General features: G+C 34.8%; 3 protein-coding genes across 5 annotated transcripts; 2 read left to right on the top strand and 1 right to left on the bottom strand.

The window, feature by feature from the left end:
• The first annotated feature begins 8,545 nt into the window (after positions 1-8,545).
• LOC113717227 (uncharacterized) lies at positions 8,546-16,340 on the top strand. 2 transcript variants are annotated; one of them, XM_027241943.2, is made up of 6 exons: positions 8,546-8,755; positions 9,139-9,292; positions 9,892-10,506; positions 13,217-13,712; positions 14,335-14,416; positions 15,974-16,340. In XM_027241943.2, exons 1-6 carry the CDS (start codon positions 8,711-8,713, stop codon positions 16,175-16,177), a joined length of 1,596 nt encoding a protein of 531 aa, XP_027097744.1. In that variant the 5' UTR covers positions 8,546-8,710; the 3' UTR covers positions 16,178-16,340. The 2 variants fall into 2 exon arrangements, with proteins under 2 accessions (XP_027097744.1, XP_027097745.1); XM_027241944.2 differs by lacking the exons at positions 8,546-8,755; positions 9,139-9,292 and adding an exon at positions 9,672-9,808.
• A 24,710-nt stretch (positions 16,341-41,050) lies between these two features.
• Positions 41,051-66,624, bottom strand: LOC113715427 (L-arabinokinase). 2 transcript variants are annotated; one of them, XM_027239616.2, is made up of 29 exons: positions 66,119-66,624; positions 64,530-64,637; positions 64,348-64,416; positions 64,147-64,230; positions 63,552-63,628; positions 63,382-63,448; positions 62,177-62,234; positions 61,988-62,055; positions 61,843-61,905; positions 60,189-60,242; positions 59,991-60,093; positions 59,793-59,902; positions 58,378-58,497; positions 56,701-56,757; positions 54,144-54,316; positions 53,883-54,051; positions 52,708-52,791; positions 51,880-52,005; positions 51,174-51,304; positions 51,013-51,094; positions 49,123-49,210; positions 47,731-47,774; positions 47,531-47,626; positions 47,363-47,439; positions 45,602-45,799; positions 44,069-44,234; positions 42,505-42,576; positions 41,847-42,050; positions 41,051-41,400 (listed from the first exon to the last, which is right to left on the bottom strand). In XM_027239616.2, the coding sequence occupies exons 1-29, from the start codon at positions 66,206-66,208 to the stop codon at positions 41,278-41,280; spliced, it is 2,961 nt and encodes a 986-aa protein (XP_027095417.1). In that variant the 5' UTR covers positions 66,209-66,624; the 3' UTR covers positions 41,051-41,277. The 2 variants fall into 2 exon arrangements, with proteins under 2 accessions (XP_027095417.1, XP_071927131.1); XM_072071030.1 differs by lacking the exons at positions 41,051-41,400; positions 41,847-42,050; positions 42,505-42,576; positions 44,069-44,234 and adding an exon at positions 44,511-44,615.
• A 130-nt stretch (positions 66,625-66,754) lies between these two features.
• Positions 66,755-70,913, top strand: LOC113715428 (rab escort protein 1-like). Its single transcript, XM_027239617.2, has 9 exons — positions 66,755-67,566; positions 67,945-68,070; positions 68,631-68,730; positions 69,093-69,131; positions 69,244-69,487; positions 69,564-69,639; positions 69,920-70,121; positions 70,324-70,404; positions 70,550-70,913. Exons 1-9 carry the CDS (start codon positions 66,755-66,757, stop codon positions 70,640-70,642), a joined length of 1,773 nt encoding a protein of 590 aa, XP_027095418.1. The 3' UTR covers positions 70,643-70,913.
• Positions 70,914-72,089: the final 1,176 nt, after the last annotated feature.

Genomic DNA, 72,089 nt, shown 5'->3' with positions numbered 1-72,089 from the left:
CTTTTAAGTTCACAATTTTAGTTTAAAAGACTAGGAAAATGTATTTAAAACGCTCGCTACTTTCGCCTTTTAATGAGTACGAGTTTTGGCAAAACAATTCAGCTTATATACCTCTACTAAAGGAAACTTGAATATCCTAGACAATCAAAGTTCAATTCATACCTGAATCACTGCTCAAGTTCCAAGTTCACTCACTTATCCCTCGAATGAAAATTTGGGTAGCATACCCTTTGTATTTGTCCAATTTTCTAACCATTTATGGTTTCATTTTTTTCCTCAAATCAGCCCAATTCAAACACACAAGCAAGTATATCAAGATAGCCCTTTCACTAAGCTAAATAACATCCAAATATAACTAATTTCTAGCAACTACTCAATCACAACCAATGCTGAAATTTACTTGCCAAAGCTGAAAATTCAACTTTTAACTCTAAAAAGTAACAATCATGCCACTAATTTTCAAGTCGTCACACTCTCTCTCTTTTAAAAGAATTTTGACCTCGAAATTCATATATTTATTCGTAAATAACTTAGGGTATTTCTCTTGCATATCCGTCTCTAGTTCCTAAGTCTCACCATAGCCAAAATTTTAGCCAGACAACGAAAAACATGAATCGTTCCTTCTACCACTTTAGACGGGTTAAGTACTAGCTGGTGGTTTAAAGTATATATTCTGGTAGGCACTTTAGATCTATTCCCTCCTAGATTTGGTTGTTTAGGGTTTAATCTGAGGGGACAGGTTGCAATCTAGTGCTCAACACTACCACACCATAAATATTTCCGTGCCTTTAGCTAACAATTATCCTCTGCATGATTAGTTTTTTCACAATATCCACAAGATAAGTGAGGGATTGAGGTTGGATCTCCTTGTGAGACACCTCTCAGTTGTCCTTCTCCAATTGGGGCTCCTCTCAAAGTAACTATCTTAGATGTCTCCAAAATTCTCTCACCACCAACTCCTCAACCCACCTTAGGGGGTGCCATGCCGAGATCATCCTGTTCCCGCCGTAGGTATCCATTAGATGCACCTTTCTTTCTTGCATGAAAAACCTTATCTTAAATCCTTGTAATTTCTATCCTCTGGGCTTTCTCAACAATCTCGGTGAATGTATTAATTTGTGCCGCCACCAAAACTTCCTGTATCTCTACGTTCAACCCATGCACAAACCGCCTCACCCTCATTTGCTCCATGGTTATGAATTTAGTAGCAAAATTTGATAAATTAGTGAACTAAATCTCATACTCAGATACACTTAAGGTTTCTTGACGTAGTTTAATGAAATCATCCTCCCTTTTCTCTTGAACTATTGGTGGAAGATATTTCTCGTTAAACTCCCACACAAAATTCAACCAAGTCCATGATGTCCGCTTTTTCTCCCACTTAGCCCTAATTACATTCCACCAAGATCTGGCTCGTCCCTCAAATTGAAATACCGTAAAATTTACTTGTCTTTTCTCCGTGTAATTCAAGACGACGAAAATATTTATCATTGCTTCTAGCCATCTCTCGGCTATCTCGGGATCTGACCCTCTGAGAAATTTGGGAGGAGAAAACTTTGAAACCGCTCTAGGCCCTGTCTTTCCCTATTTCAGAGTCCCTGGGTTGATTGACAGGGGCTTGACCCTACTGCTCTACCAACCGAGCAAGAATATTAGACAATTACTGTATTGCCGTTGCCACTAGATCCACTTCTTCGGTTCGGTGTCCAGGTTGTGACTCAACCATTGCACCTCTCTCTTCTCTCGGTTCTTGTACTTGTTCTTGTACTTGTCTAGCCCTACATCCTCGACTAGTCCCACATCGTTGACTTCGTTTACCCTCCATGCCTCCTTTGAAAAAAATAGACTATATAGGTATAAGCAAAATAAAGCAACTATACAGCTCGAGAAAATTATTTTCAAATCATAAAATGAAAACAATAGAACACATTTAAAATAAAATACTCTCCTTATATACATATCATAACAAATCACATATCCTATGGGACATTAATCTCACGTATTGCTCAAGCACTACACTTAATTACAACCAGGTATGTACACTTGAATAATAAGGGTCCCACATTTCACTAATATTTTCAATATCTCCCAAGTCCAGACTATTCGCATTTCCCGTGCTTTGCCTTTTGCCATCCAGACTTATCTCAATATTATTCGGGATATCAACTTAACCTAAAGGTATCACTTGTTAGTACTTAGGTACAAGAATCTGAAAATATGATGATTCACCACTCGAGCTGGTCAGTCCCAAGAGCAAATCGACCACTTTTGAGATTTCTACCCAACATACATATCTAATTTTTCTCAATAACAGAGATTCATTCCACACTTACAGGTCAATTCCCACAGTCCTAGAATCCTCTCTCGGCATGAGATCAAAAGAGCTCTGATACTACCTGTGACGACCCCACCTCTCCCTAGGGCATACCTCAGTGTTTAACGGACCGCCTGTCCAACTCTCGCCAGAACTCACTCACTCACTTCAAAAAAATAAGTTGCAACTTCAAAAGTAAAGAAAACTACAGTTCCCAAATTTGAAACATACATATACATTCATTGCTATCTCAACCATTCATATATATCCGAATATAACAAGAGATTCAAATTCTAATTGCACTTGTAACCCTAATCGAGTACTAATGCTATTAGAATTACAAAAGTTAAAAGTCTAGACAAAACCATTCTTTCCAACTTCACGCCTGTGCTCGTAACCCCTATAAGGAAAACAAAAGCTAATAGAGTGAGCTAAAACTGAGTGAAGTACCAAAACTTCATGCAGACCCAAGTAGCAAATTGGCCATATGTAAAACTTGAAATCTCAAAATGAGCGAGTGCAAAAGTTCATAAAAGAAACAATAACACTACAAGTAACAACCATTTCAAAGTATAAGCATACAGATGGCTCTTAAGAGACAAATTTCCGTTGCATTACTTGATCTGAACCCGCTGACACTTCGTCAACATTTGAAGGAGCAAATCATGACCGTAGATCTCCATTTTACACCAATTTCCATCCACCAAACAGCCCCCTACTGGGCCCGAAGTTCAAAATAAAAGTGATGGTAATACTCAAATATAACGAATCCAGTGGACCATATCCAAAGGATTATACAATAAACAAAAAACAGTACCTATGGTTTGCTAGTCTCTTTGACAAAGCCCTTACTGGTTCGATTCGATTCAATTGACCAGCCAATAGGTAGGATAAAAGTAGTGAAACGGGATGTGAGACACCTTCCACTCGGATTGAGTGTGGTACATGTTACCACTCAGCACTTACAAGTCAAGTACAAGATCTCAGGTACTATTCAAGTTGTACACATATATATCAAGTCAATAACAACCAGTAAACAGTAGTAAATCACATTAGGACAAGTGTGATAAAGTACACCCTTACCCGTCCAAACAAGTCAAGTATTTCTTTCAAATATTAAGTTCAATCATGTACTTGGAAACATTCACCAACAATTTATTTCTTTTCAAAACTAAGTCCAAGGTCAACTCCTTGGTTGGAGTCCAAATCTGCGATAGAATATCATTGGACAGTTTGAAAGCAATTAGGGTTCAAAATATAAGAGTTTCGCTCAAAAAAAAGCAAATAAATGAAACTCATTGAAGTAGTATTCATTTCACTTATCAAACTCTAGAAAATTCATACTCGCTCGTTTGGTTTCGATAAAGAAGCGATTAACACTTTTAAGTTCGTAACTTGGTCTAAAAGACGAGGAAAATGTATTTAAAGCGCTCGCTACTTTCGACTTTTAAAGGGTACGAGTTTTGGCAAAAACATTCATCTTATATACCTCTACTAAAGGAAACTTGAATACCCTAGACAACCGAAATCCAATTCATACTCGAATCACTGCTCAAGTTCCAAGTTCACTCACTTATCCCTCGAATGAAAATTTGGGCAGCATACCCTTTGTACTTGTCCAATTTTTCAGCCATTTATGGTTTCATTTTTTTTGCTCAAATCAGCCCAATTCAAACACACAAGCAAGTATATCAAGATAGCCCTTCCACTAGACTAAATAACATCCAAATATAACTAATTTCTAACAACTACTCAATCACAACCAATGTTGAAATTACTTGCTAAAGCTGGAAATTCAACTTTCAACTCTAAAAAGTAACAATCATGCCACTAATCACGGCACAAATTTCATTTCCAAGCTCAATAATAACATTTGCTAGTTAAACATCAATGATCAAAGCTGAAAAATGTAAACCCTATCTGAAAATTTCACTACACCACCAAAAACTAGAAAATCATCCATCATATGCCAAGATTAAAAGCTTCTATAGCATATTTAGCTAAATTAAGAAAGATAAAAGGGAGTTCTAGACTTATACCTTACAAAACCTTCTTGAAAGTAAGGAATCAAACAATTTCTCCCAAGACTTTCACTACATCAAGCTTCCCAAGCACCAAGATGAAGGTTTAATCGGTTTAGTTTTTTCGATTCAACTCAAATAAGGCTAGAATCAAGGTTGGAAATTGAAAGTTTCTTCTATCTTTTCTCTCCTCTATGTCTTGGCCACCATGAAGAAAAGAAGAGGAAAGTGAGCCAAATTAGTAGATAAGAAGGAAGAAAGTTAGCTTAGTCAAAGTTCCTTGGATTTCCGACAAGTGTCGCACTGAGATTCAATCTCAATTTTTTTTCTTTTCTCCCTTTCTTCAGTCAAGAATTTCGACTGCTTGAGGAGGTACTTTAGGGTTGATTTTGCTAAAATAAAAGCAAGGATATTAAGGTAAAAAATTAGTGTTCAATTGGTGTACTCAATCGATAGTAAACAGTGCACGTCGATTCAAGACTTTTTTCCTTAACTCTCTCAAACTTGTGTTAGCACTTTTAATCACTCACTTTCTCCTACCTAATACTCACTCTTATCCACCAAATTTAGTACACACACCTCACCAAGTGATCACACTACCAAAATGCGCTAAAATCCTAATTTGCTCTAACTATAAAAGTAAAAATAAAACTCTCGATTCTATTATATATTACAACTGTTGAGGGAATAAAATTAGTAGTAAAGGAATTATAAAATAATTTATTCAAAATAAGAGGAAATTATAAGAAAATATAAGCAAATTTTCAAGTCATCACAATTTCAAGGTAATCATGTCAAGAAACCATCTCTTTTCTTTTAATTTGCAATTGAGTAGAGATAAGACTTGATTTTGATAGATTTCATGGAAAATCTCATGGTTTGTGTAGTGAATCAAAATTTCCTTCTTTAGTTGAGGAAATTCAGTTTTAATATGTTAATATCAGGGTTGCTATGAATTATTGGCCTTGCCATGTGGTTTTTCAGCTTTTATATGATTTAGTAGCTTTGCTGTAGAAATTCCAGCTTGTAGAGATGAACTGTTGCTTGTTGGCCACCCTTGGCATGGTGACATATGAGCTAGATAATTGTCTATTTTGGGAGCTTTTTTGGTCCGAAATAAGTCGCTTTTATAGCCTATAATTTGTGGTCTTGATTTGGATGGATTTGCCATGAAGTTGTATGTTGAATTTGGAGGAAAAGTTGAGGACCAAACAGGGGAGATGCTGTCCGAATTTTGGGGCAGCTTATTTCCTTTAATTGTGGGCTTATTTTGTGATAAACTTGCTTAAGATGCTTGGCAAACCTTTAATCTTTACTTATGTGTTGAATTTTGGTTGAAATGGAAGGGTTTTCATTGGTAATTTCCTCCAATTTGCTGGTTGAAATTTTGCTTGTTGGCTAAGTGATAGTGAAGCATGTTACCTTGTTTTTCTCCAACCTTTTCATGGCTAGTTTTGGGCCAAAACTTGTTTCATACAGTGGTTAGGACTTTTGTGCGTCGAAGTTGGGTGAAAACTATGAAGGTTGGAAGGTGAAAAACCTCATGATTTTGCTTGTTTCATGGCTACAAAAAAATTCTGGTTGGGATGGCAGCTTTGTACCTTGCTGCCTTTTAGCCTCAAGTCCTTAGTTTTGGTAGTCTTTTGGACACAAACTTGTTCATCCACCTAAGGTTTGGATTGTTGAACCATAATACTTTTATCTTGGTTGTTCTTAGAATTTGTTGGTGGTCAAGGGCATAACCCGGGGGCGAATTTTTGACGTTACTTTGTTTGAACTGGTGAGTGTTCTAACTGCATATTCCTTGTTCATTGCTGCTAGAAATTACTAGGGCACTTGATTTGTCATTTTATAGGCGAATGTGTATTTTACCACACTTGACCTAACATGATTAAACTCTTATTATGCAAAACCTTTTCACAAGAACTAATTTCAACATATTGTTGGCTTTTTCCTTTGGTTTTTATTTCAATAAAAATTAGAAAAAACTCTCTTCTTTTGTATGTTACATCTGAAATTGTTTTATGGGTTTTCTAATGGGTATCAAATAAGAATTCATTTTTTGAGTTTCAGGAGTTTGTTTTCTCAAAAGTAAAATTTAATCCTGCAAGTGTGAATTTAGGACAAAAATGATTGATAGTGCAAATGTTTGAAAAAGATATAATTCATTACAAGCAATTTGTACAACTTTATAATAGGAATGCAAAACGTGGTGTTACTTATATCAAATCAACATGGTGTTATTTGACCTTTATATTTTGAACTTTTGCCTTGTTGGTCAACTTTGATCTATTCAATTGCCATTGCCCGACACATAAATGCACTAAGGATTCACTGACCACTCATTATAAGTTTTTTCGGCACAGAATATCTCGCCATCTATCAAACTATATCTTACACCAACTTTTAATCATCAAAATAATTTTTTTATCTCAATTCAACCACTCAACTAACTAATTAGTATATCTGTGGTTGAAACTATGTACTTTATCGTTTCATCAATAAAGTTTGGTTTTTTTTTTTTTTAAAAATATCCATGGTTATTTCAGCCTATTTTGCTCCCAATCTACAAAATAAACTGAACATGTACAACTCATGTATCAAAACCTAAGGATAAAAATCTCCACTGAGTTGGCAAAAAACTCTAACAACCTCTAAACTATATTTGCTCGTATGCTTTTAGTCACTCAATTATATATATTTTTTATTTAAAATGGCCACTCAAGCCCCAAGTCTATATATTAGTGGTCATTGTGCGCCAAACTGAATGTTAATGTAATAGAATAAGTTGCATGTGCACTACACATCCCAAAGGACGCGATATGTACGCGAAGCTCGTTTTGTTAGCATTAATAACAATATTTGATGGAATGACTTAAAAGTTTAGTGACTATATTAAAATAAAAAAAATACTTGAGTGATAAAAAATGTACGAGCGGAATAGTTTAATGGCCACAAGAGTTTTTTGCTTTCAGGTCGAAAAATTCAAGGGATATATTTGCCCTTAGATTTTGACACATAAATTGCATGTATTTAGTTTGGATGAAAGGACCATGGATATATTGATTAATTAGTTGAGTGGTTACATTGAGATAAAAAATAGTTTGATGGTCAAAAGTTGAATCAGGATATAATTTAATGGCCTGGAAGATTTTTTTCCTTTCCCTTGTAAGGTTGATTTCTTGACATTTGGCAGAAAATTCTATTGATATTTCGGCCCTGCATGGTTCAAATAGTTGGAATTCTCCACAACCCCCCCCCCCCCCTCCTCTCTTCTTTTGCAAGTAAATTGGCAGATTTTAACCAAAAATAATTGAGTGCAACGTTGAATTGGACCTGAGAAAAAAAAAATTCAAGCACGATTATGTCGATATAATTAACTCCAATTCCATCCTTTTTCTTTTTAATTTTCCTGTGGTTGACTTCTAATTCTTTACCTTTACGTCTTATATTTCCTCTTGTTTAAGTTATGTTGACTTCATTAAACTAAACTACTAAAACATGTTGGTGTTTCTAGTTTAAAAATAATATTACAAATCGTCTTTCTTTCCACATGTTTCTCATGCTTTTCAAGTTAGAGAATGTTCTCATTCACCTCTACCCTTTCAGAATTCAAGAAAAACTGCCTACTGAAAATAATTTTTTTCCCTTGAAACCTAAAATAAGGTAGTAGAAGTACAGATTGGAAGAAAAATTAATAAACAACCCCTTGAAACAATAACTAGTCAATTTTGAACAAACATATGTTGTTGAAGATTATAATTGAAAATTCTTGTCATGTAATAATGTCAACTTATTTTGCTTTTGAGCCAGAAAAGCTTCCCAATTCCTGTATGTATATATGTATGCATCTGGTTCTAAGAGAAATTCTAGACTTAATAATTGTATCTTACTTCATCCTTTGATCAAAATCCAAAAAGTGGCAAGTTTACTTTCAAGTCCTAGCATAGCAAATGACGGGAGAAATCATTGCCCTATGTATATATATATATTTTTTGGGAGAAATCAAAAGGGTGAAGTCAAGATTCTCCGTTTAGACTGAAGAAATACACATTTTACTTTTGCAGAACACGTGGCATAAAATCATTGCCCGATGACTCGTGACTACACAACGTACTCTCTCACCAAATTCCACCCAACTGAACAGAATTCAGATGGCCCCATTTCGTCTGTGTCACTATTTCAGATTTCAGATACCATTTGCCAATTCTCTCAGTCACCCCCTCCTCCATCATCACAAAAACCCATTACTCCTTCAAGAAACCAATCCCCAAATGTCCATCCCACTTGCATTAAAAGAGTAAGGAGTTAAAACATACTAATTGCATTGCAGTTGAAGTACTCATCAGCAGAGCAATTAATAGTAGTACTTAAAATGGAATATGAAAGAATCCATAAGAGACCTCAGCAGCAGAAGCAGGTCTATCATTTTTTTTTCTTTTGGGTTTTTGTCTATTTTTTTTTTTATTCTTTTGGCCTTTGTCATTTGTCACTGTTAAAGGAATTGTAGGTAGTAGTACAACTTTCTCTTTTCCCAATGTGATTGTAGTTTTTGTAGTTTGCAAGTAAAGCAGCAGACATTTCATTTTCAGCTCTGTTTAGACTAGAGTAGTAGTACTGCAATAAATTTTTTTGTTTGTTTTTGTTGGTTGCTTCAAGAAATAAAACAAACCCTTTTGATCTGTCAAATCTTTGAACACTTAGTTCCAAAGTGCTACCATTTTCCATCATTTTCAGTTGGCTTTTCTTGTTTTTTCCACCTAAAACAGTTGTTGTTGTTGTTGTTGTTTTATTGCTTTATAGTTATCTCCTGGGAAGTTGAGGACTATGATATTGGGGACAGGAGCAGAGAAGAAGAGAAAACAAGGAGGAGACGAAGAGGAAGAAGAAGATGAGGAGCTCGAGAGTACTAGCCTTTCTATGAGAAGATCCCCAGATTTTGAGATCCATGATTCAGGTATGACATTTTTGTTCACTAGATCATGTTATTATACGACATTTATGTGTATTTTCATGGTTGTGCATCTTTGGAGTAAAGGTTGTTACTTTCTGTGGTATTATAATTAATTTGGTGGAAATGCTTTCATTTCTTAGCTGGAAAAGTAAAAAGGGTATGAGGATTTTGACTTGCCATTGTCAATTTGGATAATTTAGGGCAAATGATTTGCTTCGTGGATGGAAAAAGTAAAAGGGTATGAGGATGTTCAATCTGTTTGGAATCTCCATTCAAGTGGGACCTACGGAAGATCTCTTTTTTTGACCATGATGACTTCAATCGTGAATATCATGTTTTCTTTTCCTTTTTCTTTTCTTGACTTTTAGATGCTTATAGCCAAGCTTGAATAGAATAGTAAGGCTAAAGGAAGAAAGGGAAAAATGAAAAAGGAAAAGGAAGGAATCCTTTGTTTTCTTTCAATTTGAAAGCTGGGAAACTGAGTCAAGACTTGCTTGCTTTGGAATTTTGCGAGGAAAGGTATCTGATAATTTTTAATTATTTTGACTCAATGGACCAGTTACTGACTTCGGATGTATATATATCCATGTTCGTTGAATCAGGGGCTATTAGTTATGATAATTGCAAAGATGTAGATGTCGTGACTGTGATTCCAGAGTACACAACTTTGACAGCACCAGCATCGTCAGTCAACTTGGAGATCACTTATGATGGTAGAGTGAAGGATCACTCCTTTAGTAGCTCAAGAATTAGGTCTGTAGATGACAGTTCTTTCCACTATGATAGTGGGACTGATAGTATGAGTGTGTCTTCATCAGTCTTTGAGTTCCAGAAGTCTGACCATCGGGCACCACAAAGAGTGCCTCTTGCACCCTTTTCAAAACCGGCACCATCGAAGTGGGATGATGCACAAAAGTGGATAGCAAGCCCGACATCTGGCCATCCGAAGAATGGCCAGGTCAATCAAGGGATTGGATTGCGGAAATTCAGTCAATTTGGTTATGGTAGCCGGCAATCATCTACCAAGGTGGTTGTTGAAGTGCCTGATCAGAGAATGGTACCATATGAGGAACCGGATACCAAGCGGATTGACACTAGCCAAGCTAAGAAGGAGACCGGAGTGCAGAAGTCTGTGAGTTGGGATTCTAATCAGTTTGCTTCTGAATCATACAGCAAGCCAGTTCCCATGATGGAAAATTGCATCGGAGAGTCAGCAAGTAAGATAATATGCTTTTCATCAATTCCTTTGCCTATTAGAATTCTCAAGTTTCTTATCTGAGCTACGGTCTGGATGATGTCCATGGTACTTATCCTAGTCCAATGAAGTAAATCTTGGGTTAAAAAAAAAAAAATTCTGTAACCTGGAATCGCGCTATTTCATATCTGTCATATCAGTGAGCTAAAAATAAAAAATCTAACTTTTTTTGGCAGAATTCTGATCTTGATCATTCTATCATTGATTCAGAATTCTTGGACTAATGCAGTGTTGTAACAAAAAGTGAAAAGATTTTCTTCAAGCAACAATGAACTGATCTGGTTGGAAAAAAAAAAAAAAAAAAACTTTAGGTAAAACTTTGTTCTATCATGAGTATCTCAAGTCTTTAAATAACAACCCTAAATTTCTGAAAACTGGCAGGACATGGCTGTTAAAACCTTGAAAGCTAAAACTCCTTGTGGTTCATGTGATGATTATACATCCCTGCTTTTGTATCTAATCTTTTATCAGAGGGCACATATTAATCTTTATGCTCGCGGCATCTCTTTTATTTCCAATTAAGTATCTGCATTTATGTAATATGGTGAAGATTGCTTTGTGTAAAAGATTAAGTTTACATCTTTCAATGCCTAAGCTTTCATGTAAAGCATATTTTCAATTTTGGATTATTGAAGAAGATAGAGTTGAAAAAGGTAGCAAATCTGTCTATACTTAAATAGTGCTTTAGTTTGCTTTAAGGATTTACTAAAAGATTGCTCTAGACCTTCAAATTTGGTACAAAATATTAAAGCGTCTTTTGGTGCCTTGTATTGTTAATTTTGTGTTTCTTCCCTAGAAATTCTCTTCATTTGCATCATTGATGAACTTATGACTAGTTGATCATGGTGCTTTCTTTAATTTGGTTTGCTTTTTACGAACTTCTACCTGTTAGTGTATACACATATAAAATTTACTCTTTTTTAAAAGGACTTCTAGATTTTGCTTCTTGCCTTGTTTGCTTTGTGTTTTTCATCTTCTTTTTGTTTTTTTTTTTTTTTAAATCTGAGTCAATCTTCAGATAACTACTGGTCAGTGAGATATTTAAAACATAATGGATTGATCAGCTGCTTCTTCAAGCTTCCTAGCTCAATTGATAAATCAAAGGATCAATGCCCTTGTGATACAACTATGAATCTCCATGCTAATCAATGGGCCTCTTTCTTTAAAAATAAATTCAGTACTGATGTCTAGGATAAATGTCATAGGGTCAAACCTACTTCATCTCTGAAAAGTGATATCGTCAAGTTACCTTCTCTTCTTTGCCTATTAACTTTCTTGCCTGTTTGGATAGCTTTAGATTATCAAAGTTATTCTCTCTATGTATGTAGAAAGCAATCTATCACTATGCTTATCTTGTTTATCTCTGCAATTATTAATTTGAGTATGCTGGATATTTTTCTTGCACTTCTGCTGTCTCCAGAAAAACATGTTTTGCTTGAATACTACTTCTTGTTAAGAGGAGTTAGGTGGGAACTACAGCCAATAATCCTAAATGAACATTTTGCCTCTGTTTTCTCTTCACCCTTTTGATGGATCTTTATTCAATATGAGAATAATGAAACTAATATAAGATAACTCATAGCTAGACTCAGAATGGCTGTCAAGAATTTTTATATTATTTTCACTCAAGGACCATTCTCTATTAACAAAAAAAGACCTTAATTTACCACGTAACTGCTTTAGCTTATCTAGATTGCATGTCCAAATATAGGCTTTTTTTTTAAAAATATAGGCCCAGGACTTGTAATTCCTGGGCCTTAACCTTAGCCACTAGACCAATGTCTCCTTAGCGTCCAAATATAGGCATATACATTTGTAATACTATTACAAGGCCCCTCTTGAAATATTAGTTGCAATACTAAGTTTCAAGTTTCAACACGAACACTTATGATGTAGTTTTACCCATATCAATCATGATAGTTCTCAAGATGCCTTGCTTGGTTAGGTTGTAAATTGCTCAGAATGTCCTTAACTTTTTCAAAAGGTTCCATCGGGTCTTTAAACTTTCAATTTGTTCATTTTGGTCCTTTATCATTCAATGCTGAGCCTATTTAATCCTTGAGGTTTCTTTCACAAATCAGTTAATACCTTTTACCCATATAAAATTGTCTATTATATATAAAACACCAGATCTGCCACACGGATTTGCTGAAAAATATTGTTCAGCCACAATGCATTTGGAAATCTTATTGAATCCACGCAAGTAATTTCATACCTATTTTAAACTAGTGACTAAAAAATGAACAAAAAAAAAATTGAAGCATTTGAAACTTCAATTTTGGTAAATTTCTGGGATAAAAGGCTTATCAATCAGCTTTAATTGCATGTCTCCACCTTTATGGTGTGGACTGCAATAATGCAACGCAGCGCAGTTATAATGTCAGATTGAAAGTAAGATCAAGCTATAGCTCAATCTGTCATCATGTGGACTGAAGTATTGTGTGCTCTGATTTGTTGAGCATGCTGATATCATGGTCAGTCTATTGTACATGAACTCACAAGCTAGATCACAATCAGCACTATTTTTCTCATATACTCGAATTATTTTAGTAGAACTTTATGCAAAGATGCATGTATGTTCTAAGGATGTTTACTTCCTTGTATGAAAGTACCTACTTTAAATATTCTTATTGATCTAAAATCCAGAAACTGAATAAATTTTTCTTTTGCAGTTAACCTGAGCCGCCATGATTCATCTCTTTCCATCCATAGTGCAACAACATTCATACCACCACCATCAACTGCTAGGTCTGTGTCAATGAGAGACATGGGTACAGAAATGACTCCAATTGCAAGCCAAGAGCCTTCGAGGACTGGAACACCTGTGAGAGCAACAACGCCAGCCCGAAGTCCTAATTCTTCTAGGCCTTCAACTCCAGGAAGAGATGCCCCAGCTCCGTCTCCAATTGATCCTCCGAATGAGTGTTTAGATCCTGACAGAAAAGAGTGGTCTGAAAAGGAACTCCAGATGAAGACTCGAAGAGAGATCATGGTCCTGGGAACTCAGTTGGGTAAGATGAACATAGCTGCCTGGGCTGGAAAGGATGATGAAAATAAAGAAGCATCAGCATCGGTAAAAACTATATCAACAGAACAAGAAGCTAAAAGTGTCATTGAGACACGTGCTGCAGCTTGGGAGGAAGCAGAAAAAGCGAAATACATGGCCAGGTTATTTCTATAAAATACTTTAATATAATTCTAAGCATGGTTCATTCACCGAATGTGACTGCTGCTTTATATACAGCAGCAAGAGTTATTGTGTTACATTTTGCTTTTTGCAATCTAAACTGCTCTGTCAGTTCTTCATGCTTTTCTGCATGTTGGTCTCTGTAAATACAATATTTTCCTGGATACTGCATGTGGAAGATGTTGCTGTGGTTCTACATGCTAGATATCGGCAATCAGTCACAGGTGTGATGTAAATCCATGTGCATAATTGACAAAAGGACACAGAACTTAAAGTTGAATGTAAATCTAAAGTGAAGGATAATATAGTAGAAAGGAGGGGATATTACCTGCCAATTCTTGACTAGACTTTGTCTCAACAAAAAAAGGTTTACAAGAATTCTTAAATATGTGTATATCAAACTAGCAAATTAACTGATCAGAGTTAAATATGTCATTTGGAGGGCTTATATAGTGATGCAGTAAAGTTTGCCAATCTAAAGCACTAACAATGGAACATGAAAGTCAAGTTGATTGGTATTATTATTTTCATTGTTTGGCTGGGGTCTCTGAATTATATGCTGTCTAATTAGACTCGGAAAGTACTGTGGATCTTTCAATTTAGGTTCAAAAGGGAAGAAATCAAGATACAAGCATGGGAAAATCACCAGAAAGCAAAGACAGAAGCTGAAATGCGAAAAACTGAGGCAAGTTCCCTTTGGTTCCCCCCTGAAACTTGTACACCAGATTGCAGATGTGCACGGCATTCTGGATTTCTATATCACATGCATGCTAACAATTTTCAGAATGTTCATTGGCCCTAATTGTTTATTTATAATTCTATTTGTTTATTGTTTAACCTCGAATCTTGAAACATTACAGATTTCACATACTCTCCTGCAATGTACTGTGGTTTGCAATTTAGGGGTGCAAACGAGCCGAGCTCGAGTCGAGCTTTGGCTAATCGAGCTGAGCTCGAGTTAATTTTGTGAAGCTCGAACTCGAGCTCAAGCTCGACGAGTTCAAAATATCGAGCTCGAGCTCGAGTCAAATTCGAGTCGAGCTTAAAAAATAAAAAATAATTATTTATTTTTAAAAATGAATAAAATAATATTTTTTTAATAAATAATAAAATATTAGGGATATATATGTAATTTTACTATTAAAATAAAAAATAAAAAAATATATATATAATTGAGCTCGTGAGCCGCTCGCAAGCCAACGAGCTTAATGTTTTTGAGCTCGAGATCGACTTAATTAGCTCGAGTATCGAGTTCGAGTCGAGCTCGTATTCAAGAAACACCCCTAGTTTGCATTCAAATGAGAGGACTTTTATTTAAGTTTTTGCAAATGAATTTCAAGTGCTCAGCTGAAATTACATCATCTTTATCTGCTTCTTTTCTACTACTTCACTAGACTGAGAGATTGGAACAGGTAAAGGAAATTGTTGACTCATCTTCAATCATAAGATGAAAAATTAAGACAAGCGATACAGACATGATATGTGATTTGTGTATGAAAAATTTCCTTTCTCCCTGTTTCATTCCATTGTTCATCTAAAATACACAAACCACCCATAATTAACAGATCTCATGAAATAGCTTATATAACATTCCAAGGTCTGATAGAATACTGGAATACGAAAAGCAGTGATACAAAATTGCACTACACAGTTGCTACTTCCTCAAATTCAAAGCAGTTATGGGGAAACAACCCCTAAGATCAGTTTAAGGAACTTTGCTGCCTGTTCATCACTCTGTCGCAAGTTATAGAAGCTGTAGATTACTCAGTAATCCATTTTAGAACTCAATTATAACCGTACTAGTTCCAGTTATTTATTAAGACTTAACTATTTAAAAAGAGAAAAAAAAAAAGAAACGCAGTTGGAACTAGATTTCGTATGTAGCATCATATAAGGTTCAAAGTTCTGGTAGAAAAGTTGTACAACTGTCACTAGATGGCATCATGAGATTTATGTATGATGTGATTTACACCTCAAGAGACTTGGAGTCAAATTCTAGACGACCAAATTAATAGATAACTTTTATCAAAATTTACTTGTGTTTGAAGTTTATAGTTGGTGGTACAATTTCCATGGTTCCATTTTAACAATTTGGAAAAAGGCAGAAATAGTTCTCATACATTGCATGTAGGACGTGAATGTTTTATCTGCTCAAGTGTCTAATCCTTCTGAAGTAACTCATATTTGGTTATTTCTTGGTGCTGACATTACATGATCGTAACTATAGCTCATGGTTTTTCAGGTGGAAGTAGAGAGAATGAGGGCCAAAGCACAAGATAAGTTAATGAGCAAGCTGGCAACTCTTCAACACAAGGCTGACGAGAAGCATGCAGCAGCAGAGGCTAAGAGAAACCGCTGTGCTGCTAAAACAGAGCAGCGTGCAGAATATATTCGCAGAACTGGGCACGTGCCTTATTCATTTTCCTGCTGCCATTGGTGCTTTTGAAGCAAAATCCTTCGGCCATTGTTACAAATGATATGTTTCGTGTAGTTGTCCTTGTATACCTCATTTCAGTGTGCTTTGTAAAAAAAAACCTAACTGGTCGTCGTCATGAGATATTGTAACTAAGATCATGTTGATTTGGCCCCCTACCTTTTTTGTTTTTGTATTTTAAGGCCTAAATATCGCAGAATTTGATAGTAGAGCTCTCATAATCACATCCAACATGGGAAAAATAGACAAAGAAATAAAGGTTATTTATTCAGAGTGTAAATATCAGCTTGCGATCCTGAGGTCGCGCTTCTGGCTCTAGTCCTTGGGAACACCTATGGGTGATCATGTGTGGTGTTGGCCTGCTTTGGTGTTGATCATGTGTGGTGATCATGTGTGGTGTCGGCCTGTTTTGGACTTATGTGGTCGGGATCCCTGTTGATCTCTGCTGCTTTCTCCTACTTTCTCCAGAATCTGTTGGTACATTGCTACCCAGTACCACCTCAATTCGTGCAGGTTGCTCGGGAATGTCACTTAATTAACCTCTGAAGTTAAACAAGTAAAAATACTGTGAGGAAAACAAGTGCCAACACGAACAAGCTCACTGTCCTCGTATACTGGAATCATGCAAATCAATACTTCATCTGCTTATAAATTTTGGTGGCAAGCGTGCTCACATTGTCCATATTACTATTTAACAGTCAAATGACCCGTATAAATGGATCTAGAAAAAGTTTTTCTTTTTTTTGGGGGGGGGGGGGGGGGTGGGGGGAGAGTCAAGGCTAGTTACCTCCAAGGATTAGCAAGGGGTAATCTCATGACTTGATCTCTAGTCTCAACTCTCAACTTGGTGAGGCAAAGGTCTAAAGTACGGCCCTGGAAAATGGCTTCACTCATGGACTTAATAAGGGATAGTTGTCCATCCTATATAAATTTTAAACGTTTTCAGTAGCAATCGTTCCTAAGCAGTGTAACATTTTTTAAACGTTTTGTAACTCTATATAAATTTTTTGTGCATCCTTACAACAGGGATCTGATATTTTATTACTATTCATGTGGGTCCCATATATAATAATTGTATCTCAGTTGTTAAGTTTTATAAATAGTTCACGTAGAGTTGCATCTTATTCAGAAAATATTATATCGTTTAGAACAGTTATTACTGACAACAGTTGGTGCCCTTGGTCTATAATTGAAATGGGGCCTGACACTTGCGTGTCAGGTTGCCCATATTAATAAGTTGTTTGTATTAGATTATGTTTTTCTTCTAGGTGAATCAACTAATAACACAAGAGTTTGCTATAGATTGGATATAAGAAAAGCGTTTTTTTTTTTTTTTTAAATTTATGAACTATTGCATATTTACATGTATATACAATGGGGCCTTGTTTTGCTCAACCTGCTATTAGGCTGGTCCATGTGCAACCATTTAGTGGAACCAGCGTCTTAAATGTTGTGCCCATGGAATGATTGAAAGACAATAGTTGATCGTTTAGTTGCAATAGAAAGTCCTGTAAAGATTGAACTTGTTGATAGGCGAAATTTAAAAAGTTTGTGGAGAGATTAAAATTGTTAGTATTAGCATGACGATTGCCGAGTTTTGATCGGTTTATGACAATAATTGGGTGTTGGTGAGTTATTTGCTACAAGTAGACTTCGTCGGTATGGATTTAATTTTCCTTGATCGTAAGAATCATTGGTCTCATCTTGCAAAAAGCAACGTAGTGGTTAATTGTTTAGTCAATGTGAAAGAATCGCTAAAATCATTAAATTTTTTTTTTTTTTAGTGTAAGTGGAAGTTTTCAATTCAAGATTTCTGACCTCTTACTTACTGTCACTCCCCTCGTACCGTTCAATTCAACGTATCCTCTCCAAATCATTAAAATTAACATTTGGCGTGATGTACTTTTTGTTGATGATAACAATTTTTTTTGTATTTGTATACTTCTGGCTCCAAAATGCATGGATGACTATGCAAAGTAAGCCTGTAATTGCAGAAATAATAATATCTTAGATTTTATAATTTTTTGTTTAATATAAAGATAGAGAGATCGTGTGGAAGAGAAGTTATGGTTCGATCGTCATTGAGTGAGAATAACGCTAAAACAAAAAAGTATGTATAATTGTGGGCATTGTGAGTTGGCAATTAAATTATTAATGAATATTTTGCGCTCGTTGAATAAAGGTTCGATTGAGTTGGCAATTAATGAATGCTTTGGACTCCTTGAATAAAGGTTTGGACTTTGGATTGTTATTATTATCCCATAAGGACATGTTCCTAATTGGCATCGGCTGGTAGTAGTGTTTAGATGTTTGTATTGACAATATAGTAGGTTGAATTGATTTGGAGCCGATTGTCTAAATAGGTGGTCTCATTGCCATAAACAAATGATTGAATTGTGTCATCCTGAAAATAATAAGTTCATGATCATGTTAAATAATATTAATAAGAGTAAATTTTATACACACTTTCAGTGTACACGCTATCATGGTTAGATGGGTAAATTCAAATTTTGCACATATTTTATATATCTAATGGTGATAGTGTATACACTGACAGTATATATAAGATTAATCCTTTTAATAAACGTGATTTATACTGAAACAAGAAGTAACATGTTTCTTACCGATCCATATGTGAATATGTACTGTTGATAAATTTTGTTGGCTTGTGAACTGAACTTTTCAGTTATTCAGTTATTCCGCATTTTGGATAATTAATTAACTAGAGTAAAATGATGTTCCATGTAAAAAATTTTATAAGGAATATATGGAATATAAATCAATTGATTGAGATGCGGATAGGCAACTATAAAAGTTATTAGTTTGAACTGTGTTGTATTAGAGTGAAATTGATTATATAGGAGGTGAAGCGATGGTATTTTAGTGAGTTTTGTAACTCCAATTGCTCAGGTGGCATTTGCAAGGTGGAAAATTTGCTAATTTTTGCTTTAGATAGATGCTATGTAGCTTTTGTAAATATAATATATGTAGGAGCATTAGTTATGTTAGATGTATAAATGCATGGATCTGTACGTTACATTTGTTGTGGTTGACATTTGGTATACTTGATGATTTGATATTTGCTTTATGTTGTCTTTCGGTGAACGCGTGGTTCTTATATGTTAGCAGGCCTTGTATGTGTTTCTTTGTTTTTGTAATAGTATGATTAGTATTTATAGTTGGTTATATAATTTGACTTCATTTAAGTTTGTATTTGTAAGTTTTTGAAGACATCAATTTGAAAGATGTTTGTTTAAATCCCACTGTTCTTGGATTTGTGAATCATTTGATTTTATAGTATATATACTCTATATAAAAGTACCATGAGTTTTGGTACTTTAGAGTGTAAATCTAAGAATTGTTGAAATCTTAGCTTTTGATACTTCATTCATGGCCTCCTTAATTTGTGGTTAAAGTTTCATATAATCTTAATTGTGGGTCAAAGATTCATTATGAATTTTTGATGATCAAAATTCAGTATATCATATATACTGGCTCAGAAGAAAATAATGGTTAATTATTAAGGTAATAAGATAAAGTTAAAATAAGATTAGTTTTTTTAAAGTTATTTTAAAATTAGAAAGGGTTAATTGCACTTTGCACCTATAAACTATTTCCAAATTGAGCACTACACCCTAAACTTCTAATTTTTGCAATTCACTACCTTTAACTTTTAATTTTTCGCAATATAGTACAATCCACCTAATTTTGACAGATAAAAAGACCGCCGTTTCACACCTTACTCTTGTTTTGTCCTACAAATACTCTTTCTTAACTTTGCAAAAATAATATGGTAACAAACAAAGGCTTTCAATCATAAGAAAAAGAAAGAAAAATAAAAGGGTGTTTAAAAATTACTCCCTCCGTTCCTTATTAGATGGCCTGAATAACTAATTCTCGTAGATTAAGAAAGTTTGTTATTTTCTAAAAGTCAACAAAAGTTTTACTTTACTTCTCAAAATTATCCTTTATCTCTCTTCAACTATACTTAATTAATACTATCTGTCATTTACTCTCTCTCACATTTCTCAATCAATAGATTAAATCTGAAGATCTGAATAGTTCCCACCAAATTTGTTTTCATAGATCTCAAAATTTGAATATTAATTTCCACCAAAAAATAAAAGACTTTGACATTATAAGTATGCTGGACGTTAAATCTATTCAAAACAACTTACTTTATCCATGGGTTCAAGGCAAAGATATCAGATGCCTGTACTTGAAATCGATTTAAATAATTCATGGGCAGATTCTAACATTCATAGTGAAGAGGCTCAAGAAGCTGCTACAGAGGAATTGCAATATCAATTGCCAGATCTTAATTGCATTATTGAAGAAGGTTTTGTTCTTGACTTTGACCTTAAACAAAGTCCTCCAACAACTACGATATCCTCAAGTCAATTCCTTTTTGACTTGAACAAAGAGCCATGTGCAGAAGATGAAACAGAAGCAAATCTCGAAGTGATAGAATTGGCGGAACCAAAGTTGAATGCTGGTATTACAATTTCTTTCCATATTATTGACTCCTATTTACCTATATGTACCAGTAACTTCTTATTTTTGTTTTATTCTTAACTAGATAACAATGTCAGTGATGACAATCCAAATTTAGAAGTGGTAGAAGCACAAAGTGGTGGTCGCACAAGGAAACTTAAAACTTTGACCAATGAAGAACGCAAAAGAATACATTGTGCTTTGTTGAAACAAAGTGTTGCTGGAAAAGTGAAATAAGGTACTCTCTTGACATTGGCATCATCTTATTCAGTTTCACTGAGAACTATTCAACATATTTGCAAACGAGCAAAGGACAGTGGTGATGTGTGTCATAGGAAGACAAAAAATTGTGGACAAAAAAGAGTTCAGATTGACATGGTTCGATTTCGTGAGACCCCCTTATCAAAGAGGACATCTATTCGATCTTTAGCTTCCGTTTTAGACACAAATCAGACCTCATTGTTTAGACTTCTAAAGATTGGAGTTATACGGCATCACTCAAATGGCATAAGACCATATTTAAAGGAAGAAAACAAAAGATGTCGACTGCAATTTTGTTTGTCCGTGCTGGAAAGTTGCAGCATACCACATGATCCAACTTTCATGGGTATGCATAACATTATTCATATCGATGAAAAATGGTTGTACATGTCAAAGAAGTCTGAAAACTATTACTTGCTACCAGATGAGGAAGAGCCATTACGCACTTGTCAAAGTAAAAATTTCATTCCAAAAGTCATGTTCTTAGCTGCTATAAGTCGTCCAAGATTTGATACACAAAGGACTGAAATCCTTTTCTGGAAAAATTGGTATCTTCCCATTCGTCACTCAAGAGCCAGCCAAAAGAACTAGTGTTAATAGATCTGTAGGTACATTAGAAACAAAACCAATAACTTCGATAAATAAAGAAGTTATAAAATCGTTTCTAATTGAAAAGGTGTTACTTGCCATCAAAGCAAAGTGGCCAAGAGATGATCTAAGGCAGCCAATATTTATTCAACAAGATAATGCAAGAACTCACATTGGCATTGATGATGCTGATTTTTGTCGAGCAGCTACAGAAGATGGGTTTGATATTCGTTTGATGTATCAACCAGCAAATTCTCTGGATTTAAATGTCTTAGATTTTGGGTTCTTTCATGCAATTCAGTCATTACAACACAAGGAAGCACCTACAACAATTGATGAGCTTGTTAATGCTATTGTGAAGTCATTTGAAGCTTTCTCCACTGTGGAATTTGACAAAATGTTCTTAACACTTCAGACATGCATGATAGAAATCATGAAGGCAAAAGGTTCCAACAAATATAAGATCCCACATAGTAAGAAAGCAGTGCTAGAAAGATGTGGCCGACTCCCTACTCGGATGAAATGTAATCCCACATTAGTGCAAGAAGTTCTTGATTATTTAAGTTTTTGATAGCCAAGTTAATTTTGTAATGATTAATGACTAAATATGTTGTTTTGTTTTTTCTGGGGTTTTGGTTCAAAGTAGCACGTATTTGATGCTTCTCCGGTGTCTCTATGCTTTGTTTTTGGTATTTTTCCGTGGGAATTGCAATTCATGTGATAAGCAGCCATGACATCAAGTAAAAGCCAGTAATTTTTTTTTTTGCTTGTCCATTTTAGTTTTACCTATTATATGGTGTAAGCAGCCATGACATCAAGTAAAATAATAGTAGGCCATCATATGAAGCAAAATAAAGTCGAACAAGAAAGGACTTTGAAGGAGACATGTCTTATTGGCCTTGAGTTAATAGAATTTGGGAAGATAAACTTTTAACATGATCCTAACCACTTGCTGAAATTCTTCTTCTGCAAAAGCTTCATCTCCTTCGTCTGGAAATTTGTTCAAGTCGAACCCACGATCTAGAGGTACATTCAAGTCAAAATTTAGAGAAACTTTCTTTTTTTCTCCACTGAACACTACACTTGAGTTGGACAATTTTATAGAATTTGAAACATTGATATCTTTATCGATCTCCATTTTCTTTAGATGACTATGTAATGGAGTTGGTCAATCCCAATTTATAGACACATTTCAATTTATTTCTTCATCTCTTCAACTACTTCTATTGTTAATACTACAAATACTGCATTTAATTATTTAGAGTTCCAATTCAAGAAAGTTGAAAGGGTAAGCAAGGGTAAATTTAGAAAAAAGTTCATAAATGCTTTCTTGATATCATAAAATGACAAATAAAAAGAAACAATGGATTAGGACATCTAATAAGGAACAGAGGGAGTATAATCCAAATAGGATTCAGTATGGATAAAACCCAAGTGATCCACAATCCATTAATTCTTTTCAATTAGGCATGCCACATAGGAGTGAGAAACACTGTAATTAAAATAGCTACTTTCATATATATATATATACTAGTAGGGGTAGGCTGTGCTATGCACAGCCAATGCCCATTGAGATGTACTCATTGCTACCAAGATGTCTGGAAATTTTAGTTGTAGAATAAAGCATTAAACGTTTATGTAAAGAAGTATAATGCAAACAAGAGTTCATCAAGTAACATGAAAAGGAGAAGGTTAACTTTTTTTCTTTAATGTTATAAAATAGTTCATTTTAAAAAGCAATAAATGGTAAGGAGACCATTCTATTGAATTATGGTCGCAAGTTAAGTAAAGATATCAAATTTTTTTAAAAAAAAGTGAAAAATCTTAAATAAACAAAAATCATAAAAGTTTTTTGTTTCCTTTTTAAATATTTATTTGAGATATGATTTATACCTTTTGATATTTTTTCCTACATTATAAAAATATAAATTTAAAAGTTTTATCATAATTGAACCCTTTGAAATTTAGAAAATATATTTTTTTCTTTTATATTGCCCTTTGTAATTAAGATGATCTTATCAAAGATAATCATCATGTGCATATGTAGACGGTAGAAGAAATATATTAACAAAAATTTGATTCTGTAAGAACGTAATTGATATATAACACTTTATCAACAAATTAACACACCACCACCCACACACTAACGTAATTGATTTCCTGTATTTATTGAGTTGTAGGCTGAAATTTGCGTCTCTAAAGAAATGAGTAACAAATATACATTGAGAAATGAAGAAAAACTTGTCATCCACTTTTTGTTGCAATTTTGAAACTAAGCAATTCACTTGGGAAGGAGCACATAAGTACGTAGGTTTTCTTTTAATCCTCCTCTTGCAAAAGTTTTAGTTATGTTTATGAGGCTGATAGGAGAGAAATTTGTGATGTAAATTTGATTAAGTAAAAAAAAAGTTTTTTTTGACCGTAACTAATATAAGTGCAATAAACTATTTATTCTAGCATGGAACATACGAATTAATCAACTGATACTCTTGCAAGAGTTATCATTCAACTAAATAAAAGGGCAAAAGTTTAGGTGAAGTTCGGAGTAACGCGTTCGCGTAATACAAGCAACACAAAAGTGTAAATAGGAGCAATAAGTCCTGCCGAGGCTAGACACCAAAAATACAGTAGAGCAACGTAGCTAATGCAGTCAACATGTAAGCATATAGAAACTATAGTACTTATGTATGCATCAGGACTCAAGAATCAGCTATCTTAAGCTATGAAACAAAACATCATTGTATTTAATACAGGCTCCTTATGAGTAGCAAAAGATAGGTAGTTATAGACCAAACAAAATTTATATACAAGTTTCATGGTAGGCAGTATTTTTGGTTTCTGTCAAGCGCGCAGAAGAGGTGCGACTTCTTCTTCATTGTAGCTTGTAATTATAACATGATCGGTGCCTTTGGTTGTTTTTTCATATGGACTTGATGTTTTGATGTAACAAAGTAGTATTCTACCTTGGATAGCTTGAGTAATGTGATGTAGCAGATTCAGGTTCTGTTCATGGAAAATAGTAAGTATTTTGCAACTAAAAATTTTAGTAATGAATGTGGCTTTAGATAAATATTGTACCTTATTGTCAATTTGTTGCAAGTGACTGGAATTGATGCACATCAGTGTTTCAGCTGCTTCTCCCAATGAAACGATGTGTATCTTAGTAGTTGAATCAATTATGATAAGGGAGATGCAGGCTCTCTATATGATCAAGTTGCTTTGTTAGTTATGAAAATGATAAATATTTTGTGTTTATAAGACGTATTCAAGTATCAAGTGTATCAATGTGGTAATTGCATTTGTTACTTGCTTGGGAATAGGGTTAATTTCCACTTCGCATGATTGGCATTTCATTCCCAATGTGTCTGTGAAATCATTAGGCTGAAGACATAGAAGGCAGGCTGAATACCAAAATGGTCCTTCTATGCAGTTAATTTCAGCTCTACCTGTAATCCAGGTTGTTGGTTTCTGCTGCTATTAATACAAGAAATGTTTAGGTGATTGTGGTGCAGCAATTGTAAGAGTCAAATGGACACTTTGGACTATTAAAGGTCTACCATTGTTGTTGGATGAAGGACTATCTGGATTTGTATGATTTCACTGTCCTGCACTGGAGGATGAATAGCTTTTGGAGTTGCAAAGGTTCTTTCATGAATGAGCTGGGCTAAATATGACAGATTGTTGTGGACCTGTGACAATGTGGGTATAAGTAGCAGAAGCTATGGTGTGAAATTGTTAATGAAATATAATAGTAAGGCTTTATGGTTACCAATGATTGAGTTCTATTGATTCTTGAACATCAGGTGCTACCATTATGATAGATGTTGGTTGCATTGCCAATGACAGATCTAGGTAAAATATAGGTGGAAGAGGAGAATTTCATTGTCAAATTAAACAATGCATGCAAAAGTTTGGAAATTAATGGAACTTACAGTTTTCTATAGTCACTATAAGCCTCAATGCTAGGACAACAGGTGGCTCTTCTCTTGCTGTGATAGAAGCACCTTCATTAGTTTGGAAATCGTTGTAAAGTGTCATAAGTAGTTGTCTTCTTCTAAAAAGGAGAAAATTTTGTGGTTAGTAGATGATTATTATAGTTCAAGTAAACTATAAATGTTTTTATAGTGAATGATGTTGTACTCTTGATTGAAGATAATATAATCCCTGGCTAGAATTGTCTGTCTCTGAACCTGAACCTCTTTTGCTGGTAAAGCATAGATCACTATGACAAATATATCTAAAGTAATTTTTTGTTAAATGTGTAATGTTAATATAAACAATAGTACTGAATAGAAAAGATGCATGAAAGATTAGAATACTTATATATCTATCAATGTGTGCACGAAAATGCAGGTTGGGAATGTTGTCCAAAGGCAAATATGGTAGAATAGTTGGAGTTTCCAATTCATTGATTGGTTGTATGAGAGTTATAGATGTCAAGATCCAGTATGGTCGCTGATTGAACTGAACTGTGCATTGGATATATAGTATTTTCTGAATGGAATCAATAAGCCATTAACAAGTGGAATGTCATTGTCAAATATGATCGCTTAAACTGTAATTCCCTGAAGAATTTTAAGTTTATTAACGTATTTCTAGCAAAACTGAATCTCTATGTAAATGATGTAAAGTTTAAACGCATGCTATGTAATATGATATATCTACCTGTGAATTTGAGAGCAAGAATTGACGCTATCCTCTGACTCTTGGAAATCTGTTGGTGGTGCGAACAGGCGTTGCTTCAATTACCTGTATGATTGTAGTCCAATTGGCAGAATAAGGTTTGATTTCAGTTAAGTTGCAAGTTGCCATTGCCATTGTTTTCTGCTAAGATATTATCATGAATGCAAAAGAAGAATAGAAAAACTGGTTGTGTTTAAAATCGTGGAAGAAGAATAGAAGAATTTGTTGTTTTTATAAGTTGCAAGTTATAAAATTGCAGAAGAAGAATGGAAGGAAAAAGACATGTATAGCTTGAGAGTGAATGCAGACCTAGCTGTTTTTTTCACGGATTGAGTGTGAATATTTGTGAGTAATAAGTGCTCAAGACAGGAAAGTCTTAGGTATATATAAGGACAAATATAGATGGCAGGAGGTTAGTGTATTAGGTAAAAATTGAATAAGTGATATGCAATACTAACCTTGCAAGTCACATAAAAAGATGTTGGAACTAGCTTGTTAGTCATATGATTATGTGACTAAATTCACTGTGGTGTAAGTTATGTCATCTGCTGTATCTCAGAGTCAGTGAATGGTATTCCGTTTGTAATGATTCTTTAGAAGTATAATTGTCTTTCAAAGATCTTTAGTTCAATTTTTTTGCGTAAGTTGACACGTATGCAGTAAGATTAAGTAGACTTGAATAATGATTTATTTTATTTTTTCAATTTGATCAGACAAATGAGTTTGCTTTTTGCATAAGTTTGCAGAATCTACAGGTTTGTCAGAAAATATTTATCTATGTAGTTTAAATATTCAGTTTATGTAATTTATGCAGTTTATAGTGAAGACTATGCTTAATGCGTTAGTATTTGGATAATTGATGAAATATAAAATTCTAAAGTAGGCTTCAAGTTTTATAGGTTCAGATAGATTCACATTGCTAATCTATAATGTTCTTTTTCCAAAGGATACAAAAGATATATTATGATCCGTTAAGTTTGTCAAGCAAAGATAATGGATCATAATATGTCAACAAAAGAAAAAGTTTACACAATGTGACAAAAGGAGAACCCAACAAAAGATTGTTTCTGGTTTAGACATGGTAACTACTCAGACTCAACGATGTTCTTCAGCTTCTTTGATGGACTTGGTTCTGCATTTTTCTCTAAAGAGTTGCTTTCTGGTAGCAAAATAGAAGAATGCACCTCAAGATGGGTTTGTGGGAGTTCTGCTGATGTTTCATGTGCAGAGGGAGTTAAAGTGGCTATGGTTTCTTGCTCAAAGGACAGCCTTCTTTTTGTTGAAGTCTTCAGGCTTGACTTGTCGTGTACAGCAGAAGCGGGTGCAGTAATTTTTTCAAGTACTAATTTGGTTGTTTTTGTTCCTTTGGTTTGTGGTTTCATTCCAGGATTGCTGGTGTAAGAATGTTGGTCCGGATTTCTAAAAGCTTGTCATTGTTCACACCTAGCAATATTTGAGGCAATTCTTTCACAGTGTAGGCTTTGCCAATAGTGTTCTTTTTTTGTGCTTGGCCATGATATTGTACATCATAGGAGCCAACAAAGCAGGCAATTAATTGTATGGTTGCTGATAGATTCTACGAGTTCCAAATCCAAATGCACTCTCTGTGTAATTTGTTCAACATAGAAATTATGTTAGATTCTTTGTATCTAATTGACTGTTATACTATATATACAGTCACAAGTTTGATTAGATTATTTAGAATACTTCAGCATTTTAGAATATTTACACCATAGCAACAAGACGAAGTATATAATAAACAATAAAGAAGTGTATGTAGTTAAAAGAGGGAAAAGAACTGAATCTGAGATACAATAGAGCACATAACTCATACCAAACATTTTATAACTTGCTAGTCAGCATGCTAGAACATTTACAACATAGCAACGAAATGAAAATAATGTTATAAATGTTAAACTTCGAAGTGGAGAATAGACATAAAGAAGTATATGCAATTAAGAGCGGGAAAAGGATTGAACCAAGAGGCAATGAATAAAACTTAAAACTTAGTAGTTAGAATAAACAGAACTAGTAGTAGAGAATAAGTGATCTTGAAGAGAATCATATGAACAAAGAATAATGTATGCTATAGAAAGAAATGAATGATTGACTATAATATTTCAAATTTTGTTTTTGGAATTTATACAAAAGGAATTATGAAAATTGAACCAGTAAATGCCTTCATCATAATGATAGAGATGGAGTTCAAATTTTTTATTCTGTTTGCTTGGTTTGACTTAAAGCAAAAGTAGCTATTGTAGAGAAAAAATTGGTCATGCAGTCTATGTAGTTGTACAATTTAAACCTTTCTAAACTTACACTTTGGTATGCATCTTGACGTTGAACGACAGTATGAGGAATCAGCTTTTCTGCATCAGGAGTATAGATAGTGCAGTTCATGCTTCTAGTCTAGTAATTTAGCTTAATTCCAATACGGCATCTGAAGTATTCTGCAGTTAGTTTAATAGCAAAGCTTGAAAATGTAATACGTAATATAATCTACTCTATTGTAATTTTTATTGACATTGTGTCACCTTAGTTCAACATGAGTGGATTCATTGCATGATGGACAGGTTATAATCCATTCTGTTAGAGCATTGACATTCTTGTGACAATTCATGCAAGTTGTGAACCAACACTTTGCCTGTCCAGGAATGTAACTTGTAACAGCTCGTATCCAAGCAGTCTTTTGCTGTGAAAAAATATTCAGTGTTATAAATTTTCAAGGATTTTAACAAAATTAACAGTATCAGTTTAACGAACATCAGTATACTCATCACTGTAACTAATAAATGTGTGTCTGTATGTGTATGAATGGAACTTACGGTATCAAATGAAACTAGTACATTACGTATCTCTTTAATGTCTTCCTCTTTTGGAGGAGGAAGCAAGATGGAAAGATCTTTGTGTGTTTTTGCCTCAAGCAGTTGTTTCAATTCTTGTTTGTGATCAAGAAACCTAAACAAAAGAAAGTCAGATATATAGAGCTATATGACAGTAGTTAAGGTTTAAGTTTTTTTTTTCTATGAAACAAAAAAAAAACTGAGTTAATGAGGTATGATGCTATGTAAATTTGAAATGATTGTTCTATATGAAAAATTTTTGTTCACCATTGATTAAGCTGCATTTTTAGAGGCAGAGGAAGATTGTAAAGGAAACAAGACGATAACTGAGAGGTTAAGGAAAGAGCTGAAGAAAAAAGCACAGAGTCAAAAGGTAGTATATGTATGACAATAATTGCTAAACTGTAATTATGTATGAAAAATGAATGCTTACAGTTAAAGGTTATCACTTTAACTCTCATTGCTATGATTAGTGGTGCTAAACCAATATTGTTCACAATCTTTGTTATAACTGATAAGGTAAGAATTTTGAATTTGTATTGATAACTTACTTCGTAGATTTTCTGTGTCTGTATATTTATGCAGATCATCAAACCGAGTGAGTTCAAATAGACATGGTAATGCTGGTGGAACTGGTTCTTCATAAGGTTCAATCAAAGGGTCATTGTTAATAGCCCATGAAAACAGATAATCATCAATTCTGAAGTTGACAGAAGTGTCCATCAGTGAAGCATTTGAAACATAATATCTCCTGAATAGTCAAACCATGTGGTAGAATTGTCTGATGCAAGTATCGTAAAGGACATCAGATACTCTTGTCCCCTATTTCATGATATATAGCATGCATTGTTATCTAGTAATTAAACTAACAAAAAATAGGTAGATATCATATATTATGTTATACCTGAGAGTCGGTCAACAAGAATCAACGAAACTTCTTGTAGGGTGCAGTGCGTGCCACATGTACTTTCCTCTTTCAACAACCTGAACAAGAACAGTCCATGGTCCAGTTTGTTTATTGACATTGAGTATCTCAAACAAACATCTGCTCATCTGGTCCTGAAGTAATAACAACAGAACAAAGTCAGGGCATATATGAATCTTCATTTGAGATTTATAGATTTTATAATAGAAAAAATGCAGCAAGTAAAGATGGATATTTACTTTGAAATAAATAATAAGATTGGTCCAACATTTCTCTATAAACTATATTTTTTGTGCAATCAATATCATGCGAGCTAAAATATTCTGGTTTAATCAAAACTCGCACAGCATTGGATGTTTTTGCATGGTGCAAAGCAATATATAATTGTTCATGTGAGAATGCAGATTTCTTCAAATATACAGCAACAAAATCAAGTGTTTGTCCTTGAGATTTGTTGATAGTCATAGCAAAACATAATCGAACAGGAAACTGAATCCTTTTATAGGGAACAGGGTATTCCTCATTATTTGAAGGTTGCAAAGGAATCCTATGTATGAAGACTTCTTTGCCAGCAAAGTGACCGATTGCTATCTGTGCATGAATCATATTTTTACTCAAAGATTTATAAATTAGTCTTATTCCATTGCATAGCCCTTCGGTTGGATCAAGATTTCGTAACAAAATTATTGGTGCATTTGGCTTAAGTACAAACTTGTGAGGAGGTAAATCACTTGGACTTAATGTGCTAAGGAAATCAACATATTCAGCCTGATGATTTGAGTCAATTATTTGATCAAAACTGTTGTATTCAATGCTTTCTCCTGGAAACTTTTCAATCATCAGATCATTGATTTCATCAACAAAGTGATTTTTTGTTGTGAGTATTGCTCTGTTCAAAGATAAAACTGTATTTTTTGATATATTGTTAATATCAGAATATACAGCATCTATTAGTCTTTGAAGTGCATCAGGTTCATTGGTGTACTTGATCAAAATTGAAGATGGTATAACAACTAAATCACCACTATGTACTTGTCCCAAACCATCTCCTATTTTCAATAGAAATTGCGTAAATAATAGATATAGTTTTGCTCTCATGTTTTCAGTTAACTGTAACTTTTGCAACTCAAGCAAGCATTAATTGTTTCAACCTTAGTTCCAGTACGAACAATTGGTAACGTTTGCCTGAAATCTCCTCAAAAATCACTGCCTTTCCTCTAAAAATTTCGCTTGAATTCATGATGTCTTTAAGTAAATCATCCAATGCTTCAATAGCTACTCGTTTACACATTGGAGCTTCATCCCAAATGATCAACTTTGATTCTCTGATCAAAGTTGCTAGAGAGCTTTGCTTACCAGCACGACAAGTTGCTTCATCAGAAATATCTATTGGGATTTTGAATCGTGAGTGAGCTCTTCCTCCAGGAAGAATCAAAGCAACTATGCCAGATGTTGCAGTGGCGAGTGCAATATGACATTTTGACCTTATATCTGCCAGTAATGCACGATATAAAAAAGTTTTTCCGGTACCTCCTGGACCATCGATGTAGAAAGCACCACTTTTGTTGCTGTAAACTCTTTCAAAAATGACACTAAATGCTTTTTTTTTTTTTTTTTGCTTCTAATTCAACAAAATACAAGCATCCAAATTAGCTGCTGCATCAACTATGTTTCTTTCTGCATTTGACTCTCTTGTCCGACTTTCCATATCATCCATTGAAAAATCATGGGGGCATAAGTTGAATGAAGAGATGTTTTTCCCCATAGATTGTAAAAAGTCATTTATTTGATCAAGTACCTTTGTCCTAACTTGGCTTGCTATTAAGGTTTTACATCTAAGAAAGTCTTCAGACATACGATCTTCAAATTTAGTCCACAATGCTAGTGGATCATTGGGGCATGAATAAACCGGCAGAGTTGCAAACAATTTCCTCATTTCATATGGCATATGAAAGTGAGAAGCTTCTTGCAAACAAAGTTTCTGGCTATTATCATGCTTCAATAATCCCCTCAATAGTGCTACTTCATGGAAAGTCTGCACTTGAACTCCACCAAAAGTTTTGAGATTTGCAAATGAGGTTAGACATCTGACTTTGGTTAACAACAGTCTCAAATAATATCTTTTACCTTCACCGGGATGCGCAGCAACTATTCTACGTATAGAATCTCTCTGTTCACGAAATTTTCACACTCTTTTGCTTGGTTTCCAAACAAAATATTCTGGAAATTGCACATAGGTGCAATTTAGGTCCTGAGCTTCCTTGTTTATTATGTTCATGCAAAAGAATTTAGTTAACATTGTTCTTCTCAATTGAGTATTATTGAGAACATTACACAAGTCAGTATTCTTCTTGAAACTCATTGGTTGCTAGTTTTCCAGATGCAACTGCAAGAGGATAACGACTGGCTTTATTTCGCTAGTTGGAAATCTACAGATTCTCTAAGTAGCCTTTGGAGGAGATATCCATCTTGCTGAGATGTACTGCTTGATTTCATCAATCTCACAATGTGAACTATCAGCAATAACTCAAAAACTGGTTCAGCCATGTCCCTTACATATGTACTTGTATATATATTTGACTGCCTTTACTGTCGAGCATATCTCAACATTGCTATGGCAGTCAATTTTTGCAAGCAGATATGAGTTATAAGGGACAACCCAGCGATTATCGAGCCATACATTCCTCACTTCAACCTTAATGCCATTAACTCTTTGTCTATACTTTAAATATGTATCAGCTATTTGAATAGTTGCGTCGTAGAACTCTTTTGGGCAAGAGTTTTTAAAGATTCCATTTTTTTCAAGCAAGTATTTTGTGGATTTGCTAAACCATAAGGACCATGAAGCATATGTCTAACGACCATTTTATAGAGATGTGGGAATTTTTGCTTGTCGGGTATCTCAGCACAAACTATCTTGTCATATTCATCTATAGTATATAGCTTGTACTTAGATTTGAGAATCAAAAGGAAATGTACATGAGGCATACCTTGCTTTTGATATTCAATTACATATGTATAAGCAGCAATCTCACCAAAAATGTGTTTTTTCAAAAGTTCATCTTTCAACTTTTCTAACTTAGCATGAAAGACTCTCGAAATTAAATCTGGCCGACTCTATGTTTCATCTGTGGGAATCAAATGCTCATTTATTTCTGGCCAATTAGGATTACAGGTCTCAAATAGATCCGGCTTTCCAAATTTTTGCACCAAAGTCATTGCGTCCATGTATCTGCGACGCATATTTCTAGGACCTCCTATGAAACTTGGCGGCAATATAACTCGCTAGCCAATATTTGACTCTCGAGTTTCTCCAGTAGCCACTGCATCAATTATGCCATTCAAAAATTCTCTGCTGATTTCTTCCTGTTGTGACCTGAAAAAGTCAAGTCTTTGTTTCTCAATCTTCACATAGCCATCAACCACATATTGCTGGAATAATCTACAAAAATGCAGAATCAGAGATTCGGATGAATCTCTAATCTGAATCTTGTACGCGTAATATTCCCTCAATGAAACAAATGCTGGATCCTCTTCCAATCTATGCATTGCTATAAGGTGACACTATATAACTGTTTAGAATGACTAAAAATTCTATACTTCTAATACTACACAAACTAAATTTTAGTTTTGATTGACCAATTTCTTCATTGTAGAGTAGATCATTAGCACTTAATGCACTTGCTGGTGCAATAATTTTAACTGACTCTTTTTTCCTTCTTTCTTTTGTGTTTCTTCCTTTTAGTCATTTCTTTGGAATTCCTTGATACCAACCAAGCTCTCCAAATGAAAACATTAAAGGGTACTCTAATGGATCATAGCAGCCATAATAATACTCAATATTGCGTGGAGAGCCACCACAAGTATACACTTGTATGTTACAATGGCTATTCTCACCATTTTCTTCACCTTCTACCCATAATGCTGCAACCTGTGATTCTGTTGGTTTGTTGTATACTCTTCGATCCAAACCAGGAAGTGTACAAAGCATTATTTTGTAGCCATCTAGGTTAGGAATGTGACATAGACTCCTAAAGAATCGAGCATGCGAATTATGCTGGAGAACAGTGATTAATTTCTTTTTCACACTTTCAGACAATCTAGGACAGATAGCAAGACGATTAGATACCTCAGTTTCAATATAATGAAAGTATATCTACATGTTTGTGCCTGAACCATTACTTGGTATCAAATCACTTGTCCTTGAATCCTAAACGTATAGACTCCATTGTTTCGTCTACACAGATCCTTACCACACTTAATACCAAAAGATGTAAATCCAAATTGATTGTTGTAAGTCCTAAAAATCTACCTAAATGCTTTTGCTTCTTGTGAAGATGAAGTCAGTAACTCTCTTAGAATATTAGGATGTCTGTTCTGTGCCAATATAATATCACCATTAGAACAGCAAAAGTTTGATGTTTCTGAGAAAAACTTTTTAGGACCACAGTGTTGACAATCTTTCTGCTGTGGCAAATGTCAGGAGTATCAGCTATTAAATCCAACAATTCTCTTCCTTTCGTAGCAGTCCTTCCTATTAGAAACATAACATAATAGCTGAAACAACCAATAATTTAAATGCCTATTAATAGTATTAAATTTAAACCAGTAAGAAAGGTCAAAGCTAACCTGGACGTTTTCTTTTATTTTGGCCAGGAATTCTTTGATTAGCTGATTCTTCAACAGGTTTACTATTGACTACTAAAAGTCAAATGTAGAAGTTCAGATATTGCTATCATGAGAATCTATGGAAACGGAAAGACAATTTACTTGAGAGTAGAGGGTACTACCTAGATTTCTATCCAGAAGGATAGAAGTATTGCTACTTGAAGCAGCTGGTTGGATTATAAGTGTAACTCTACTGAAATTTGTAGTAGAGCCAGAATGAATAGATTGTGTATGTACAAGACTGTACTTTCTGGTAATTGTACCAACTAGCAGAGTAGATTGTCTATATTTTTGTGATGAAGAATAGCTTAAGCTTAGCTGTTTTTTTTTTTTTTTTTTGTTTCCTAAACTACATATTATGTGAGTGACCTTTTTTTTTTTTTATTTCCATCTCAAATAAGCTTTCCGCCTATAGTTTTTTTTCTCCAGATAAAAAGACATATTCAGTAGACAATGAACTCTGTTGTTCTGGTCTGCAAACATAACTACTGTTCATCATGTCCATAGCAGCATGCTAATGATTGCTAAGATAGCTAACATCAGTTGTTCTTACTGAATAACCACATGAATGTGGTTCAATAACCTTACAGGTTTGATCCATCAATTGTGGAACTGAAGAATCAAAAGCAGAAGATATTGCCTGATGATAAATTAACTTATCAGATATAGTAGCTTTATAGATTGGCTTTCTGTTTCTTTATATGTTGAAAGTTCAGGCAACAAAAGCTTATGTGAAGATGATCAATGAAAGTATATAACAGACAAAACATACAAAAATGACTGAATATCTTTAATAAAGAAACAAAAATGCAAGCAAAAAGGGAAAAAGATAAACTAACAATAAAGGAAAATAATAGAGATATAGCTTCAATACTGCAACAAAGTGGCTTGCAGCTTTACTGTAGTTTTAACGATTTACACTGTCAGATTAAGTTTCACTAATATCATATGCTGGTGAAATAAGTAGTGGTAGAGACAACGAGTAAAATACTAAAGAGACAAAATGAAAGCTGCATGACAAACATAATAGATAGCAAGAAGAAGAAACTAAGCTACATGATAATATGGTAAAAGTTACGAAAGGCAAGTGTTGAACATTCATGCGAAAAGAAACATATTACATGTTAGGAAATTTAATGCAGATAAAAACTCACCAAGCAATAAGAAAAGAAGCAACTGAGAGCATTTTGTGTTTTGTTTCACTAGAATGAGTAGCAATCACAGCATAATGAGAAGAAACAAAGACAAGCAAGCCTTGTAAACCTCAACCTCGTCTGTCACACATAGTCACGCTGTTTACTATTAAAAAGTAGACATGAAGGGTAAGTAAACTACTTCATAGATGTTCACTCAAATCTAATGGTCAATATATGATAAAAGTACAAAACACAGATGATCAAATGGTTGAAATTTTTATAGAGGACCGCCAAATTTTGAAGTTAGTAGCCAACATCTGTTCATAGCAAGTTGATAGATGGAGTAAAACAGTCGCGTACTTTCAACTACTCTCAATTACCTTGCATTTGACCAAAGTAAGTTAGTAGATTGTTTCACCTCACATCAAACGGTAAGAGATTGACTAAAACTATCACAATTATTTTAAGACCACATTTTGAAAAAAGTATAAATTTTGTATTCTGTTTTCATTAAGAACTGAAATAATTTAGAGAGTCTACACAAGATAAATGAGATTGAATTCGAAATATTTAACCTTATTTTTATAGTTAAATGTGTAACGTTCGCACATTTATCTGAAGTGACACTCTCAATTTATTACTTGCAGAATATATATTGGTATGAAATAGATTTCAATTAATTTTCTTTTTTTTCGCAAAAAAATAAAATAAAAAAATTGTTATTCATTCTGAATTACAATGATAGTAGAATTTTTTTCAATATATGATGACTTTGCTAAACTCCAAAAAAACAAGTTCACTGGGTTTTTCAAAATAATTAAATAATAAAGAAAAATGCTTAAAAAAAGCTTTATTGGTTAAGGCAAAATATTACTTGACATTTATTAATGATGTTAAAATTAGGGGCAAAAAATTAAAGTACAAATTGTCACAATGATACACTCATGTTTCTTTTTAAATAGACAACCTTCCATTTACATTCAGAGCTACTAAGGTCTCTATTTAATTTTTACATGCACAAACCAGTGCACAAATCAATAGTAAAAATAAATATTCATAAATCTATTACTTGCAAAATATATATTGGCATGAAATAGTTCTCAATTAATTTTTGTAATTTTTAGCTGAAAAAAATAAACAATAAAAAAATAGCTATTCATTATGAATTACAACGATTGTAGGAATTTTTTTTCAATACAGGATGACCTTGCTAAACCCCTAAAAAACAACTACATTGGCCTTTTTGAAATAACTAAACAATAAAGAAAAATGGTATTCATTTTGAATGATTTAATACACAATAAATAAAAAACAAGAAATAAAAATGTTATTCATTTTGAATTATAATGTTACGATAACTTTGCTAAACCACAAGAAATCAGGTACACTGGCCTTTTCGAAATAATTAAACACTAAAGAAAAATGCTTTGCAAAAACTTTATTGGTTAAGGTAAAATATTACTTGGCATTTATTGGTGATGTTAAAATTAGCTGTGAAAAATTAAAGTACAAATTCTCACAATGATACACTCATATTTCTTTTTAAATAGATAACCTTTCATTTACATTTAGAACTATTTAGGTTTCTATTTAATTTTTACATCCACAAACCAACGCACAAATCGGTAGTAAAAATAAATAAATTAACCCATAATAAACAATTCCATTTTCCTTCGTAGCATCTAATTGGTCATTCCTTTTCTCTCTCGATACTTCAGGACTAATAGGTACGCTCAGCGTTGCAACCAACGAACTTCCGACAATAAGAGAACCAATGTTAAGCGAGAAAAAAGAATGCAAACTTTAACTCTCAAGGTGCCACGTGGCAGCAAGTGGAAGTGTTATAGTAAGAAGCAATTGGAACTTATATTATAGTTATTAGATATATACATATACATATATATATATATATATATATATATATATATATATCTTATTTGGATTATATTATGTGTTTAAAAATTATCTCTAATTTTAAAATAATTTTAAAAAATAACTAATCTTATCTTAATGGTAGCTGCTTTCTATCAAATTATTACAATGATTATATTATATGTTTAAAAATTATCTTTAATTTTAAATTTGCTTTAAAAAATAACTAATCGTATCTTAATGATATTTGCTTTCTATCAAATTATTACATACAAGTATAGTAAAACCTTTTTAAATCACAATTATTGAAATCTTACATTCCCATAAATTATTTCCTTTCACCAATGTAATCTTATCTTAATGATACCTGCTTTTTACCAAATTATTACGTAGAAGTATAGTAAACCTTTTTAAATCACAAATATTGAAATCTTACGTATCCCATAAATTACTTTCTTTCACCACTATATCATTGATTAGTATTCAAATTATTCATCATCTTTTCTCTTAATTTTGAATTAACTTAGTGTAAAAAAGAATTAAGTGTTACACTGATAGATTTATCAATATTATTGAAAACTAAATATTTATTGATGAAGAAAAATGGATTGCTAGATCTTTTTCTACTTAATTAAATATGAATATATAGTTCTAGGTTAATGGTCATTATAAAAATTTGAATTATCTAAAAGAATATTTAAAAAAAAAAGAATATCTACCAAGTTTTTTAGATGGGGTACATTATTTGATGTACACTATCATATTATAGTAAAAGTATGTAAACAAATTTTTAAAAATTAGTAAATAATTGAACATTTAATATATGTTAATTTTTTAAAATTAATATGAATGCACATGTAGAACTATTGTTAATTTTTACATTTAAATTATTGGTATTTGTATAAATTCACAATAAATAAATTTTTTTTAAAAATTAATAAATAATTGAACATTTAAAATACATTAATTTTTTAAAATTAGTATGAATGAACAAGTAGAAATGTTGTTAATTTGTATATTTAAATTATTTATATTTGTATAAATTCACAATAAAAAAAAAGATCGTGCTAAAGCACGAACAAAATTCTAGTTAGAGGTAGAAAATAGAACTCTGACATGCGTAACTTGATTAATCCTTCTATTATCATGATACAAACTTGTTCACATTGCAAGAGCCACAAAGCATAGTTTGGACTGAAGATAGCATCTTCAAAATCAGGATTGTGACTGCCCCTTTGCCGGATCAAGTACAGATTTGGAGTCCACTTGGAAAACAATAGGTCCTACAATCTACAAAATGAACATAATTACCAGTTCAATTTCTGTCCTATATATAGTTCAGGAATTACAAATGAGAAGATCAAACCAAACGGAAAAAGATTAACCTTTGCCCCTTACAATTCAAAACTTGCACCGTCTGGATGGTGGCGACTGATCTCAAGTACTTGATAGCGATATGAAGTTGAGAGAAATTTACTTCTGTTGTGATACTTAAACTTGATACACCTAAGGAGTACAAATTTGAAAACAACATGGTATCAGAGTCATTTAGTTTCTCTGTTTATTATTACTTTCTTTTTTAGCAAGGTTCTCAATTTTATCCTACAAGCAGATGCTGTTAAATATTTCTTCAATTTTTTTTTGTGTAGCTTATCCAACTTCTCTAGTTGATGCCTAAAAATGGTTCTCAAGAATCTAAATTCTTCATGAAGTATCTGCACTTGATCCTGCATGGACAAAACCATCCAACGTCTGCGACAGTTTAGTGGCTCCCAAAGATTACCAAGAAACTACAATAACTGTGGAGTAATTTGTCAATGTCAATAACTCAAAAACTAAGCAAAACCCACTTTTCGCCTTCTTATTCTAACCTTGTTTAGCATCATTCATTATATGATTATATCAAATAATCAAATAAAAAAGCCACCAAAAGTTGAACTAGCTGACCGCCAAAAGCTGAAAGGAAAATGAATATAACATTAGATAATCATCTAATAACTGTTTTAGTAGAGATCAAGACTAAATTTTATGACTATGAAATCTTCCTTCAGACTTAACAAATAGAACAAACAGGTCATACAGGTTTATGGCCGCATAGAACATACTCTGCTCAAGTGATTTTTATCTTGTCTCATATATTGTAAATTTTAAAAGTCATTGCTAATGTCATCTCCTCCAAACAATCCTTTTCCCCAAACCTATTAACCAACAAAAAGAAAGGAAAAAAAAAAAAAAAAAAAGGAGCAGGAGTCACCTAGACAAATTCCTACAGATTATATTCACATTGAGCCACATTGCATGATAGAGGCATCACTTTAGCACCAAGTTACCTCCTAAGTATACATTCGATATTCTAGTGCATCAGTTGTACAAAAATTTTCTTCTGGAAACCTCATTTGTTTCCCCTTGATTTTGAAACCGTAGTACAAACTATAGTTAGTACAACTAAAATAGGTTATTCATTAATTTCACAGCACCGAAGAATCTTGTCTGTGTAGTCGATTAGTACAGTTCAAGTGATCAAGACTACTATAATTGCTGGATTGATTTTCAACGAAGTCATACTCTGAAATCAGCCCAGTTGGTCCAATAACTTGTCTGTGTCATGGTAGAGGAGATTTTTTGGGTATGAAACTTAAAATTAGTGTTGATTTAGTTAAAATTTTTAAAAGCAATTCATCTAAATATATATTAAGAAAACATTAGTATAGAGACATGGCCAAGAAGGCCTTTTGGACATCTCGACAAGAACTTTTAAATAAAGGCGGCCACTTTGCTTACTCAAAAGCATATAACAATATACAAATGTTTACTATATTGACATATTGGCAATTTGTCCACTTTGAAATATAAAGTGTTGTGAGAATTGTTTTGTACAATAGGTAATTCATGTATACGTACCACCTAATAGATTTTACAAACCAACAGGTGATGGGACCCTGCAATGAAAAAGGATTGCATATTTTACAAATAATAATATAGGATATTCTGGAAACCAACAAAGAGTGTATAAATTCAAGATTTAGTTTTGGTTAAGCTCCGCATAACTCATGAGAAGTCCCTAGTGAATCATCAGGGTGATTATTCCACCCCTTGCCTATAGAGTTTGTAATATTGTCATTCTTGATGTAGTGATATGGATTTCCTTTATACGTGGTGCAGGATCCAAGCATACTGCTGTCATTCTTCATTGCCTGTCAAGTGCAATTTAGGCTGTAAGTAGTGGTGCTGCCCTTGACCATTTGCTGGAAAATGCAGAAGAACACTCTCTTCATAGGCAAGCAAATATGCATATAGTTCTCCATGAGCCCTGCTTGGATTTATACTCAGATTTCATTGATAATCTCTGGCTTACTTGCAGAGTTGTAACTGTTCAAAACAACACATGTCAGGGCAAGGCTTTGATGCTTCAAACTGCAGTACAAGGACATCATGATTTAAATAAACTATATGTCACATCCACTGGACATATTAAAGGTACACCACATTTTTGTCTAATTAAGAAATGTCCTAATTATATTTCCTAGCAAAGGCATATTGGGCACTTTAGCCAGTTGCACCCTAATGTCATCCAACATATAATATTTACTGTGCTGTTGGGTATTTTCCCCGATCAGTCTTTATATTTTCCCTCAGTATACATCAATTTTTGTTGGAAGCATTGCGGCGGCGAATTCTCAAGTGTCCAAATTTCCCTGCCCCTGGTGATGAGCCTTCAAAAATTATTGGCAGATATCCCGTGGCACTCTTGTATTTCTGCTGAATCTGCAAACAAATCAAAGTCAGAAAACCCTATTAATATCATGTGGTATCGAAGCATCTTCAGCATAACAGTCCATACACGAGAAAGAAAGGGCATATTCCTAGAATTAGCATTCCTGTCATGCAATACTCCATCCCAAGAAAGTAGACTTGACATATAAAACCTCACCATTCTTAGGAGGAGACGCAAGAAAAAGGGAGAACTGGGGGAAAAAAGGAACATACTGCTATATTAAACAGCCATGAAATTACCCAGTCCCTCGCCACTATGTAATGCTGAATATGATTTGAAGAACATGTCGCTGTTTACGTTAGTGGACATGAAACCAAACCTTTTCCATTCCTTTTGAATTGAGAAGCCAAGTGTAGTTAGAAATTCAAGGATGCATTCAATATTCTTTATTCACTTGAAAAAATCAAAATAAAAAATAAACTGGTAGTGAGGTTACCTCAAAAATCTGTTCACTACTTCGTATACAATTCCGCCCAACGACGCAAACTGTTCCACCAGATCCACCTCCAGTAATTTTTGCACCATATAGAGTTCCTTCAACAGATTTTGACATTTTACTGTGCTGCATTTCTTGCACTAACTGGACAAGCCTATCTGTCCCATCTGAGCCAAGTTCACAGGCGCTGTAACTGTAGTGGCACTGCAAAACAAATTAATACACAATATAAAACAATTAAGAACATATTCCTGATTTTGTACTTGAAATGATTCGCCAAATAAGAAGGGTTCCTTTCAACTTGAAATTCCAAAGAAACATTTGACTACAAGTTGCTGGAATATTGATGACACATACCAAGGTAACTGAATTGCCACTAAGAGGTGAATCAAAATAAATTTTTGTTAAAATTGCTCCCCGGTGAGAACAATTTGTGGTAAGATTTTGGCTACAATTGAAAAGCTTACAAATCTTCCTTAGGTTGGTTAAAGTTATGGATGATGAGTTACTTTTTTGTCAGTGTGAAGGCTGAGTCACTACACTGTAATTCAGAAGAATCTGTCATATTATAGCCTCTAACCAAAGCAAATTGCAATGGGGAAAAAAGCCACTTCATTTGACAAATAGAATTTGCATATATGTGAAACACGAAAAATACCTGATACATGAGTTCGCCAAGAGCTGTGAGTTGATCATCTGAAGTTGCAGATGTTAATAGAGCTTTAAAAGCCTGCATATCAAGTTACCCAAGTAATTGTGGATTCAAAATATTGTAATGTATGCATTGGTATACTTGCATACAAAGTGCTAATCTCAACCAAGGTGATAGCAGTTACAATTATATTCGATTGTTTCAGCCAAAATCAATTGTATCGTACTAGCAACGATAAACTGACTAGCCCATCTCTAGTCAAAAGTCATTTTGGACTGAAAAAATTCTTTACACCTTGTATGGTTCACAAAAATGCCTGTTATGAAACACATTCTATAGTTACTAAAATTGCACAAAAGATGCTGCAAACACTGCTGGAACAAAATAGTTCCTTGCTTTTGTCATCAGTCAAGTTTTATAGCAATCACTCTTGAATGTATAATACTCAAGTTTGATGCACGATATAGTAAGCCCATAAACTTATAGAAATCAAATCTACATTGAATTTATTATTATTTTTTTTTTGTAAGTGGAGGTCTCAAACCTGGGACCTCTCACTTACACTCCCTCCTCCCGTACCACCCAAGTGCCCAACCCATCCACCCCCCCACCCCAACGCCAATATTAAAATATAATTATAAACTGAAATCGTGTAGCTTAAAGACAATTATTAACATGATTCAGAACATATAAGGATAAAGCATTTGTAATAATCAACAACATATTGAAATATAGACTGTATGGGTACAGATTAAAGCACTCTCGGACGGTCAGACCAACTACGGTAAGTAACATTCTATTGATTCCTTCCAATAAGGGCTAAATGACATCGAATTGGTTTGGAAGAAAACAAACAAAGGCAGGAAACGCTTCAGAAAATCCAAATACTTTGTTATAAAGATTGCCCAACAGTTTAACTCTCATAAAACATCTTCATTGGTTTGCTTGAACGGTCAAGGACAAAATACATACATTCACAAATGAAATGCAGTCAAATCCCGTTTGACTTTCTAAGCTAATATTCTTGCTTTTCTGATACCAAATAAAATTACTGGGCGCCAGTTCCAACCAATTTGTTTCAAATCTATATTGCTTAATGAGGATAAGCATGTTTTAGTAAATGCCGGTAATCTTTTTTTGGTTATTTCATATAATATACATAGATGGAGCTGCCATGGACCTAACTGAGGTCCCCAATTTATGCTGCAGCATTCTCAGACTTAGTGTCTTTATCCTGCTTTTCTTCTGACTACAACATAGTCTCAAAGCATTTAGAAATCCTTAGATCCCAGACAGGAAAGTGCTTTGTCATCCTCTTTTCCTATATGCTCTTATGTTGCTGTTGATTTCTCACTGAGATTCTCCTTACAGGGAAAAAAAATATCTAGCATAGAAACTTTTTGTACATATTTTGTTTAGTGCTTTTCTTGTAGCCTCATGCTGTTGCTCTTATATTGGTATGTTCTGGTATAAAGGTTTTGAAGCAATCTGAAAGCCAAATTCAATGTATATATAGTTTGTAAGTCCATGGAGCAGAACAAGAGTATTTCTAAATTTCTAGAACACTAACCTTCACACGGAAGTTTTCATAAATAGGATGTCTTGCTGCTGCTCTAAGTCCATAATTGCGTTTCATATCTATTACTGTGACCGGATCATTATGGTCGGCATATTTCTCCACAAATGTCTCACCAAGCAAGGTTTCCGGCAGTACCTTTGAGTAAAGAGCTTCATACCTGAAGAAGCAGAAAGAACAGTAAAGATCACAAAAAACTAATAGAAGCAAACGATAAAAAACTGGAAGCAAAATTAGGCAGAGCTAAAAATCATTACTTCCACAACTGGCCCATTTTTTTAGGAATGGAAAACCCAAAAACAGGAATAAACCATTCCTGAATTCATTTGGCCTTTCACATTATTCAGGTGTTCGCTTGACAAAAATATTGTTTGTTTTAGCCCAAAGAAATTTATGAAAAAAAAACAAAGTTAAAGACTGGAAGGCCACCTATCAAGACGGAATAAAAAGAACCTCCAAATCTCCTCCTTTCATAAATTGATCACCACACTCAACCATCCTTCACCTAATTCCGGTGCTTGTCTGGTGAATGGAGGTGGCCCTGGAGTTTTAGAATGCCTTCAGTCAATGATTTACACAGAAGGACACGCTGAGGAATTGTTTGATTTATGTTTCTCTTAGAAGAAAAGTCCAAAAACTGAGGGTGCGTCCTTTTGTACTTTTTCTCGGTTCAAGTTGGTTTGAAGTTTGAGTCAACTTTTTAAGTTTCTCAAGATTATAAAAATTAATGGTCAACAATTTTCAAGTTAGTCGAAAATTTGGTGGAGGTGGAGGCAATTTCCTTGATCATCAGAATCAATAATTTTGACATTCAAAACGGAATCCATTGGAAACAGACACCAGGGACATACGACTTGACCAGTGAGGTTACTAAGGTCGCTAGACAGCTGGAGTTTGTATATCAGGAAGACACACTAGGATGTAAGGACAACTAGCAGGGCACGTTTGGGGTTGGGGGGGGGGGGTTTGTGAGAGAGAGAGAGAGGTTAATGCCTCTGGCTATACATTCCAAAATAAAGCCATACAATATGAAAATTAGCCCATAATTATGGACAACTAAGGGGAGTTTCATACGCATCCTGATTTTACTTTCAACGTGAACATGACAAGGGCCCTTAGGTGACGGAAGTGAGTTCATTTTCCTCTACTCAGGCACCATTACAATGACCTTTACATGTGGGTTTTACGTTCCTTCTGATGGCAAAGATCACTGACGTCTTAAGTCCAGTTTTAAGCCTGCTCCAGTACCACATTAAACTCTGCAGTCCTAGAGTCGGCCAATTTATGTTTTATACAATACCTAGTTGCATTGCTCAAATACAAGGCCTTCTCCCCACATTCAAAAAACTCCTTTTATCAAAGCAAAAGAAAGCAATGTAAAGGGGGGGAGGGTTGTGGGGGGGGGGGGGGAGAGAGAGAGTTTTAAATTGGATAAAGCATTAAATTTGAAACAAGGGTGTAAAGATGCAGCAATGATACTCATATTCTTGAATCATCTGTAGATGTGGAAACAGGTTGATATTTCACCTGTGTGGTGAGAGGTTGCACAGATAATCTAGCAAAGCCTCAGATTCAAGTAGCTCGACACCATCTTCTTCGACATCATCAGGGGTCATCCCATTAGCAGACAGTGACTGTGACAGCAATGTTGATGCAATATACTTAATGATCCTTCGACCCATGAAGGCCCCAACTCTAACAGATCCATAGTCTGTGCCTCCAACACTGCAAAAACAGCCAGCTTACTCTTTATTTTGCTTTCCAATTTCTGTTTCCAGTCTTCTTATTTATACTTGAAATGCAGATACGCACATGGGGAGAGAGAGAGAGAGAGTTTAATATTCAGCTTACTCACACTACAAAAAACTTTCAGTTAGACAAAAAATTTACTGATATTATAAGGAATAGACAAAATGACCTCAATGATGCGCAACATACCTGACATGAACCACCTGAGTACCATAGCCCATAAAATTACAGAAATAGTTTAGGGTAACACAATCCTGGTGAATGCTTCAAGTTAACCAAGGACTTCAAGCAACAATTACATGATTATAATTTACCATTATCAATTCATCAGATATACCCATATTTGTGCATGAGAGAATAAGTTCGACTAGTAAAGAACCTAGTACTGCATTGGTTCAGGTTACAACTGCAAGCATTTTGGAACATATGCTAAAACTTGGGAGTAAGCATTTGTACAAGCAGTTGACGCTCCACGAAGTTACAACTAATTGCAATTCCAGGCCATTACATTTTAGGTAAGAACTGGCCAACAACTGCAACCATAGGGCATAACTGCTGCCATGTGGAACATCATTCAGTTGTAGAACCTTATATGAAAACACCTTTAAAATCCTACACAACCCAGTGGTGGTCCCTCTTTGACTGATTATTTGGATAATTAAGAGGAAACTAGAGCTATGACAGGGGGACATGATAATTCCCACTTTCTCCAAAATCAGCCTCACAAGTCTTGTTTGAATGGTTTATACAACTCGTATACTAGAAGTGACTTGGACATCGAGCATTAAGACTTCAACCAGTATTCATTTAGGCCATTATAGTCTCAAGTAATTTATTTGTTATCCTTTCACACTTCTTTTGAAATTAGTTACTTCAGTCAGTTCAGGGAAAGTTATAACCAAGAAATTAATATTGCAAAATGGATTACATTTGCTTCTGAATTTGCAAAGAGGTCTAATCTCTGCTTAAAGTTCAAGCCTGACCAAGTTAAATGTCTCATAATTTCAGTATATGCAATGAAAGAAATGGAGTTTGAACTTATGCAGCCTGCAAAATGTTTCGAACTTTAGATATTTCAATTCAAATCCTTTGGTTCTGAAAAATTGAGCAACTTTCATGTCAAAACAGCTGCTGTAACAAACCAAATTTCCCTTTCGACAGATACCCTGCTTCACGTGTACCATAGTGTGAACGGTTGAGAAGTAGCCAAAGAATTCAGAAATCTCTTAAATAAGAGCCATGCAACATGCAGACATGAAAAGAGGGGCTACACTTGCTGGGCTAAAGAGCACTAGCTTTTGCATATAATTATCATCAAGAATCCTTTTTCGTATAAATGACAATGCATGGCAGTACCGGGAAAGGAGCTGTCTGCACCTGCTCATAGCTCAAACATGGAAATGTAATATAAATTTTGAGAGGGAAATTTTCCAAAACTTGGTCTTTAAATAATTCCCAAAAACCCAATCATTCAAGAGAATGTATAACTATTCACAACTGCAAAGAAATCAAGTAAATATACCGTGAAGATTGTATTACCTGTGCCGTATTCCTGAATCAATTCCCCAGAATCTTATATGACTAGGTATATCCACAAGACCCAATACCTCGGCAGGCTGCATGAGTTAACAACCATAAACTTGAGAAAAGTTTTGCTTTAACAATTATTCAGAGTACTTGTGTTGCCCAAACAACAATGAAAAATACCTGGCAAACCATTGCAAGAAGTTTGTTAGATTCACCACATGCAGAAGTCATCTGGTCCATCACACCACATGGAGCTCCAACCACATGATTCTCTACCTGTGAGAATATGTAAAAGAAAAATGTAAGAAAGTGCAACCAATTGATAAAACGCTTAAAGTAAGAAGAATTATTTCCATGAAAAGGTCACGCCACCATCCAACCTTTTGGCAGAGTAAAGCAAGCTCTCTCGGGGGTAGTTTCAGTCCTGCAAAACATAGATCACAATAACTAAAGCAAAGCATGTATGCACAAGGAACAATGCTTTCCAGGTGACTGACTAGAGGGAAACTGATTAGAATTTACTTTTCCAGTTCAATTAAATTCGAGATCATCATCCAGATATGATCTATTCAGCTTAGACAATACACTCAACGCTTAGGTTTTAGCTTTTACTCAAGTAAACAAATAATCTCGTAAAAGCAAAACACTTGCGGCTGTAAACTCCAGTATGAATCAGAGAATTTAGAGCTCTCTGTAACATAAATCCCATCATGCAATAATAGCTTCAGAGAAATAATTTAAAATAAATCCCATCATGCAATAATGCTTAATTATCCACCATAGCCAAGCATTTTTAAGGACATTTTGATAACAATTTTTTTAGTTTTTTCCTCTCATAAAATGGTAGCAACGAAAAAGATGACCTTTTCCTTTTTCCCTCTCTCCCACTAATCGCTTTTCTTCCACTCAATCCCCAATGAAAACTTCTCAGTTTCACCCGTGAGCTCCCTCCTTCCCCTTTATTCCATTTCCCATCCCCACAGAACTCACCTGCCATCCTCCTTCCAGTTCCCTCATCCCCAAATTGCACCTCCAGACCCCTCCTCTGCGACTGGTTCCCCTTTGTCCCCCAGAAATCAGGGGCTACACCTTAATTCTTCACCATTCACACCACCCCCTAACTGGTGCAATCGCTGGAATGTGCTTCCTGCACTAGTTTGATATTAAATTATCATGCAAAAACTTGCAAATCCAGTTGCAGGGAAAAAAAATCCAGAGAATGATGCTGGTAAAAATATCTTCGCCTAAAAGGATGTTTACACTACAAAAACCTTGCCGGTTTCACACATGATTTTGTATTTTTAGCTTCTGAAATCAGAATCTGTATCAAATATCTAGCATTCCATTTTTTTCTTCTTTTTGGTAAGAAAGGGTCAAGATTCCAGCCTGTTTTTACAAAAGGGAAAAAGATTAAAAAACTACAAATGGAAATAAAAACCCAGTAGGGCATCTTCAAACCTGACATCTCTTATTAATTTTAAAGCCACAATAAACACATAGAATTTAAGAAGGTAATTGCAGCATGAATTCTTTCGTACAATGTTAGCTTCATCCTATCTGAAGAAATCATCAAGGATCATTATCCAGGTTAAAATTACAATATTAAGAATAGGTGTAATACACATACGTTTTTCTTAAAGCATTAACAAACTATGAAACACCACTAAATATGCTACATCTGAATATGTTCCATTTTAGAAAATGACAAACTAATATCAGAGCACCATAATACAGCAAAGGGTAGAATATGAGAAGTAAAAGAATATAGTTACCATGAACAGCAGCTATTGCAGACATGCTGGCAACTTCAATAGCTGCAGAAGAAGAGACACCTTTGCCTTCTGGGACAGCAGAAGAAACCTACAAGTGACCAAGAGAGAAGAATTGCATCACATATTTAAAGAAGCCAGAGTCTCAATAAAATGGACATTGTTTTTTCAGTCTCTCTTTGTCAGAGGAAAAGGAGGTGCACAGGAAAATTGCTTGAAGTCGTGCCTGGCTAAATTAATATTTTACATGTCAACTACATCAAGGAATGTTAAAGCATTATGTATTTGGCCAAGGAGCATGACAGAAATATGGATGCAAAATGTAGATTAAACTTAGTCGAAGTTCAAAAAGTAGATTAAACTTAGTAGAAGTTCATTTGTAGGTTTTCTATCTATGAGTGCCTGTGCATGTGCCATTTTGAAGTTTCACCACCTGATGCCGAAACATGTAATAGTGAGGTGAGCAACAAGTTAAGAAATAGTATCCAACATAAACGTTAACAAAGAAAGAAAATTCAACTGAGCAACAGTTAAATGAGTCAGCAAGTTGAAGGACCTGTTTACCTAAGGGGTTTCGACACTCCAGAATCGATATCAAAAGTGTTATACCACGTGATTCAGAAACTAGGAGAGGAAATGAATCAGTAGATATATTTCACACCACCCGTGAGTTTTTCAACACTGTCCCATCATTTGGTTATCGAATTTATTTCAAATCTGAAATCTTAAGTTCACAGAAAAAATTATCATACTAATACTAGTAATAATAAACTTCTAAAAACTAAAAACACAACAAATCCTAACCAGTATCCTCCTACTGCCTCTCTTCAACCTTCTCGACTCTAATCCTCTCTTTCTCTCTCCCTCTCCCCCCACCGCACCTCCCTGCCCCCTCAAGCCCACCCTCTGCACCACCTATTGATCACCTCAATCTAAACGGCCTCATTAGATTTTGCTTTCAACCAATGAGAAAACAAGAACTTAAAGAAGGTAGTCCATGCAGTTCAATCTACATCATACGCCATGCTCTGGTCAGCATATCATTCCTTTCATCAGATACTTTTGGACTGAATAAAACCAGGAAATAGGTAGAAAACATTTAGAAGAATGTGTTACTATGGATGGCTCATGGCAAAGGGGTTAGTTTTTGGAAATTTTGACAGCATAAATGGGTTCTGAGGTCAAAAAGGAATCCATTTCTATATTGTCATGCAAAATTTTGACAGCATAAATGGGCACTGAGGTCAAAAAGGAAAACTGTTTGTGTGTATGTTGTCATTCAGAATTGCCACAAAATTTCACAGTCTAGTGAGTCAATGGAATTTGATGGCAGCTATGGTTCCTAATGAAGGCTTTAACTACTGAAGGACGGAGGTAAAGGAAACAGGAAAAAGAACCAAAAAGTTAATTAGTTTAAAATCCACCCCTCAGAAGACTAAGCCATAAGAATGCAAATGCTAGCCATCCTAAATTTTAACCAAACACCATATGATTCAATTTATGATTGCCCTTCCAAATCTGCAGCAGATGGCCTAAAAGCATCAAAATTGGCAGAAATTTAGCTTCAGTTAGATGATTCTACAAGACAAATCACACCAGGAGCCAACAAAACAGGTTGGCAACCAGATTTCACAAAGAACTAAGAGTTTCTCAAGCAATAGAGAATTGAGCTTCGTATCCCAAAGTAACTAGGCAGTGTTCTACTTAAGTTTTACTCCACAAATAAGGCCAAACACATAGCTAATCATTTCTATTAATGCATAAAAAGCCAAACTAATTATGTCTGAACTATTAGTCCAAAAAAATATTTGATAAGGGGAAGTGATAATGCAGTATGCAGTGTGTTGTACAGTTACATCATAATACACTTTCAATTAAATAAATAGGAGGTACCAGCATGCTAATACTGTTCTCAAAGCGTATGCCTAATTCTTTCATCAAAACCAGAATTGTCCCTGCAACAAATGCAGCCCATCTACGAGAGGAATCATGTTAGCTAGCGTCATACAAGTTACGCACAAAACAAATGAATGGAGCACAAAGGAACTCTGAACCTCTGGGACGGATCTTGAGCAAAGTAGTTTCTCGCCTTCTCATATGACATTGGTTGTTCTCCATCCCAAAAATCTGACAAATCCATGTCAAAGGTAGGGCCACGATTACTTAACTCCGACCCAAAGGACACCTGTTAAGCCCAATGTATTTAGAAAATGGAGATTGTGAATGGAAGTAGCTAGATGAACACAAATCCAGTAAAATAATTTCACCACAGGGTTTTTCCTATTGAATTCTTTTGACTTTGTACAGGCATTTTCAATCCATCTTGAGCCAGAACATTGAACTTGATATAAATAAAACACAAAGAAAATTGAATCCCCAATATAAGTCTATAGTAGAAGATGCTGGACTTGTAATGAAACGCCTAAAACTTCCTCAATCAAAGAGAGGTCACAGAACTTGAGTATTAAAGCATATACATTTACCATATTGCCTGCATAGCAGGTTTTAGGATCATCAATTAGAGAAGATTTACCGAATGCAAGTATGAAGACCATGGATAATGTTGCAATATAATGTTTTTATCTCTTTTTTTTTTGGTAACAAAATCATTAAGAAAATAGAACAGCAATAGACAACAAAATCTTAAGAGTCTATTTTCTCTAGACCATCTTACTTGATCCCTAATGACAAGCAGTAGCATTCAAACATATATAGTAATTTACAATCATATGGATTTCCAAATGAATGCAGATTACATACAATTTGTAGCACAGGGGTTGGGCCATCTCCTTTTGCAAGTTTTCGAGCCTGAGCATGCTTCCACAGCCTTTCTTTACCAGGATGAATCTTTTGTATGGCAACATGACAAGCTTCTCTAATTGGCATCTGGGAGATATTCTCAAGATGATTAGATTCGCAACGAACCCAAAAAAAAAAGGCAGGACAGAGAAATACCACAAGAATATGCACAGATAAATTAAGTACTAGAATCTCATAAATAAAAAATGTGAATTCTAGAATATGCACAGATAAAGAGTTCAGAATTCTAGATAAATTAAGTACTAGAATATGCACAGATAAAGAGTTCAGAATTCTAAACACAAAATGTGAATTCCCCTACAGAAAAAAATTCCAGTGATAATAAGAGTATTTACGTAAGATGAAGATAAAACAGAGAGTTATACTAAACAAAAAATTCGAAACAAGTGTGGTGATAGGCTTCCACCTTGAAACTTCATAAGGCACATACAGCTAACTAAGAGCTCTGACAAGAGACTGACTAGCAGGAGTAATAAACAACGCCTTTTTAAGTTGAAAGGTTTTTAATCTGCTTCCTTAAAAGAAGCTGTACTTAGTAACTAATCTAAAAGGTACCTCTCTAATAAAAAATCCAAATACAGTTCTGTAGTGAAGGGATCATATGCAGAACTCAAATCAGCCAATGCTCAACTCATTAATTTAGGCTTATTAGCAGTAGGTTTAAATCTGATACTGAGATGAAGCACCCTATAGAAGCAAAGAATCTAAGGATGCAGAAAGAAATTGCATTTATAAATAAAAATGAGGGAGTAGGGGCATTTCACATACTTGCAATACAAGGCTTCCTGAGTAGTCAGCAATTCCACCCATGACATCCAATCTTCCTGGTGCTCTTGTCACGAAAATGTCTTCCTATATAAATAACAAGAGCTTATAAAGAACCGAGCAGTTTCAACAAGGACTTTCATCCAAGGTGATAGAGGCAAATCCAAGGAGGGTAACACGCAAACAACATTGAGAAAGTTACTAAGTTTATTTAAATGTAAATTTTGTACATTCTTACTCAAAAAAAGGACAAGAGTTTAAAAATCCATACGGAGAAAACTATACAACAAGTCAACAACCATGGTTCCGTTCAGTATATTGAATACTACAAAAGGTTTCTACTAAAGAATTCTAAGTATGACTAAAAGATCAAAATTCCGAAGAAGTCACTGTAACAGCCGATCATTCAGAAACAACATAATATGCAATTTGAACAACAATGTAACTGAACGGCTAATTTCATTTTTTTCACCCAACAAGTATCAAGACACATTAAAAATCAACCAATTAAAAACAAAGCATTCAACTTTAAAAAGAGATAAACAAAGATAACATTTGACCATTATGTGACAATTTTTGTGAATCATTTAATCATGCTTAATTGCACTGTCCAAAAAATTTTTAAATTAACACAGAGACCTGCATCCTGGTTTCTGAAATTATATTGACCTTCTTTCAGGAGTATATCCTGTTAGCAAGATCACCACTAAATTTGTACGAGTGTGATTTTCAATTCACCTTCAAGAGAAATGTGGAGACAGATAACTAAATGAAACATAAAAGCATAAAAGTATCAACTTGAAAAAACTAATAGGCAGGTAAAAGTGATATAGGACATAAGAGAGGAGGGCATGTGCAACTACACCAAACCCAGGATACCTTTTTGTGCTTATAACTCAAACTGCATAAAACCCAGTGTTGTGGTTTCAAAGATAATGAGGTTTCTAGTGTAGTTGATATTAGGTTGGATAGGAATACACCCCGTCAGGGTTATGAAGCTATTCAAAAGAAACAATCAATGCTCCAAATTGGCCTTAGTCACAGTAAAGTTTGCAAAGGATTTGCTGTCAGTAATATTCGAAAAATAGTAACTTTCCCTTGCTGACATTTCGTCCACTTAGTTGTGGCAATGCTGCTCATTTGTTATTAGACGGTAGGATGCTGAAAGTGCAGATTACCTCCCAATCAAAGAGGGCAGCAGCAGCTATGCGTTCCCTTATCTCGCGTTTCCCCGTATTCTTTACAGTATCATACGCAGCATCTAGCTTAGCTAAACTCTTGAGGAAACTCACAGTATCTGGCAGACCCAGAAGGTCCCCATGAAGAACTTCAAAGTCTTCCTGGCATCTAAGGTAATGACAAACAAATTTTCATACAAGCAGCAATCAGAGGCTGTAAATGGCAAAGACCAAAAAGAAGAAAGAGTGCACAAAACTTACGAGTCCATGAGGAAGCTATCATCACGCATTTCAGCAGTTGGTGATCCTGTTCGCAGACCAAGTTCAGTTTCTGCATTTGCATACCAGTCTGGAATCCAAAGATCTCTTCCAGGCATTCTTTGTAATTGATACCCAAGAACAATGGCATCTCGCAATCTCCTAGAGCCACTAAGCTAAATAAAAGAAAAGAAAAATTCACCAACAGATCAGTAGCAGGATATGCCTATGCAAGTGGATGTAATACATAATACCAAATTTCTCTCGGAAATACATAAGTTTGTCTATTTCTATTCAAGAATTTATTGTCTAGTATTCATTTTGTGATTATCTTACTGCAGTCCATCACAGCTTTTCCAGCATAACCCATAAATTATCCTTCAAACTCATTGGAAATAAATCAAGCAGCAGTTGAAAACCAATTTTATTCAAATAATTATTAGATTTCAAAAACAAATAACCGTAGTGGTTTGTAAGTCTTAAAAATGATATCACCATCTAAAGAAGATGGGGCTAAGAAATTATATGTATACATATATATATATATATATAGCAAATGTTGCCAATTCTGAGAAAATATTATGTGCATGGAAAAAAAAATAAAAAAGCTGCTCACCCAATGCAGCTTCTAAAAATAACTAGGTGTGACATAGTCAGAATTTTTATAGAGGAAGAAAGTGCAAAAATGTAACCAACTTGAACGTTTCTGAAATTAGATGGAGTTTAAACAAAAAAATGAGCATTTCTAAAAGGACTAGGAAACTAAACCAGTTAAAACACTCCAGGAATAAGGTGGAATGATGGAATTTGAACGGAATTTTGTTGAACTCTTAATTGTCCTTATGAAGTAAAAGACTGTTAAAAACTTTCTACCATGCAAAGCTAGCATAATTAGAAGTTCTTACCAATCTCATTCTTAGTAAACCTAGTACTGCACCTTCCTTCTTCAATCCTCCCTTCTAAGAAAGTCAAGTTCTCATATGTCCTTTGGAGAGAATTAGAATGAATCGACATTCATGAGAACAGTTATAAGTTTTTCTCACTTCTTAATTTGGTGTTTTTATTCCTGATGAAGAGAATGTTATTCAGCATTCTTAATATACCTTCATATCACCATCTTCTGTTAGAAATTCATGGGAAAATAGTAAGGACCTGCATTGAGATCCAATACCTTGTATTTTTGGTCTCTTCCATTTTAATGTCCTGTTCCCTGTATGAAATCCTTATGCTAAAAAACTTTTCCAGTCAAATATTTTATACATCGACAAAGATAGTTGATTCCACACTTCAACCCTATATAACATGGTGGATCCCCATTCCACTTTTTAAACTGTTATGTGTACTCATTATTCGAGCCTAGTCAAGTAAAAGATCCAATATGGGCCGCAGGGCACTGTCTTATGGTAATGAATTGCTCCAATATAAGCCGACCATATGGTTATTCCAATCCTATATTTAGTGAATATAAGCTACTTAATTGAAAGCCACGAGCTGCCAACCCTCCCCACAGGCAACCCCCAACAACACAGAATGGAAAGAAGCAAGGAGAAAAGAAGCACCCAAAAAGGTATTACAATTCCTCAACAACTACAAAAGAAGAAAACTTCCCAAATTTCTTAAAAGACAAGCTAAAAGAGGCATATCTGTACATAATTGACATCAATTATTGTTATTCTCAAAGTTAAGCTGTTAGATAAACAAGGTGGTAAGTAGACCACTCATCAATGTAAGAAAAGGACCACCATGTGAGGAACATGGCACATACACAAGGCCACAAAAATAAAAAAAACCACTGTAATAGTTTAAGCCTTTAAACTTGACATTTTCATTTACAGGAGTGTTGCAACTATATATTGAAGTGTAAACATTCCCATGAGAGAATCTGTGATCTGTTCATTTGTTGGCATTAGAGGGACCACAAAAATATAACACATGGAAACTCCAGATTTCACCGTATATGTCCATTAAGCTACTCTGAAATGTTTAGTAACATTTAAATAGAAGTCTATAAACATGGCACATACACAGGGAGGCCCCAAAAAAAAAAACCACTGTAATAGTTTAAGCCTTTACACTTCACATTTTCATTTCCAGGAATGTTGCAACTATATATTTAAGTGTAAACATTTCCATGAGAGAATCTCTGATCTGTTCATTCTTTGGCATTAAAGGGACCACAAAAATATAACACATGGAAACTCCAGATTTCAGCATATTTTTCCATTAAGCTACTCTGAAATGCTTAGTAATGTTTAAATAGAAGTCTATATACCATGAAAAAACCAACGTGAATGAAATTTCACTTCCAAAAACAAATACAAAGTTGACTGAGTTATCATTCAAATAACAAACTCAAATGTCACTGGAAAAGGAAAGCAAGCCATTATGCAGGAGTGAACAGCACAAGAGGCACCTCAACAGAAAAGAATTTTCGAGGCAAAACAATAGACAAGGGTCATGGTTGGACCAAGTTCTCTAATGTACAGTCATAACTACCCCGAATACATGCAAAACCATGAATTAAAAAGTTAGAAAACAGAAGAAACATATCTTAGTTTACCTTATTTGATATATAGCTTTTCCCAGAAGCTGTATCCTGCAAAATACGTGCTGCAACCTGAAATCATGCATTAGAAGTATTGTAAGGTTTGACATTATTCCACAGAAAAGGGGTAAATCATGATAGTAGCCTAAATAGTTTTTAAGAACAGCAGGGTTATTATGCCTTTCCATAGAAACCCAGATGCAGCTTAAATTGTTAATAATGTACATAAACATCTCATCAAAGTGGACAAATGGTTCAAAGTCAAAATTGTAGAAGGGCAGTAGCATGTTATGATGTGGTCATTAGCTAATTTTTTTCTGTATGGTTTTCTTGCAGTTCTACCAATGAACAGATTATATTACCAATTTCTAATAGCTGCCAGGTAAAGTGCATTGCATCCAGCTAAGTGAGTACTACCCAATCAAGGAAAAGTATTTGGGGAACACAATGTAAAAAAGATTGCAAAGGCTTTCAAGAGAACCTCTCTTTACAGGTTTAAAATGTAAGCATCATGTTTTATATGTAGACGGTAAGACTTTGTACCATTTCATCGTGTTTCAAGGGGAATATACTTGCAATATTTTGACAATTCCAGTAAATCAGGCAAATAACTTTACTTGATAACTTGCATAGAATAATCTTAAAAGCTTAGTCAACCATATTTACATTTTGCTCTCTTAATTCTTAATAAACAGCCACTTCTAAAAAATTCTTCATAAGGAGCCTCTGTTGCAGTACTTATTCTAGCTCAAACATGAATGAGGCCCCTTGTTTTTATACCTAATGCCAAACAGCAATCCAACGTCAGACAGCACCACCACCACAAAAAAAGTGTCAGTCTTGTATGAGATCACAATGCAGTAGCTTGGCTTTCATAATCATGGAGGTTCTGATGAATGTGGAGTAAGGCCTCACCACCTTTGTTCAGATATGACCAAGATTCTATTGTTCAAATTTTCTAGACTCAGAATAGTCAGTTAACTACTTTTTGAGCAGAAAGATTGTCAATGCCAGATGTATTTCTGGTGTCTAACTGCGATGAAAAGTACATTTTAGAAGTTTTAATGTTTTTTCCTAAGTTTTATGTCATATTGTTCAGATAAATGCTGCTAGCCAATGTCTCTATAGCACAGTTTAGTTTGATAGCAAGAACAGTAAAGATACAAGTCCTACTCAAAGCAGAAGCAATAAGACCCCAAGCTAATATTGTTTGTATAAGTATGCATCTCCATGTGTGACAGCACAATTTGCAATTAGCCCCTTAATTCTCAATTTCTTGATGGCACCAGTGGCACCAAAGAGCTTATATTCAGAGCATGATCCCTGATTAGTAAATTTAAGCTCACTCCCACCAACTTAACATGTACTTTGATGTTATGCAGCAAATAAGGAACACGAGCACATAGACTTGTTCTTTGATGACAAAGGGATGAAATATGACAAAACCAAGATATTCTTATTTGTTATGTCAACTTAACATCTTTTCTCATAATTGTAACATCTTCTGAAATATAAAGCCAGACATCTATCTCACAATCTCATCGGGAACTACTTTTGCCAAACTTAATTTAAACTCAATGTCAAAGTTCTACCATAACTTCACAATGCAGTAAACACAATAACCTTTTCAAAGAATCAATAGTTTCAGATTCTATCATCAAGTTCACCATCAAAGAAAGAAGAGGGTGATACCTCACCACCATTGCTGCCTCCCTCATAGCATGGGCGCAAGGTCAATGCACGTTCAAGATATGGTCTCCAATGACCAGTCAGTAAATCCCTTCTTATCATCTCAACACCACCTTGATATTGCTGAAAACAGGAAAATTACCCTATCACTCATAAGGAATAAAACCAGAGAAAGAAGTTTCTTAATGTAGTTCAGTTAAAGCGAGTTCTGCAATTTTTAACATGTTATGAAGCATCCAGCATTTCTTACAGTTCTTAGTAGCAAATATGATCATATATTTATGCTAAATTTTATAATGCCAAGTAGAACAATTAATCTTTTGAAAAACATGATTCAGGAGTTGAACTTAACAATTCTCCAAGGTGCTGAGCAAGGAGAGCATTGCAAAGAGATTCTGATGTTGAGCAGATTAGAGGTGTGAGAGACAAGATTCAATAGCCATGGCTTGAAATTACAGGTAACAATGGGGATTGATGTCACGAGGGTTAGGAGGTTAAGGGATTGACATCTGTCTGCCATCTAGCTTTGCTTCATATAAGAGTACCAAGTTTGGGTAGATGTTTGGTGCAAAAATGAATCTTAGCTTCAAATATGAATTTCCATGCCTTTCCTTCACTCTTGTTAACGGACAGTGATGTAGCTGTTTAGCTGAAGAAGCCATTTATAGGACTACATGGAATTTATGTTTCATGGAGAATATGCAGGGCTGGAAATGAAGCCATAAATTGTGACATTTTCAGAGTGCACACATAGTAATTGCAACCTGTTCCCCAGTTTACTCATAAAAGGTGCATTCATTAGGCAATGTTCTGTAGTAATTGAAACAAAGGTAGTGTCCATATATGAATTTAGTAAGTTAATAACTTCTAGACATCCCAAAGTAGAAAGAATAACAATATCAATCGGAACAGAGAGTACCATGAAGAAGTTTTGCAGGATAAAGGCACAATTAGACAGCAAACAAAGAGCAATGGGAACTCAACGTCAAATCATAATATAACTTATAATAAGTGGAGAAGAATTTTGTTGAGAAGACTTCTCTCATGAGGTGGGTTTTTTGGTTTGTTCTGCAGCCTGGGTAGCTAGTCTCCACCTCATACAGAGACGTGAACTTTTCCTATTCAAAACAATCATAAGTGATGTTGCTTTTTTTTTTTTGGACAGAGAGATACAAGATTAATCCTATTAAAAACATCAAGACCAAAACTTTTTTGCACTCTTTTTTTCTTTTTTTGAGCTTGTAGTGCTCCACCTCAAACAAAAACAAGGGTTCAGTATCAGGAAATAACACTTTCTGGACTTCTTCTGGGGGGAAGTGATACAACGCCTCTCATCCAAACCTATACATCTTAATTCTACTTTAACAAAATAATTTCCAAAAAAAAAAAAAACATAACTGGAGTTACAGTAATGATACCTCAAGCATGTTTCTCAAGAAGGGTTCTTCATTGAAGTAGTCCCTACGTACAAAGACAAAGGGTAACTTGTATGCCAATGCCTCACTGACTGTCCCATATCCAATTTTGCCTAAAAGAATAGAGTAGGTAAGGCTACTATAAACTTTTTTTTATTTCTCAAATATAAACTTCAACACAACTATCCTTTACCAACTGACCAAGCATGCAATCAGATGCTGCAATGAGATCAGGGGTATAGACATCTTTTGCGAGCTTTATGAAGTTGGGGGGAAGATCCTGACTATTGGAAGCACCACAAACCTGGATGCAATGAAGTGGATTTTTACCCTATCAATTGTACAACATTGGCACTTTCTGTTGGTGAACAAAATTCAGTCGCTATTTAAACCAGATACCAGACAGAGCCAACCAGAAGGCAAGTACTCCTCCTTCAGCTTCCAACCTGCTGGCTGAAAGAAATTGGGACATGTAAAGCGACATGTTCAACTAGACCTCATATATTCACAAGACGTAAAATATGCACAAGACCAAGGTTAAACTTATTACCAGAGAAAAAGTTCCATGCGTAATGTATAAACTAACAGAACTAAGGAAAAAAGTTTCAAATATTTACTGATTTCCAATGTATGAAGATATCAGAAGCAAAATTAGAGTTATAATGCCTTGGAGATATTTCCACCTATTTCAGGAGGACAGGTATTGTCTCTGTAATCCTAACAAAAGTAACTCAGAATGGGTTGGTTTGAGCAAAATTATCTGGCTACAACTTAAAGTAGTGCAACCTGCCTATTATTTTCTCTTACTTGTCACCAAAAGATAATATTATTTGATGCTTGCCAACATAAGCGGTCTGAAAGCTACTCATGCCAAGTGTTTCACGTCTATCCATTCAGTACTTCGAAAATGAAACCAAAAGCTGAAATTCTTCCAACTAAGGAAGTTTTCCTAGAATCTACAGGAAGAATGCTTCATCTCTATCACCACCAAAACATTAATTTTACACCCATTTATGGACACATAAATTAAAATAAATCGGTTTTATTTCATCATATCTGCTTAGTATGTTACTCAAAAATGAGCATACAGATCGCACCTTGGCACTAGCATCCATAGCCTTTGGCCATGTCACAGTACTCTATTATTAGAAAATTAAAGAATTTGACACCTGGAAACACACCCATAACTGACATCCATCCCCAACCCATGTAACAAAGGCTGCCATCATTATAAACTGTATCCAAGCTTCATCAATGACTGTTAGGTTAAAAAACAAACAAAATAAAAAAAGCCCATTTGTATTGTTAGCTTTCACAGAAAAAATGTTTGAAATATTCCCTTGACACATTTCCCAATCATGTTTTTAACTCATATACATCACATCGCTACAGTATACTTTATTAGAAAAACTCTGAAAAAATTACAATCCAAACAGGACCTAAAATGACCGCGGTAATGGGAACACCATAGCCCTCTTTGCAAAATGAGATCCAAATGCCACCAAACTCACCCACTCCTCGATATGCATCAGTGTAAATTGAAGTGTCAAGAAACTTATATATCTAAAGAAGAAACCAAATCATCAAACGGAGCAAGATAAGCATCTAGGACAAATAATTGAAATAAGTTCCCATTTGAAACATGAAAACTAGATCAAAATGCAGAAAATTATTTAGAACCAGGTCAAGCCCTTCTTTGAATACTTGTATGAGTCACTTGACTTATACTAATAAAGCTACTGCTTTAAGTACTGTTAAGAAATACAACTGACACTCCTGTTACGTGACTAATTGACACTCAACTTTACTGAATTGAGGACCTCTCACTAAAGAGGTTTGAAACATCAAAGAGAGAGTCCTTAAACAGGCTCTTAAACCTTAAAAATAACAGCCACACGCTACATGGATTACAAATCTAATCTCAACAAATTTGACTAAGCAAAGAATAACCAAAATCTAGGAAGATACTGGAGCCTAAGAACAAAATAAAAATGTGTTTCTAATAGACTAATCAAAGACAATTTTCCATAAGCATGAATTAGTCAACATATACCTGCCCGCCAAAGTTGAGGATAACAACCTTCACATCTTCACCAACTCCAAGTTCTTCCCTGACCTGGATTATTAAAACAGTGGAATAATTCATACAAGCATGCTGAGGATAATAACAATCACCGCACATGAAACCCTACACAAACCTGCTTGCGAGACTTGTGTAACCTTCTCACCACCAAAGGTACATCAATCACATCACGGTATGCTGGCACTGCAATGTTGCATGCCCATTTTCAGAGTTAAGGAAAACGAAGCTATCAGATTTTCCATCCTTTTTATATACTTGAAGAAGAGAATGAAAAAAACATAAGAATATAAAAAAATTAACATACTTGGGCAGTACCCTGGGAGGCGAATAAGGAACTCGCAATGAGAGTAATCTTCTGCAATCTGTGTGAAGTCAAAGAGAAAATGAAGTTAGATTTGAAAAATGTGACGAAGAAAAATACTTAGAAGAGGTGGATCTGGCACACAGTACTAAAGAAGCACAAGAAGCACCAAGGGAAAATGAACAAATATTACAACAAGCACAAGGATAGATTCTTTAGATGAGTAATAGACATCATGATGTAAAGAGTATTGTAGATGTTCACATTATCCAGCATCATGCAAATAACTTGTGGCAAACTTCAAATATTTGTCCTCTTATACATCCAGAAATGAAGCACATTCAAATTCAATGTCACTGATAAATGCACTACATGATCCACCTCCTGAGTCTAGAGTTTCAACACTTCATTATCTATTCAATGAAGAATGGTTGATATCACTATAATAGTTAAAAACTGAAGAAATAAAACTTTTATCTATTCAATGAAGAATGGTTGATATCACTATAATAGTTAAAAACTGAAGAAATAAAACTTTTATGGCATTTACACCTTTGTATTTATTGATGTGTGTTTCTGATAAGTTCATCTATCTTCAAAACTCAGATGGTGCCGCATGACATCCTGATAAATTTACTTGCACTTTGTTTTCTGTAATTCCAGTTACCATCTCAATAACCATGTAACACATATGCAAACTTTCAGAATTAACATTTCAGTCAAAAAGGCTTAGTTAAATACATCATGCTTACATGTAGGCAAAGGCTGCAAATCATATTGAAAAAAAACCGAATACAGAATCACAAGAGGTAAACAGTATAGCACTATCATTGAACATGAGCAACATTACAAGTGGAGAATCAAAAGAATTGCATAGTGCCACTTTTTCTTGCCTGATTGCCATAGAAAAGTTGCCAAATATTTGAAATCTGAGATCATCAATTACCATATTCTCTAAAATAGTCTTTTTCCATGATCTTACATAGATTTAATATGCAAGACCTCAATCATTTTGTAATCCTTGACTCTTTTTTTTTAATAGGTCTTGAACCCATGAGCTCCTACTTACAATTCCTCCCCCAATAATCTCTGACTAAAGCAAACAGTAACCAGTGTACCATTCTAATACATTTTTTTTTCCTTTTTTTGGCACCCGGCACTTGGGGGGGGGGGGGGGCGGTTGTTACTAATTAGTTGAAGATCAGCACCTGCCAAACGATTGACCTATGATGAATCCCGGCAGCCATGACATACTCAGCATAGATGAAGTCCCAGCTGCAGAAAGAAATTAAGCGTGTTAGCATAGCCTAGCTAAAATGAAATAACATCCAAAAAGTAAATGAGGAGAGATTAAAATACACTTTTAATGACACATTACCTGAAGTTTGTAACGCAAACAGAACGGATTCCTGCATTAGCTGCTGCTCGACAAGCAACTGGTACGACATCTGAGACCTATTTCAACATGCACATACCATTTAGCTTAACCAGCTTCTACCGCATCAAAGGACATGTGTGCACTTAAAATTCCAGTTAGAAAGAGATCAAAGCACTTAATTTATCTTGTTTGTGAATTGCAGAGGAATGAAAAACAAATTCAGGGAAAAAAGAAAACCATTTTTCAATTCATCTTTCCATCAGCACTAAGTACACACCTTCTGGACTAAACAAGTTTGCAAATCATTATCATAAAAACAAGTACAATAGTGAAAATGATTTGCAAGTTTGCCCTTTTCTATATTGAACTTCAAATTTTAAGCAGAACTAGTAAACCAAATTCTTCTACCTATTTTGAAACATATGTAAATTTCTTGTCCAATAACCTTTCACTATTAATTCTCTCTCTTCTGAAGTCTCAAAAAACTGATCAAAAAATTATGTAAGAGAGATATAAAGATAAAATCAGTAGAGTTTCATATTGCCAATAAACATCTACTTGTAATTTATGAAGAAGAATTACTCAAAGTGTTTACCACTAAGTCTGCCTTTATCGAGTTCAGCCACTCCACCTCTGTTTCCAAGATAGAATCACGAGGCACAACAGCAGTCTCTGAGTACTATACCAATCAACAAATACACATAATTAGGCTCACAAGATACTCTGCCTAGCTAAAACATGAAACAAATAACTGTACAAATCTGATATTATCCTTGCATGTCATAATCTGCCATACCTTTTCCAGTGAAGCTAGCCGATCCACTGTCAAAGCATCTGCCTGAACTGCTCCACAATCTAACAAAACCTGGTAATTGCGGACATTGAATAACATTCAAAGCCATAACACGACCTAACAAGCGAAGTAACAGTTGAACTCCAGCTCAAAAAAGTAACACTTATTTTCTAATTTAGAAGGACCTTGCGGAGAAACAGTCGAGGGGACTGTATTTCAGTGGTAAAAACAAAATCAGGTGCACCAGTGACCACATGAACATCATGCCCTGCATTAATCAGATGCCGCACAACCTATACCAATGTATATAGTGCAAATTAACAAACCATATATGAATCACAATAAATGAAGTATTTCTCTACAGTTTTATCCCAAAGAAAAGGGAGAAGCAGGGATTTCTATGACAGCGTATGCAGCAAAGTACCATATATTCCGTCGCTTCATGATTGTTCGTCCAGTTGTTACCACCAATTAGACAGGATCATTCAATTATTTCTTTGTAGCAAGCAGGTATACGTGTATGCGTAGACAATTAACAGATCAACGACCATAAGCAAGTTCTAGTCCATTGAGGATAATAACTCAGTACAGCTATTGACATTAGATTATCAGACAATGTCAACGTGTATGCCCACTCTTTTACCATTCTTTGATTTTTGGCAGGAGGTAAATTTCTGACTTCTGACACTAGGGAGCAGGCATCCAACAACAGAGCTACTAGCCCAATGGCATGTAACTATATTTTCCCCTTCCTCCAAACATTCACAACTGGAAGTGCTCATTGTTCACAATTTGAATTCTCAACTAAAACAATCAGGAGACATGCATATGTTTGACTGCATTTCACAAAAATTTCTAAGGCTCTCCCCCAACCACCAAAATAATTACTCATAGGAAAATTTTCTAAAAATGGCACACTTCAGAATACTATGGTGCAATTTTTGTTTATTTATCCCTCAGAGCATAAGTTCCACGTGTAAATACATTTCATACAAAACATAGTATATTTGATATATGCACAGTACATTTTGACGGTTGATGCCCTTAAAAACAAATAGGTCTCCTCACACAAAAAATAAATAAATCAATCAATAAATGTAAACAAATTTTGCCCTCTTTATAGCTAATGCTTTGAAGCACTCCCAAACTTCCATTTCTGAAAGTTGCAACCAGACCATTTTCACTTTCCAAAAAGTGCTCCAAATACTCTTAAAAAATGCTATCCAAATCTATCCCTCTGTTTTTTCATTTCACTTTGACAACTCTCCCGATATTAGTAACAATTTCACAGCGTTAAACAATCTATTCCGAATTTTTCTTTTTAGGCTTATTATTCAGACTTTCCAGTTTATGAATGTCTCACCATTAAGTGTAAATCCAATTCCAAACCACAAGGCTACCAGCCCCAATGAAACAGAGCTTAAATTTCCCCTTCTTCCCAAAATTCTCAACTACCAATTGGTCCAAGAAATCAAAAAAAATCAGACTTTGCAGATTAAATCCTCAGATATATGTCACCAAAAAAACTTCAAAAACATCTCAATAAAATTTTCATTCCCCTACACATTTATCCGAAAGATGCCACAGCACAAGTCATATACAATCAACTCCAAAAACAAAAATCCAAAGGGAGCACCATCAGAAATTTATCTAAATTCAATCCCACACAGTACCAATTTCTTCAAAATCAATACTTCACCCCAAAAAAAAAAAGCAAAAAAAAAAAAAACCAGTCTTCCACGAGAGTTGGAGGAATTCATACGAGTAGGCTTACCTCAACAACACGAGTGGCATGTCCGAACCCATGACCAGTGACATAGTAAGCAAAAACCAGAGGATGCTTCCTTCCATCTTCAACTCCCATTTTTGCCAAAAAAAAAAAATCCAAATTTTTGCTCAGATTACCAAAAAATGAGTGAACAAATTCGGGAGGGGGTTTAAATAGCAAGAAATTTCACTGGCCTTTGCCACTGCTATAGTGGGCCCCCCTCTCTGTCTCTCTCTCTTCAATCTTAACAGCTTAGAAATGGGATACGAAAGGAAGAAAACATTAAATTGATGAACAAAAATGGTGGGATTTATACGAAAACGTTCCCTTTTTCTGGCAAAATTTGAATTTTGAAGCAGCAAGCAAGCTTAGGAGAGAGTTAATAATTAACGTCGTCGTGATTCGTCCGTTACAAAATAAATAAATATAGCACTCTGTGTTGACGTCGTCTACGGAAGGTAGTCAAATCGGCCTTATCCAAATTTGGGAAAATGGCTTTCCCAATGATTTTCTCCAGTGGTCCACAGCTGAGTTCCATGTCATATCATCTGACCTGGCGATAGCAAAAAGGAGGAGCAATTTTTTAATAGAAAGACAAATCCGCCCATCCTTATTCCCGTAGGCGAAAGAGCGGGTGAGTTGATGACATGCATGACGGTTGAGGAGGATGCAGGGCTGCCCCGAATCGAACCCACCAGTTTTGATCTAATTGTGGTGGGCACCGGACTTCCGGAGTCCATCATCGCCGCCGCTGCAGCTTCAGCCGGAAAGACCGTACTTCAAATCAATCCTGACCCTTACTACCATAGCCCCTTTGCTTCCCTTTCACCCAAAGACCTCATCTCTTTCCTCCACCTCCATTCTGCTACTACTTCTGATCATGATTATCCTGATTTTCGTACGGTCGATTCACCAACCGACCAAACAACCGACTCCTCATTCAACATTCTGCCCCTCAGCACTCGCCCTCTCTACTCTTTCGTGGAGGTCCACGTGTACTCCCCTGAAAAAGTTTTGGATGACTCACTGCAAAAAGAATTTAACCTTGATTTAGCGGGGCCTAGGGTTCTATTCTGCGCGGATCCCATGGTGGATTTGATTGTGGATGTGGATGTTCAGAACTGCATGAGTTTCATGAGCGTGGACACCAGCTATTGTATTTATGATGAATGCCAAAAAGGCAAAGGTGGGGGGCTTTTGTGGAATAGTGTGCCGGGTTCACGTAACGCCATATTCAGAGATGGAACCTTGAGCTTGAAGGAGAAGAATCAGTTAATGAGGTTCTTCAAGCTGCTTCAGGCCCATTATCAATCCAATTCTAAATCTAGTACCACGACTAGTAACGAGGAGGACGACGAAAATAATAGTAGCATGAAAATCACCCCAGAGGATTTAGAGACTCCATTTGTGGAGTTTTTGACTTGCAAAATTCGCTTGTCTCCCAAGCTAACATCGTAAGTAGATAACCATTATTTCTTCCATTTACCCATGATTTCTCTGTTTCTGAACTTATATGAATTTTTACTGTGTTGGGTTTATTTTTTAACTTCTCTTTTGTGGTTTGATATAGAATGGGACGGTTTTACCTTCTCTTCTTTCCGATTGGCTTCTTATTGACTTAAATTTTAGCCTAATACTATGAGTGAATACTGCCTGAATTATGACTCTGTTTACTATACCCGAAGTGAAAGTAAATTCTCAAATTCTGACATGTTTTGATCAACTAGTGTAGTACTTGTAACTTCTCTTTTCTTAAGGATGCATTTACTTGGAGTTTAGTTGCATTTCAGCATATTTTTGACTTTTGATATATTTTTTGCCTGTCTATCTAGGATCATTTTATATGCGATTACGATGGCAGATTATGAACAGGACAATGTGGCAGCTTGCAAAAAGGACATTGTCAAGACAAAAGTGGGGATTGATCGTTTAATGCTTTATCATAAATCCGTCGGCAGGTTTTCGTCTTCTATCATGTTTGTTTCATTTGAGAACCACATCCAATGTTGTTATGTACAGATTCATCGATTCTTAAGTTTGTGTGAGGTAGAGAGATTGGGAATTATCAACATTAATTTGATTCTCAACAGCAAGTAAAACACGCAGACAACATTTTGCAGTTAAGGGGAGTAAATGTTCTTACGCTCAGGATTATTTTAATTCTGTCCTGTGCTACTCTGTATGTTGTCCAGTCCAAAATGATCACATCTCCCCAGGTTTAATATTTTTTTTATGATCTCTTAGAACTCTTGCTTTTCTTATTAGAGCCCATCTGGGATTCATCAGTTGTATGATTTGTGTCATTGATTTTATAACCTGCATCATAGTCAATTTGGCTATAATGCCACCATTGTTGTGTTTATAGATTTCTGGGTTGAAGCAAAGGTGTTTCTCCTTGTACTTCGTTGTAGTTCTTTTTTCATTTTTCTTGTAAAGAAGTAAAGATATGAATACATTCTGTTCTTTTTCCAGTTTTGAAATTGCATGCTCAAGGGCATTACTCTATCAACTTTTATAGGTTCCGTGGTGCAACTGGTGCTATGCTATATCCTATTTATGGACAAGGAGAACTGGCACATTTCTTTTGTCGTCGTGCTGCTATCATGGGTGGCATTTCGGTGAGGATTTAATCATAAAGCATATGGTCTAACATTTGGACAACTCAAACGTTTATTCATTCTGGGCTGCTCATTTTATTCATCATGGGGCATTGACAATTACTAGTTACATTAAGCTTTTGGACTTGGGTTTTAATCAGCTGCCATTGTCAAGGTAGAAAAGGGGTGGAAGAAACATTAAAAGGAGCAACATCTCTCTCTAAAATAACCTGTGGGTGTCACTGCTGCTTTATTCCTACTCTCTTTTTCCTTGACCTGACTGCTGATGAGTGATGGGTTGATGTCTGAGTCATGCCACTGATTCTCTTGTTCTTTTTGTTGAGTCATAAGCATTCCTTAATTTTACTAATTTCTCCATGCAGATTACTCAAATGCCTGTGGTTGGTCTGCTTGTTGACAAGGTTTGGTTGAATTTTTTTTGCTTTCTTTTTTATGCCGTTCCTCTTCTACACCCAGCATAGCTGCTGATGAGAAATCTATGAGTTTGTATGTATCACTTTGCACATTTTGCAGGATGTTGGGAATTATAAGGGCGTTAAGCTGGTTACGGGACAAGAATTATTCAGCCATCATCTTATCCTTGCCCCCACATTTGTGATCCCACCAGGGTTGACTACTCCCTCAGTTTCTCCACAAGATGGTTATTATGATTTTGTCCAACAAGATGCCAGAGAGAAGGTGGTCAGGGGAATTTGCATCACAGATAATTCCTTTAAACCGGATGTAGCAAATTGTCTGGTGTTCTATACCCCTAAATGTAAGTTCCGAATACAACATATTTCTTTTCTTGTATTTGATTTAGACTACTTTATTAGCTGACTTTCACTCTCTAGCTTTATGCCCTGACCAGATGACATCAGTCCGCATCTTCCAATTGAGCAGTAATGTGCGGGCTTGTCCCTCTGGCATGTAAGTTACCTGTCAAAAGATAATGTGGAATGCCAGTACATTTTGGTAGATTCTATGTGCTAGGAAAGAATTTGTGCCAGGCATGCTCATTTTTGTGATTCAAAGATAAGAGACGATGAAATACTTTTCAATTAACTCTTTCTTAGTTGCTAAAGATGTGAGCCATTCTGAACAATATTTTAGTGCAATTTATAAATCACAGTAATCATGCTTTTTGAACTTGAAATTCCTTATGTGGAGATGAACGTGCCATCCTCTGATGTTTTCCCTTCTTGTGCAGGTTCGTTGTCTATCTATCAACTATATGTGGCGATGTTGTTCAAGGGAAGAGATCAATAAATGCAGCAATAGAAGCTTTGTTTTCAACTTCTGTTTCTGGTAACTCAGAGGATAATTCTAGGGATCCTCTGAGGGAGAATACAGTTGTGAAAGTGAAACCGACTTTACTTTGGAGCACTTTGTACATACAAGAGCTAATTATGGTTTGTTTTTGTGCTTTCTGTTTTTCTTTTGCTATCTTACCCCTTTTCTTATAAACTAGATTCTCGCCATGTTTACAATTAGTTTGCATGTATTTTCTGCATTTCATCCTCCCATTTTTACCCTTCGGATAAGCTAGTATTGGTTTGAAATGTGCATTCGTTTTTTTTTTGGCTGATGGCTCCGAGATCTTGGTACTTGTAGGGTGGATTTGATTGTGTCAGTTCAACCCCTATGCCTGATGGGAATCTGCAATATAGCCATGTTGTAGATGCAGCGTTAAAGGTAAATGATGCTGCAATTAGTTTCAGAACGAGATCTGTTTAATCTTTTTTTTATTCTTCTGTCCTGGAACTTGGAGATTTGATTTGGATCTGTAGCATAGTAACATATTTATACTGAGGGAAGGCCCTTCTTCTATTTGTGGCAGCTGTTTCAGAAGATGTATCCAGATGATGAATTCTTCCCGAAGAAAATGCCATGTGAGGTCGTAGAGAATGGTGCATGCTTGTCTGAGGGTTAAAACACCCGACATCTTTAAGCTGAAAGTGCTGGGATTTTGAATAATTCTCTGTTTCTGTCATATAGGATATAGATGCTAGTATGCTGCTACTAAGTTAAGGGGCGGTTTTGATAAATTTTGTGCTTCATGCATATTTTGCTAGAAACCAATTGAGACACATCGCTGAAACTGCGAAGAAATCTTGTGATAGTATGAATATGAGTGGCAGGTATACTTGGGGAGAAATCCTTCTGTATCAACTTTTATTCATCACAAGCTTTTTTTTTTCAAATGGGGTCTGTAAACAAACGGAATCAAATGTGTTAATCAGTCCGGACTGAGATTAGATCAGCCAGCAATACATCCTTTACAAAAAAGGAAAAAAAATGGGAAAAAAGGGTGGAGTATCAGTCCGCTCGTCCAAATTTGCTACTTCTATAGCCTTTTTGAGCAAGTATGTTAGGCTAGGAATAATCAATGTCTCTAAACTCGGGCCTAAGAGTGAACCAAAAAAATTTTCGGTTTGCCTGGTTCAATTTTGATTCAAATGTATAATAATTTTTTTTATTTTAGCATTAAAAATTTTGAATAAAATTAAAATATTTATTTTAGATAATAAAAATTGGTTGAACCTCTCAATTTTTATTGGTTCAACCGTTTTTTGGCCAAATTTGACGAATTCAATTGATTTTTTAGATTATTCATTGAATTGGATTGGAGGCATGATCCGTTTGTAGTTTGACTGGTCGAATCGGTCAATTCGATCCGATTTTCAAAACATTGGAATAATAGGAGATTATCAATATGTATTGCATCATTGAAAATAGAGAAAAATTAAAAAAAAAAACTCTTTATTTTTTTATATTTTATTTGACTTATATACGTAAGATAAAAATAATAAATTTGTCTTTTTTGCCTAATTTGAAGAATTAAATCTGCTTTCTGATAGAGACTTCTTAACTAAAAATAGATTTTGCGAAGTGCTGGGTTGGTTATTAGGGGCCGATTTTTTGAATTGTAACCCTAAAAAAATCAACGAGTCACACACTAAGCATAGCAATTTTATCAAATAATCGATCAAATTTTTATTTAACCTTATGGAATTAAAACTAGTTTTGAGAAAAAGAATGAAGAGGTTTAAATTTAGCTTTCTAAATTAGATAAAAGGAAAAGAAAAGTCAAAGTTTATTATTATTCCTCATCTATAAATATTTAAATTTTTATGCCTAATACATCATAGATAGTTTGAACTGTATGGGAACAATAATCAATTTTAGCTCGGATGTTTTGTAAAGGAACCTTACCCCTTCTAATCCATTCGATGAGTGCAATTTCTAATCTCCGATTTTCTTTACTTTTCTTTCCTCTGGGCAATCTCGTGTGGAATTTTTCATTGCAATTAATTTGTGTGGAATTTTTCATTGCAATTAATTTGAAGAGGATGATAACGTGCCTACAAAGAAGAAGA

This window comes from Coffea arabica, chromosome 11c (genome assembly GCF_036785885.1).
Source record: "Coffea arabica cultivar ET-39 chromosome 11c, Coffea Arabica ET-39 HiFi, whole genome shotgun sequence".
Classification (NCBI taxonomy): Eukaryota; Viridiplantae; Streptophyta; class Magnoliopsida; order Gentianales; family Rubiaceae; genus Coffea; species Coffea arabica.
Note: the sequence above shows the minus strand (reverse complement) of the source record. Positions and strands in the feature narration are given on the sequence as shown.

Coding starts and splice junctions, on each gene's coding strand:
- LOC113717227 (XM_027241943.2), top strand. CDS start 8,711: ATGGAATATGAAAGAATCCATAAGAGACCTCAGCAGCAGAAGCAG. Junction 9,293..9,891: donor TTTTGAGATCCATGATTCAG/GTATGACATTTT, acceptor TCGTTGAATCAG/GGGCTATTAGTTATGATAAT. Junction 13,713..14,334: donor AAAGCGAAATACATGGCCAG/GTTATTTCTATA, acceptor CTTTCAATTTAG/GTTCAAAAGGGAAGAAATCA.
- LOC113715427 (XM_027239616.2), bottom strand. CDS start 66,208: ATGGGAGTTGAAGATGGAAGGAAGCATCCTCTGGTTTTTGCTTACTAT. Junction 64,231..64,347: donor GGCTAGCTTCACTGGAAAAG/GTATGGCAGATT, acceptor TGATTGGTATAG/TACTCAGAGACTGCTGTTGT. Junction 47,627..47,730: donor TTGCTTTACTCTGCCAAAAG/GTTGGATGGTGG, acceptor ATATTCTCACAG/GTAGAGAATCATGTGGTTGG.
- LOC113715428 (XM_027239617.2), top strand. CDS start 66,755: ATGACATGCATGACGGTTGAGGAGGATGCAGGGCTGCCCCGAATCGAA. Junction 67,567..67,944: donor TTGTCTCCCAAGCTAACATC/GTAAGTAGATAA, acceptor CTGTCTATCTAG/GATCATTTTATATGCGATTA. Junction 69,488..69,563: donor GGTGTTCTATACCCCTAAAT/GTAAGTTCCGAA, acceptor TTCACTCTCTAG/CTTTATGCCCTGACCAGATG.